Source organism: Lactuca virosa, chromosome 2, assembly GCF_052849685.1.
Source record: "Lactuca virosa cultivar CGN04683 chromosome 2, Lactuca_virosa_CGN04683_v6, whole genome shotgun sequence".
Lineage (NCBI taxonomy): Eukaryota > Viridiplantae > Streptophyta > Magnoliopsida > Asterales > Asteraceae > Lactuca > Lactuca virosa.
The window spans coordinates 13,691,602-13,763,690 of NC_136427.1; the positions used below are offsets into that span (position 1 = coordinate 13,691,602).

A 72,089-nucleotide genomic window follows, 5' to 3' on the forward strand; every position below is an offset into this window, starting at 1 on the left:
TAGCACCTGCCGCTGCTGCTCCAGTAAGGCAGTACTCTGGAAGTTTGCCTAAGTGCAACAAATGCAACTTCCATCACATGGGAGCCTGCCGAGAAATGCAGTGTGTAAACTGCAACAGGAAGGGGCACACAGCCCATTTCTGCAAGGCTCCAGCGAGGCCAATCACCCAAGTCCCCGGCGCTGGTGTGGGCCAAGCTTGCTACGGATGTGGCGAGGTGGGCCACTACAAGAGGAACTGCCCGAAGGCAGGGAATGCCGGTGGAGTGGCAAGAGTTCTGGCCATAGGCCACGAGGAAGAGGTTGCCGACCCCACAGTGGTCACTGGTACGTTTCTCCTCGATAACTCTTATGCATGCATTCTGTTTGATAGTGGAGCGGAGAGGAGTTTCGTGACCCAAAATTTTGCTCATTTACTTAAGCAAAAATCACGAGCACTTAAAGAACCATTCACTGTAGAAATGGCTAACGGAAAGACGGAGAGCACTAGCAGTATATTCATAGGGTGTACCCTAACACTAGATAGCCATTCCTTTTCGATCGACCTCATGCCGGTCTCAATTAAAAGTTTCGACGTCATTATCGGCATGGATTGGTTGAGTCTTCATCGTGCCAATATCATCTGTTATGAAAAGGCTGTTCGCCTTAATCTGCCGTCTGACAAAACTCTAGTAGTATATGGCGACAAACCCGACACGAACCTTCGTATCATCTCGAGCATTCAAGCTCAGAAATTCTTGTGAAAGGAATGTCGCGCATTCCTTGCTCATGTGGTCGGTGTGAGCTAAGAAACGAAAGACATTCAGAACATTCCAGTAGTACGCGACTTTCCCGACATCTTTCCGGAAGAACTCCCAGGATTACCTCCGCAACGTCAAGTCGAGTTTCGAATCGACTTAGTTCTAGGGGCTACCCTAGTAGCAAAATCGCCCTATCATCTAGCACCTGCAGAGATGCAAGAACTGTCCTGTCAACTTAACGAACTGCTCAGCAAGGGCTTTATAAGACCAAGCTTCTCACCCTGGGGAGCTCCAGTCTTGTTCGTCAAGAAGAAAGACGGATCGTTTCGTACGTGCATCGACTACAGGGAGCTCAACAAACTGACCGTCAAAAATCGTTATCCGTTGCCTCGTATTGACGATTTATTTGACCAACTTCAAGGGGCGAATTTCTTTTCAAAAATCGATCTAAGATCCGGATACCACCAACTATGAGTGCTAGGGGAGGATGTTTCGAAGACAGCCTTCCAAACTCGTTATGGGCACTACGAATTCGTAGTGATGCCGTTCGGATTAACAAACGCGCCCGCAGTATTCATGGATTTAATGAATAGGGGGTGTCGTCCTTACTTGGATCAGTTCGTCGTCGTCTTCATCGATGACATACTTATCTACTCTCGTAGTAAGGAGGAACATAGTCAACATCTACGTCAAGTCTTAGAAACACTACGTTCGGAGAAGCTCTATGCAAAGTTCTCGAAATGCGAATTTTGGATCCGACGAGTCGAATTCTTAGGGCACGTGGTTAGCAAAGAGGGAATACACGTGGACCCTTCCAAAATCAAGGCAATTGAGAACTGGCATGCACCGAAGACGCCTACAGAGATTCGTCAATTTCTAGGCCTCATTGGCTACTATCGCAGGTTCATTCAGAACTTCTCCCGCATTGTGAAGCCTCTTACAACACTGACCCAGAAGGGCGTGGCCTTTGACTGGGAAGAGAAGCAGGAGAGAGCGTTCCAAACGCTCAAGCGAGCCTTGTGCACTGCACCAATACTATCCCTCCCCGAAGGGATAGAAGACTTTGTTGTCTATTGCGACGCGTCAAATCAAGGACTCGGATGTGTTCTGATGCAGCGAGGTAAGGTCATCGCCTATGCCTCGAGACAGCTGAACACACATGAGGTCAACTACACTACCCACGATCTTGAACTAGGAGCAGTTGTGTTTGCTCTGAAGATCTGGAGACACTACCTGTACGGTACAAAAAGCACTATCTTTATAGATCACAAAAGCCTACAACACATATTCGACCAGAAGGAGCTCAACATGAGATAACGACGGTGGGTCGAGCTACTCAGTGATTACGAATACAAAATTCGTTATCATCCGGGTAAAGCCAATGTAGTAGCTGACGCCCTAAGTCGGAAAGAATATTTTGGTCGTAGAGTCAAATTATTGACTATGACTATCCATTAACACTTGTCCACGTAAATTAAGGAGGCTCAGCTCGACGTTTTGAAACCTGGAAATATGGCGGGTGAATCCCTGAGAGGGATGGATAAGAACTTGGAGGTCAAGGGTGGCAGAGCTTATTATTTCATGGATCGGATCTGGACCCCGAAACTCGGTGGTTTCAGAGACTTGGTCATGAACGAGGGGCACAATACTCGTTATTCCGTGCACCCAGGTTCAGATAAGATGTATCTGGATCTTAAAAAGTTATACTGGTGGCCTAACATGAAAGCGGAGATTGCTACCTTCGTAAGTAAATGCCTTACTTGCGTAAAGGACAAGGTCGAATACCAGAAGCCCTCAGGCCTACTACAACAGCCTGAGATACCGGAATGGAAGTGGGAGCGGATCACTATGGACTTCATAACCAAGTTGCCCAAGACAACGGGTGGACTTGATACCATATGGGTCATCGTCGATAGATTGACCAAGTCCGCACACTTCCTGCCTATCAAAGAAACAGACAAGATGGAGAAGCTTACAAGAACTTACATTAGGGAGATTGTACGACTGCATGGTGTTCCGATATCCATTATCTCGGACAGAGATAGTAGATTCACTTCGAGGTTCTGGCAGTCGCTACAAAGCTCCCTAGGAACTAGACTGGACATGAGTACAGCCTACCATCCACAGACGGACGGGCAAAGTGAGAGGACTATCCAAACCTTGGAAGATATGTTGCGAGCCTGTGTGATCGACTTTGGAAAAGCATGGGATACTCATTTACCCCTTGTAGAATTTTCCTACAACAACAGTTATCACACGAGCATAAAGGCTGCTCCATTCGAGGCCCTCTATGGCCGAAAGTGCAGATCCCCTCTGTGTTGGGCTGAGGTGGGTGATACCCAGTTAGCTAAAGGACGAGTTCCTAAAAGCACTCTCACAGGTCTGGAGATCATTCGGGAAATGACAGAGAAGATCGTTCAAATTCATGAACGATTGAAAGCCTCTAGAGACCGACAGAAAAGCTACGCTGATAAACGAAGGAAACTGTTGGAATTCCAGGTGGGCGACCGTGTTCTATTGAAGGTCTCACCCTGGAAGGGCTTGATACGCTTCGGAAAGCGTGGAAAGATAAATCCAAGGTACATAGGGCCTTTCGAGATTCTCGCAATAATCGGCCCTGTAGCTTACAAACTTAACTTACTGTGCGAACTCAGTAACGTACATTCTACTTTCCACGTCTCGAACTTGAAAAAGTGTCTGTCCGACGAGACTCTTGTAATCCCACTCGACGAGATCGAGATCAACGAGAGCCTCAACTTCATGGAAGAACCAGTAGAGATCATGGACCGAGAGGTCAAGCAAACGAAACAAAGCTGCATCCCGATAGTGAAGGTTCGCTGGAACGCCAAGCGAGGACCTGAATTCACTTGGGAGCGAGAGGATCTGATGAAACTGAAATATCCTCATCTTTTTACTTAGTTATTTGTAACTACTTATTTGCTTAAACTCTAATTTCGGGACGAAATTCCTTCTAACGGGGGGATGATGTGACAACTCAAAATTTCTATTCTGTACAACCATTCCATTCATTATAAGTCAAAAATGTTTCTGCAAATTTTCAAGCTTTTTGGAATAAGTTTAAGTATTTTAGGATTAGCACTTTAGGAGATATCAGGAGAGAGGATGCCCTAGGGTTTAATGTGCAACAATAAAGTCCCAAAACTCCAAGAGTTTAGAGTTTACGGCCTAAACAAAGGTGTTTACGGCCGTAAACCCCAAAAGAGGGTATAAATATGACACTTAGTCATATTTTACCACTTTTCACAAATTCAAGATCCAAAATCTCAATTCTCTCTCAAGTATCATCCAACAATTCTTCAAGATCTTCAACTTGTAAGTGTTTCTAGCCCTAATAAGTTGATATCTACCTTAATCTAGTGATCGAACACACTTCCATCCGTGAAATCATTCCAAAAGGTTAGATCTTCAAGTTTCACCAAGAACACAAAGAACACACACTAGTGTTCTTGGACTTTTAGCACCTTTTCAAGCTTCTACCTAGTAATTACTTCTATCCTAGAGTATAATAAGTCTTGTTACACTTCTATACATCAAGAAAACACCAAGGAAACCAAGTATCAAAGGTGTTTACGGTCCAAGAACACCTTGGACCGTAAACCCTAAAAAGGGTGCCAAAGTGTGCCCTAGTCCCTTCTAAACCTTGGAAACTTGCATATATCCCTTCCTTAATGATTTTAGTACATGAAAACATCAAAAGACCATAAACCATTTGGGTTTACGGTCGTAAACCCAAAGGCAAATGGTCCAAGGACCGTAAACTCCATTTAGGAGTGAAATGGTGCCCTAATCACTTCCATAGGCTTATACTTCAAGTAGAAATGCTTCTAAGGACTTATAAGGCTTCAAAACACAAAATGGTCAAAGGACCATGAGTTTACGGCCGTAACCTCATGGGTTTACGACCGTAAACTCATGGAGTTATGGTCACAAAACCGTAAACTCCAATGAAGGGTCCCCTTGAACCCTAAACTCAATAGCAATGTCCTACAACACTTAGATGCAATCCTTAGCACTTATAACACTTATATAAGGTGTTTTACATGTCCTAGGATGTCTTAACTTTGTTAATTAGTTGTTTAAAGACTAATTGGATACATATATGTGTTATTATATGTTAATTAGGATCATTGTGTGTGTTCAAGTCTTCACTTGACACCTAGCAATCCTATATCACCAGTTCATCCAAACCACTCACTACAGGTGAGTTTATACCCCTTAATTCACCTTTTAAATGTTTTTAAATGCTTTTATGGGGGGAATACAAGTTGAACTATTATAGTTATTATATCAATCACATGTGATTAATAACTACCAAACAAGTGGATTCTTACTTTTCAAACTGTGTTACCAAACTGTTTTACTTCAAACTGCTTTACAAACACTTTTTCATATCAAATACTTTTATTAAACTCTTTTAACTTATATTCTGTGTATCTATGTAGATATAGTTATATAAGTAGGATTGAAAGGACTTAGGACTGATAGCCTACCTTACTTCTTGTTCCTTGTTTGGTTGTGGACTTAGGGTATCATGGTTATTTGTCCGAAGGTCGTTTGAATCCTAGTTATATATTATGTATATGTATATAGATATAAAAGGTTACTTCTTTCATCCAGTTCAATACCTTTGGGTAGCAAAGGTATACACATATGTTCATATACACAAACAACATTACTAGTAAACTATAATAGGTATAGTTTAGGGAGATACTAATACTATTACTAGAACAATGAAACATACAATGAGTCAGTTCATACATGAGTCAATAACAAACAATAGATACTATGATGAGAAACAAACAATAGATACTATGATGATAAACAAACAATAAATACTATGATGAGAAACAAACAATAGTTACTATGATGAGAAACAAACAATAGTTACTATGATGAGAAACAAACAATACATGCTAGACAGAGAGAGAGAACACACAATACAGCTAGCACATACATATACTAGAACATTACTATATTTATGTGAGCCACTAAACGGGGCATGGCACTACCTGTCATGACCGTTTTTGTATCCATAATCTCCTTAAGTGGGGAGCGTATGAGTTTGTGTATAGATCTATACTGGATTGACTATCCTACACCTTGCTGCTCGCTACAGTGGGACTTGCAAGTCTACGGGTGCCAAACGTTATTTCTTCCGGCGTCTTACATCGTCATTTTACTAGAGTCGGTAGCAGGATACAGGCCGATCACATGTTACTTTAAATAACAATTGGTTTAAAGTAGTTAGTACAGCAGTAGTTACTTAATACAACACTACAATACTATTTCATTTTCCCATTACATTTACTTTGTGATATTCACACAATAAACAATAATGTAAAAACTATATTTTGGTTAATGATAGTCGGATTTGGGAAAATACACACTCTTACAAGAGACACACACACACAGATACTAGATGCCTTGGTAGAAGGATACTTTTAGTAGGAAACATAGGGTTTTCTAGGAGAGTTCAAACAATTACAAACTTTTACAAACAAATACAATTACAGACTTACAAACACTTTCATACAACTACAGACATTAATATACTTATGATCTCACCAGCTTTAAAGCTGATAAACTCTCTCAAAATAACTTGTATTCTCTGGTCGCCAGTAGACAGGTACCGGTGCCAGGTTTTTGAGAAGATGGAGCTCGTTCAAGACTCATCTTTTATTTTGATTTGTATATTTTTGGTGTCTATATAACTTGACAGAACACACTTGTATGAAATTATATTATTAATGAATTGGATGATGTTGTTGCTTGTTTACTACTTTGCATTGTTGTGATACTGTACATGACGTCCTCCACCCCCGAACGTTTCTGCCTCTCGGTTTTGGGGTGTGACACTAGCATAGATCGACCTCCCTTCGAGATGCTCTACGGGAGGAAGTGCAGGACCCCAATCTGTTGGGGCGAGGTCGGTCAGAGAGTCATGGGGAGTACTAAGGTGGTACTCAAGACCACGGAGAAGATCCAACAAGTCCGGAGCAGGCTCCAAACTGCTCAAAGTTGGTAGAAAATTGCCGACAAGCGCCGTTCAGACTTAGAGTTTCAGGTGGGCGACATGGTCCTCCTGAAGGTGTCATCCAGTTCAGGAAACGGGGCAAGCTAGGCCCCAGGTATATCGGTCCGTTTAGGATTTTGGCTCGGGTGGGCTGGGTCGCTTATCATTTGGATCTTCCAGCAGAGCTCAGCTAAATCCACAGCACTTTCCATGTCTCCCAGCTACGGAAGTTCTTAGTGGATGAGTCTGCAGTTGTGACGTTAGAGGAAATTTTAGGTGGATGACAGCCTGAACTACGTTGAGAGACCAGTAGCCATTCTCGACAAGAAGACGAAGGATCTGAGGAACAAGAGGGCGGAGATGGTAAAGGTGCAGTGGCTGCACCTCAAGGGGTCTGAGTGGACTTGGGTGCCTGAAGAGGACATGAGGGAGCACTATCCAGAGTTGTTCAGGGCAGCGGACTTCGAGGACGAAGTCTGATTCAAGTGGGGGAGAATTGTAACACCCGTGACTTGACGTAATGCTAATAATTTAATCTTTGTACTTAATTGTTGGACTATGAGATTAATGTTGGATTATTTAGTTGGGCCTTAATGAGTAAGCCATTTGATATTGGGTTGTCCGAAGACGTACGCTGACCGTAAGCTTGGCGTACGCGGGGCGTAGTGTACCATTGGATGCGTGGGATTGATACGCGTATGCACATCGTACCAAGGAGTACGCGCAGTGTACGCGAGCAGACTCGAATCCCTAATTTTTAGGGTTCAAGCCATATAAATACCTCATTATGTCCCAAACCCTAGCCTCCTTACCAGCCTCTTTAACTCGGAAACCCTAGAACCCTAACCTTCTTCATCCTTGTGAGATTTTGATCTTGTGAAGCTCATTTTGGTGGTTTGAAGTTTGGAAGAAGAATGAGGAAGTTAGTGAAGAAGAACTTGAGTAGCTTGAGGTCAAGGATCTTAGATATCATCACCATTTAGCACTTATTTGAGGTAAAAAGCTCACAACTTGCCTCATGCATGCTTAGATCTATGATAATGGTGTTTTGAACCTTTTTGGTGCCAAGAATGGATTTTTATGGTCCAAATCCGTTTCTTGGCTTAGGGTTGCCACCCTTAGTGCTATATGACTCCCAAGAACAGAAAAGTTTCCATCTTGAAGGTCTTATTGTGGCCATGCATGATTTTTAGTCATTTCCATGGAAGTTAGTTGCCATATTTCAAGTTTGAGTCCACTTGGTGGGTTGCAAGCCACCAAGTAATCGACTTTATGGGTTAAGACACTTTATTGGACTCAGATTTGTGTTTGGAGCTTAAGGTCTTAATGGATTAAGCCTTTTTAGAGATTTTGGCTTAACAGGGTTGTATGTTGGGGGTACAAGCTCGTACGCGCAGCGTACAAGCCATGCAAGTTGTACGCTTAGCGTATAGAGGAGCACGCCCCGCATACTCACTGGATTAGGGTTTTATTATTTGGGCCTCAGATTGGGCCATTCCATGGACTTTGTTATTATAGGTTATAATGGTCCATAAGAAATCAGTTATTGGGCTTAGAACATGTATGGGCTTAAGGGAAGGCCCATTTGAGCAGTTAGGCCCAATTTAGAAATTTGGGCCATTACTGGGCTTGGAAAGGCAATACGGAATTGGACCATGTATGTTATGGATTTGGGCCTTAGTCATGGACCAAATTATATTAGGGGTAAAATGGTCATTTTACCCTAAGAAGGAGTATTGGATTTTTGAGTAAGTGTTATTTTGGTAATGTTAGCTCGAGGAGTTGTTGGAACAGCCATTAGAGATTCCTTACGGTGAGATTCTAAGGCACCAAGGCCGGCCCGTATGTATGGTATATGTTTCCGGATTTTATCTGATGACGGGCGGTGCCCGATGAATGTTTATATGTTATCCAGACTACGGTCTGATGTCGGGCAATGCCCGAGGAATTTTTGTATGCTTGATGTCTTCGTGATTTTTTCATGTGTCTATGTTTGTATGTTTCCGGATTACGGTCCGATGTCGGGCAATGCCCGAGGAATGTTAGTATGTTTTCGAATTTCGGTCTGATGTCGGGCGGGGTCCGAGGAATGTTTATATGTTTATGTTTATGCTATGTGAATGTTTTATGTGTATTTGTGATATGTTATTATGTATACTGAGCTTTGCTCGATGACGGGCGGGGCCCGATGCCGGATTTTGGTTGAATGTCGGGCGGGGACCGATGTCGGATACTGTCCGATGTCGGGCGGGGCCCATGATATGTTTATATGTGCTTATGTGCTTATGTGTATGATATTTGGTAGTTTGGGGAGACTCACTAAGCTTCGTGCTTACAGTTTTCAGTTTTGGTTTCAGGTACTTCTGGTAGTAAAGGGAAGAACTCGGGATGACTACAATGCACACACCATGATATTTAGTCTGGGATGCTTTACTCTGATATATTGACATGTGTTTTGATATGATGTTTTTAGATACTATGACTTATATTTTGATGAAATGGTTTTGATAACTATGGTTTACTGATGATTTAAAATGAAATTTTTGGACCACATTTTTGGGATGTTTCAGAAAACATAGATCCTACAAACTAGGGTTGCATGCACACATCGGGATTGCCTATTTTGCTCAAAACCCATCAGCAAGGACACCGAAAATTTTATACATAGAATCCTTTAAGGTTGTGATAGAGTGTACTAGAAATTTCATTTTGAACTCTCTCCAATTCTGGCTCATTTCTTGCATAAATAATTAACTTAGCTCCTAGAGTTACAAGTTGCTTAGCAAGAACCTCACCTTCATGAAAAAAGAGAAATATAATCAAGACAACTCTTACTTCGTGGAGTTTGCAACATATGTGTTCAACTTATGTGTATATGAACCCTTATTAAGGAATAACAGTAAGAAGAAGAATGAAAAGCTATGATTTTACATACCAATTCCCCAACTTACTCCAGTAATCCAGACAACCTGTTATTCAGTCAAAGTAGTATGTGTAATGACCCAAATTTTCAAATAACTTTTTTATTTTTAAATAATCAAAAAAGTTCCCAATAAACCACCAAATCTCAAGTACAATCATTTTCAAATTCATAACATCAACATTTTATTTCAAATATCAGAGTGTCCCATAACAACGCCTGAGAGAGTGCATGCCGTGCTATCAAGCCTTTCCCTTGCCCTTAGGCTCAGTAGTAACTGAAACAATCAAACAAACTGTAAGTTAATACTTAGTGAGTTCCCCAAAGCATACCCCACACAATCCACATAATCACATAATCCATATTAGCTATAAAAGCTACATAAACCACATAAGCCACGCATACAACATATAAGGATGCCATGGAAACCCTCCAAGGTCTTACACCTAGTGCCATTGGAACCCCCACGTGGTCTTAACTACCTGGCATGGGAACCCATACATGGTCTTCCTGCCATGGAAACCCCCACATGGTCTTTACTACCAAGAAAATATCACACAAGCTAAACATGCAAATATACTAGGATGCCATGGAAACCCTCCAAGGTCTTACACCAATGTCATGGTCCTTTTGGGTTGCCTTCACCAAAGCAACATGATAGGATGATTTATAAATAAAGAGGTTATTATGGTTTATTAATATATTATATGATTAATATATTAAAGGAGAAATCATATAGTTTAATTAATATTAGACAAGAATTAATTAAGAATTTATTTTGTGGCTAAAAGAGATTAATTAAATAAAAGGGACTGGAACTGTCAATTGTATGATAGTTGATTTTGGGCTGTGGATCCTTATGGATCATAGGGTGGACGAAATTAAGGTGTATGGGCTCCTTGAATTCGTCCAAGCCTTATTCCAGAAGGATCATTGGACTGCTTAAGGCCTAAGTGTTCCAATTAGGGTTTCAGGCTATAACCCTAGCAGCTCAAGTATTTAAAGATCCCTAGGGCTACAGAAATCGGCTACCAGAAACCCTAAGGAGTTCCTAAGGCCGATTTTGTGCATACAACCTCTCTCCAAATCATCCTCTTGCTTCTTGGTGTTTGTAAGCCATTATAGGAGTGACATTTGTGACTCTAAGCTCCAAGGATAACAAGATTCAAGCTTTCAAGAAAAGGTAATCATTTAGATCTATTTTATTATGTCAATTTTGAATTGTTTACACTAGATCTAGGGTTTGCAAGTGTTGGATGAAAAACATGTTCAATAGAGAAACCTAGATCCAAGCATTAAGGTTTGCATGAGCACATAGGATGTTATTTTGTGTAAAACCCATCAGTGGTATCAGAGCCTTGATTGGCTTCTCTTGAATTTGATGCTTTGTGTTTGATTCTTGCTTGTAAAAATCGTTTTTGTGCTCTCTGCCTGATGAACTCGGCGAGTCCCATTGTGGAATCGACGAGTCCATAAGGGGACTCGGCGAGTCGGAGTGTCAGACAAAGGGAATTTCAGGATTTCTTGCAGTTTTGCTTAAGGATACTTGCCTAAATCGGTTTAGTTTAATAAAATCCGAATTTTATTACCTTTTTGTCAATATCCTTATCAAAACAAAAGATAATTACTTGAATAATAAATTCCTTATTTGATTATATTTGATTATTTAAATTAATTTTTGAATTATCTTGCAAATAAAAATTGATTAGGTCAAATTTAGATAATTATTAAATTAAATGTTTAATTGTAAATTATTTGCTATTTGAACCTTTGTGTTTTGAAAAGTTCAAAACTTGTCCTCAAGTTTTGAAATTTAAATTCTTTGCTTAAAAGTTTAATTGAATTATTTAAATTTCAAACCCTAGAATTTTAAAAGTTTAAAATTCACCCCATGCTATTATATTATATTACAAGATTAACATATATATATATATATATATATATATATATATATATATATGTAAAACTTAAAATGCTAGTCTTACCGTTAGTAGGCCTCATTCGCGAAGCCGATCTATAAGGGGGTATAAGGTTATGACCTATAAAATGGTCGTTTAATGGGTGCCCACTCTCACCCACCGCTTCCTTGATTGGTGGAGGGTTGTTATCCGAACGGCTAGGATAGGGCAATCTTAGTTACTTTAGGCAAAAGTGAATTGATGCAATTCCATGAAATTACACTTTATACCCTTGCTAAGACATTAGTGGATCGTGTGTGGTTAACCGACACACTAATTGGGTTCTAAGCAAAGGTGCCAAATGGTGACTCATTGTTGTCATAGTTCGATGGAGCGTGTGTGGTTAACCGGAACATCGAATAGGTGACTGTAACAATGAGGGCATCATGTATATTTGCATGGTTATTCACACCCACTTTATGATCCTCGACATCCCAGTCACAAACTAGAGGGGCATATCGAGATTTAAACATGCCATTGAAAAGTTCAATGAATCTCAAAAGTCTAGGAGTTTTTCAATACATTTAAAACTTAATCTCTTTTTCGTTTTTCATGGTGGAGAATTAGTGAATCGTCATTCACTTACCTTCAAATTATTTACATGTTGGATTACGGCATCCCTCTTCTAATTTGTAAATAATGTTGTTGGATCCTAGCCTTAATTTCTCATTTGGGTGTTTAATTAGGGATACTTATCTAATAAACTTTGTCTCTTTTTCCTTTCAGATGTCGAACTCAAACAACAACAACGCTTCAGGCTTAACCTCTTCAGGCTCGTTCTCACTCATGAACTTGTGTGGGAGGGTAATCTTTGATGGATCCAACTTCAATGATTGGATCAGAAACATCCGAATGGTTACCCGCTACGAGGACAAAGAATATATCCTCGACAAGGAGCTGAAGGAGGTGAACGTTCACACTGCCACTCCCCAGGAGATTTCTGCTTTCGAGACCCACGAGCGAGATGCTACGAAAGTCCATTGCATCATGCTCGCGACCATGACTCCATAACTCCAAAAGTCCTACGAGGACTACTACCCCTACGAGATACATCAAGATTTGATGGATAGGTACCATCAGAGTGCGAGGCAGGAGAGGTACGAGATCATCACTTCGATGATCAATACCAAGATGAGGGACGGAGAGTCTGTCACCGCTCATCTCCAGAAAATGCAAAGGTATGTCGATCGCCTGCAGAAGTTGAATGTCGACTTCAATGAGGAGCTAGCGATTGACATCATCCTTCACTCACTGCCACCTTACTACAACCAATTCTGCATGACGTATCACATGAACAAGGAGTAGGTCACGTTGAGAAAGCTACAAGGTCTGTTGAGGACTGCTGAGAGCAACCTCAAGGACAAATTTGTTGCGTCAACTCCTATCGCCACTGCCCCCGTCTTGGCTATTGGGCAAGGGAAGGTCGAGAAGAGGAAGGCCCCCTCAAAGGGCCACCACAAAGGAACGTCCCACGATGGCACGTCTTCTAGTGGAACCAAAGTTGGTTCTGCTAAACCCAACTCAAACCCTAAGGAGGCAGAGTGCCACCACTGCCACAAGATAGGGCATTGGAAGAGAAGATGCCCGGAATATCTGCAAGCTATTAAGGATGGGAAGATCAAGCCGTCTTTCGCAGGTATTTACGCAATTAAATCTAATGATTCATCGCATGCTATTTCTTGGGTTCTTGATACAGGATGTGGTTTTCACATATGTTCTGATTTGCAGGGACTAAGAAGAAACAGGGATGTGGAGCGTGGAAGGATAAATCTAATCATGGGAAACAGAAGATCGTCGCCTGTCACCAAGATTGGAGTGTATTCCTTAGAGCTTAGTAATGGATTAAGTTTAGATTTAAATAATTGTTGCTATTCGCCAGATATGGAAAGAAACATCATTTCCTTTCATGGTTTGTTTAGACAAGGATTTGGATATTTACTTGATAATGAAAAGGGTTCTATTTATGCTTATCTTAATGGTGTTTTACATTTTGAAGCATTGCCTTGTAATGGAATATATGAAACTATGTGGTTGTAGATAATTTAGGAAATGATGTCTTGTGTATTGATTCTTCCAATAGTATGGATAAAGCGTGTTTGTGGCATTGTCGTCTTGAACATGTCAACAAGAAAAGCATAGCCCAACTCCAAAAGGATGGAGTGTTGGAGTCATTCGACCTTAGGGACGATGACGTGTGCGAATCTTGTTTACTTAGAAAGATGACCAAGTCACCCTTCACTGGCACTTGTGAGAGGGGTGAGGGTCTATTGGATCTCATACACACCGATGTGTGTGGGCCCTTTAGATCCACCATAAGGGATGCAAACCGCTTCTATGTGACATTTGAGAGGAGTTCAATACGCTTTATAATATAATTAAGATATCTTCTCTAATAAATGAAGGTTTTTTTGCCACATGTCATCTTCTCCTTCATTTTGACACTTGTCATTTTGTGAGAGTTTTAGAATTTTTATTTTCCACTTGTCATTTTTTAGGGATTTCCATTTTCTTAAAATAAAATTCCATAAAATTGCAATGGGGTTTATAAGGAAATAAAATCATCCTATTGATCTTCTCTAATAAATGAATGTTTTTTTTGCCACATATCATCTTCTCCTTCATTTTGACACTTGTCATTTTGTGAGAGTTTTAGAATTTTTATTTTCCACTTGTCATTTTTTAGGGATTTCCATTTTCATAAAATAAAATTCCATAAAATTGCAATGGGTTTTATAAGGAAATAAAATCATCCTATTGATTTGATAATAAATTCTCATAAATCCTCCAAACGATTTAATTTCTTTTGCAAATGTTCCAAAACATTACATTCTGTTATATAAACATGAAATATTTTATAAAGTAATAATTTACATAACAGAATGTAATGTTTTGGAACATTTGCAAAAGAAATTAAATCGTTTGGAGGATTTATGAGAATTTATTATCAAATCAATAGGATGATTTTATTTCCTTATAAAACCCATTGCAATTTTATGGAATTTTATTTTAAGAAAATGGAAATCCCTAAAAAATGACAAGTGGAAAATAAAAATTCTAAAACTCTCACAAAATGACAAGTGTCAAAATGAAGGAGAAGATGACATGTGGCAAAATAAACATTCATTTATTAGAGAAGATCATTTTCGGTGATTAGTTTTTACCATAATTAGTTTTTTGTTCATAGAAAGATAGTGGTTTGTGCATAACAAATTTGTACATTAAGTTTTCAAACATGTACATTTGAGAGGAGTTCAATACGCTTTATAATATAATTAAGATATCTTCTCTAATAAATGAATGTTTTTTTGCCACATGTCATCTTCTCCTTCATTTTGACACTTGTCATTTTGTGAGAGTTTTAGAATTTTTATTTTCCACTTGTCATTTTTTAGGGATTTCCATTTTCTTAAAATAAAATTTCATAAAATTGCAATGGGTTTTATAAGGAAATAAAATCATCCTATTGATCTTCTCTAATAAATGAATGTTTTTTTTTGCCACATGTCATCTTCTCCTTCATTTTGACACTTGTCATTTTGTGAGAGTTTTAGAATTTTTATTTTCCACTTGTCATTTTTTAGGGATTTCCATTTTCATAAAATAAAATTCCATAAAATTGCAATGGGTTTTATAAGGAAATAAAATCATCCTATTAATTTGATAATAAATTCTCATAAATCCTCCAAACGATTTAATTTCTTTTGCAAATGTTCCAAAACATTACATTCTGTTATATAAACATGAAATATTTTATAAAGTAATAATTTACATAACAGAATGTAATGTTTTGGAACATTTGCAAAAGAAATTAAATCGTTTGGAGGATTTATGAGAATTTATTATCAAATCAATAGGATGATTTTATTTCCTTATAAAACCCATTGCAATTTTATAGAATTTTATTTTAAGAAAATGGAAATCCCTAAAAAATGACAAGTGGAAAATAAAAATTCTAAAACTCTCACAAAATGACAAGTGTCAAAATGAAGGAGAAGATGACATGTGGCAAAATAAACATTCATTTATTAGAGAAGATCATTTTCGGTGATTAGTTTTTACCATAATTAGTTTTTTGTTCATAGAAAGATAGTGGTTTGTGCATAACAAATTTGTACATTAAGTTTTCAAACATGTACATTTGAGAGGAGTTCAATACGCTTTATAATATAATTAAGATATCTTCTCTAATAAATGAATGTTTTTTTTGCCACATGTCATCTTCTCCTTCATTTTGACACTTGTCATTTTGTGAGAGTTTTAGAATTTTTATTTTCCACTTGTCATTTTTTAGGGATTTCCATTTTCTTAAAATAAAATTTCATAAAATTGCAATGGGTTTTATAAGGAAATAAAATCATCCTATTGATCTTCTCTAATAAATGAATGTTTTTTTTTGCCACATGTCATCTTCTCCTTCATTTTGACACTTGTCATTTTGTGAGAGTTTTAGAATTTTTATTTTCCACTTGTCATTTTTTAGGGATTTCCATTTTCATAAAATAAAATTCCATAAAATTGCAATGGGTTTTATAAGGAAATAAAATCATCCTATTAATTTGATAATAAATTCTCATAAATCCTCCAAACGATTTAATTTCTTTTGCAAATGTTCCAAAACATTACATTCTGTTATATAAACATGAAATATTTTATAAAGTAATAATTTACATAACAGAATGTAATGTTTTGGAACATTTGCAAAAGAAATTAAATCGTTTGGAGGATTTATGAGAATTTATTATCAAATCAATAGGATGATTTTATTTCCTTATAAAACCCATTGCAATTTTATGGAATTTTATTTTAAGAAAATGGAAATCCCTAAAAAATGACAAGTGGAAAATAAAAATTCTAAAACTCTCACAAAATGACAAGTGTCAAAATGAAGGAGAAGATGACATGTGGCAAAATAAACATTCATTTATTAGAGAAGATCATTTTCGGTGATTAGTTTTTACCAAAATTAGTTTTTTGTTCATAGAAAGATAGTGGTTTGTGCATAACAAATTTGTACATTAAGTTTTCAAACATGTACATTTGAGAGGAGTTCAATACGCTTTATAATATAATTAAGATATCTTCTCTAATAAATGAATGTTTTTTTTGCCACATGTCATCTTCTCCTTCATTTTGACACTTGTCATTTTGTGAGAGTTTTAGAATTTTTATTTTCCACTTGTCATTTTTTAGGGATTTCCATTTTCTTAAAATAAAATTTCATAAAATTGCAATGGGTTTTATAAGGAAATAAAATCATCCTATTGATCTTCTCTAATAAATGAATGTTTTTTTTTGCCACATGTCATCTTCTCCTTCATTTTGACACTTGTCATTTTGTGAGAGTTTTAGAATTTTTATTTTCCACTTGTCATTTTTTAGGGATTTCCATTTTCATAAAATAAAATTCCATAAAATTGGAATGGGTTTTATAAGGAAATAAAATCATCCTATTAATTTGATAATAAATTCTCATAAATCCTCCAAACGATTTAATTTCTTTTGCAAATGTTCCAAAACATTACATTCTGTTATATCAACCTGAAATATTTTATAAAGTAATAATTTACATAACAGAATGTAATGTTTTGGAACATTTGCAAAAGAAATTAAATCGTTTGGAGGATTTATGAGAATTTATTATCAAATCAATAGGATGATTTTATTTCCTTATAAAACCTATTGCAATTTTATGGAATTTTATTTTAAGAAAATGGAAATCCCTAAAAAATGACAAGTGGAAAATAAAAATTCTAAAACTCTCACAAAATGACAAGTGTCAAAATGAAGGAGAAGATGACATGTGGAAAAAAAAACATTCATTTATTAGAGAAGATCATTTTCGGTGATTAGTTTTTACCATAATTAGTTTTTTGTTCATAGAAAGATAGTGGTTTGTGCATAACAAATTTGTACATTAAGTTTTCAAACATGTACATTTGAGAGGAGTTCAATACGCTTTATAATATAATTAAGATATCTTCTCTAATAAATGAATGTTTTTTTTGCCACATGTCATCTTCTCCTTCATTTTGACACTTGTCATTTTGTGAGAGTTTTAGAATTTTTATTTTCCACTTGTCATTTTTTAGGGATTTCCATTTTCTTAAAATAAAATTCCATAAAATTGCAATGGGTTTTATAAGGAAATAAAATCATCCTCTTGATCTTCTCTAATAAATGAATGTTTTTTTTTGCCACATGTCATCTTCTCCTTCATTTTGACACTTGTCATTTTGTGAGAGTTTTAGAATTTTTATTTTCCACTTATCATTTTTTAGGGATTTCCATTTTCATAAAATAAAATTGCAATGGGTTTTATAAGGAAATAAAATCATCCTATTGATTTGATAATAAATTCTCATAAATCCTCCAAACGATTTAATTTCTTTTGCAAATGTTCCAAAACATTACATTCTGTTATATAAACATGAAATATTTTATAAAGTAATAATTTACATAACAGAATGTAATGTTTTGGAACATTTGCAAAAGAAATTAAATCGTTTGGAGGATTTATGAGAATTTATTATCAAATCAATAGGATGATTTTATTTCCTTATAAAACCCATTGCAATTTTATGGAATTTTATTTTAAGAAAATGGAAATCCCTAAAAAATGACAAGTGGAAAATAAAAATTATAAAACTCTCACAAAATGACAAGTGTCAAAATGAAGGAGAAGATGACATGTGGCAAAAAAAAACATTCATTTATTAGAGAAGATCAATAGGATGATTTTATTTCCTTATAAAACCCATTGCAATTTTATGGAATTTTATTTTAAGAAAATGGAAATCCCTAAAAAATGACAAGTGGAAAATAAAAATTCTAAAACTCTCACAAAATGACAAGTGTCAAAATGAAGGAGAAGATGACATGTGGCAAAAAAATACCTTCATTTATTAGAGAAGATTAAATTTTTATTTTTAATAAACTCGTGTAATACACGGGTCTCACACCTAGTATATATATATATATATATATATATATATATATATATATATATATATATATATATATATATATATATATATATATATATATATATATATATATATATATTCTAATAAATGAATATGTTTATTCTTCTATTGACAAGTGTCATAATATTAGAACTACTCATTAATATAATGTCACCTATCATGCCATTTGTCAACTTATTAATTATCCATTTTAAATTTTCAAATTTTAAATTTCTCACTCTAATTACATTAAATTAATAATTGATTCTCCATTTTAAATTTTTTCACTTTAATTATATTAAATAAGTACCATTAGATTAAAAAATAAAATGAAATTAATAAAGATTATAAAGTGATAAAACTTTACGTAGTTATTAAATCAACGATTATAATTTTATATAACTAAAAAATATCTCTTAAATAATAATTTATTTAAAATAACTCATTAAAAATTTATTTAATTTTATAATCGTGGTTGCCACGGGTTATAAACTAGTATATATATATATATATATATATATATATATATATATATATATATATATATATATATATATACTAGGTTACAACCCGTGGTAACCACGGATAAAAAAGAAAATAATATTGATAGTTAAAAATACGATGGAATATCAAAGATTTATATATTTTTAATAAATTAATAAGATATAAGTTTTGTTTAGACTTTTATATTGATTATTTAAACATAATATATATATATATATATATATATATATATATATTAATTTCAATTTCCCATATACGCTATGTATGTGTATACATTTAATAAAACTATGATTTTATAGAAGGAATATAAATTTAAATAAAATGTACAAAAAGATAACTAATCATAAACGATATTGATATAAAAAAATTAAATATAACAAAAATATAATAAAAACACATAAACACAACACAATAAATTTTAATAAAATATGACTGAAATGAAGAATAAGTAGGTACTTTGAAGTAATGAAGCAAGTTTATAACATGTGTGCCACTTTAACAAAGTAAAATAACATAGAGAATAAAAAAATCATATGCCTCTTGAACACAAAGAGGCATAATTTTGAAGGGTGAGAAGGGAAAGAAATAAAACAGATACCATGGAAAAGAAGATATAAAAATTTCATCGATAAATAAGGATCTTAAAAGAAGATATAAAAATTTCATCGATAAATAAGACACCATGAAAAAGATATGTAGAAATATTCGGCAACAAATAACTCATAAATCATATATTCAAACTTTGATAATCATAAATGAATAAGGCACAATATAGATGTAAAAAATCAAGTACAATTGTCATAAAAAAACGAATAAAGCTTGTAATTCAACTTCATGTTTCATTTTATAGCTAGAATTATAAACCAAACTATCATACTTTATAGAGATATAATGATTAGTGATTTGATCATCATATCTTGTATTTTCTTTAAAATTGTTTAACTTTAAAAACAAAAATGTAACTATAGCTTGACTATGTTCTTACCATACAATGACCGCTAATTACTTTTAGCAAACATCGAATTGTTGTCATACAATGAGCGTTAGTTAATCGAATTGCATCAAATTAAACATATACCATGGTCAATTAAAGCCACAAATAAAATTACTTCATAGGTTTAAATTTTAGAACATAGAACAGTTTAAAAGTAAACATTAACTTTAGAGATATTGTTTGACTTTAAGTATATAAATTAACTAAAAATGAATAGATAATAAAGCTAGTTCATTGTAGGAAAAGAAAATGGAGTAGTAGCTCTTCAAATAATTGAAATAAGTTAAAAGGAAAGGAAGAAGGCTTCTCTTTTTCATTACAGCTCTAGTTCACTGAATCTTCTTTATGTTCTCTTGGTTAAATAAAGTTGAACCCAAAATCACAAAGTGTTAACCAATTTGCACCTGATCTTTGTCTGTGTAGTGGACTTTCCGGTTAAAACCTTCAGGACTCGAAGAAGCATGAATACTCATTGCAAATGGAGTTAATTGTGCATTTAAAGCCTAACAGAAAGTAACCAAATTGACAAAATGAAAAGTCGTTTCTTTTATCAAATTTTGCAATAAGTTGTAGCTTTGAGTCAATACCACAGATCTGCATTACAATATATTATATCGGTTTAAAGCAAGAAAATTCAAAACCAATTCAAAAGCATAAAATATACTCCCACCAAACTTATTTAAATATGCATTTCAAGCAATGGAAACTCAATTAGCAAATTTATTTAAAAAATCTACACTGCAACCTTTTTTCTACCCTAGTGGATGTTAAATGTTTTGAGATATCAAGTGCAACAATGAACTTAGAAAATACCTATTTTACAGCCCTAGTTTCCGATAACCAAAAAGAAAGGACAAATATACCCTTCTCATCTTATGTGTTTCTCCCTGTTTAGCATCAACGCAAGAAGAAAATCGAAACCTTGAAATTCAAATCACAGATGTGATTGACGTCACCGGAAGTTCTAAAAAACAGGGGCGACTCTTTCTGTGTATATGTATCTTCTCTCACATCTCAATCCGATCCTCAGTTTTAAGTCGAAAAACTGATGACGATCAGCGACTTTGGATGGGGATGGTAGAGGTAGAGAAATCCAAGTAACTCTAAATCTGAATGATGGGATATGAATTTTTAGAAAATCGTGAAAACCAAACATCAGTTATGAGATTAAAATTTTCAAGACTCAAATCTAAGAACAAATTTATGAATCTAATATCAATTGTGAAGAAATCCAACAAAATAAACAACCACTTACCAGATTAAAAGAAACTTGTCGATTTCATAATGTCACGCCGTTTGAAACTAAACATAACCAGAGGAAGAAGCAGCAGGGAGGCGGTGGACGTAGAATCAAGCACCACATACTATTAATTGACCCTAATCATATTTGAAAAATGTGTGTTCATTAAAAGAGGGTTTGTTTTTAGGGCGAGAATGATCAAATCCTCCTTAATAAATCAAGGTTTTTTTTTTGCCAAATGTCAATCTCTTATGAGTTTTGACACTTGTCATTTTTGATTTGTTTCAATTTTTAAAATTAAAGTCATACTTATATATGTAAAGTATTAAATATCATATATATGATATTAAATTGCAATAAATACGTTTCTTCCTTTCTTATTTTAAAGTTGTACATTAAAAAATATTTTATGTTTACACTTTAATTTAATGTTTAATTTTTTTTAAATCAACCAGTGTAATACACGGGTCTCACACCTAGTTTGAAATAAACATCAATCTCGATTCACAAGATCATTAGTTTCATGGAATTATTAGAGCCGTGAATTTTGAAAGGAGTTAGACGTCATAATAGGGTTTAAGGTGCTAGAGAACACAAATATGAATTAATTGGTAAATCCGAATGTAATTAATTGGTAAATATGAATTTTGAAAGTAGTTTTTTTTTTGAAACGGCAAATAATATTATAAAAGACCAGAACTAACAAGAAGCTAGCCGGCAAGAAAACAAAAACAAGAGATACATGAAAAGCAGGAAGTGCAGAAAAAGCTAAATGGTTATAAGCATAAGAAGGGAGAAATTCTCCACATCACCCATTTGATCCCCTTATTTTCACCTCTGCGTTTTAACCACAAGTATACCAACGATTTGATGTTATCAACCACCAATGTTGGAGAGATGAAACGTTGCTTGAATATCCGATCATTCCTCGCATTCCATATCAACCAAAGCAATCCGTAGGAGATTAAAGTGAGTAATTTCCTCTTCTTTGGGCATCTCCCCCAAGTAGTAGCAAATTTGAGTAATTCCCCCACGCTATTAATTGCTACATTTCCAATTCCACACCATCTAAAGATCCATTCTCGAGTATCGTTGGCAAAACTACAATTAATTAAGATATGATCCGCACACTCTTCACCCCAATTGCAGTGACCACAGGTAATAGAACTTAAATTAACACCACGTTGACTTAAAGCCAAAGAAGAAGGAATTCTACCCATTTTGGCCTTCCATATAAAAGTTGATACTTTCAGAGGGGCCTCCTTGATCCAATCAATTCGGTTAAGAGGAAATCCAGGAGTATTGTTTGCCACTTTAACCCGCATAGCACATGTAGTGAAGATCCCCGAGGAGTTGAGTCCACATTTCCACCCATCACTAGCATCTCCTGGTGTAAATAGTCCAACAATTGCAGTGATCTGGTTTAGTTCCTGACTCAGACCTGCGTCATGAATGTCACAAGCCCAGTTCCATTCGAATCCATGTGAAAGGAGTTAGACGTCATGATAGGGTTTAATATGAATTAATGGATCAGAAGGACATATTCGGTATTTCACATTCTCTTTTTAAGGGGTTAATGAGATGTTACGTGGCAATAAATGGATTCTTTTATTATATATATATATATATATATATATATATATATATATATATATATATATATATATTACTTAAGCATAAACATGGGAAGACCTGAATTCTAGCATATTCTATGCAACTTACCAACGGATCCATCAAAAGAATCACCATAATTTGGAGTAAATTAATTTGGAAATGTATCCTAAAACTTTTGCTACGATTATTGACATCTAATTGGAATTTAAATATATGGAGTTAATGATTTTAGACAAAGTACTAAAGACTCATTTTCAATTACTAGTGCACTAATTCTTATGTTTATGTGAAATTAAATATCTTACATTTTTTTACTGTATATCCTCCTATCAATTTTAAATGATGATAAATATATTAAAATATTATTAATTTCATTAAATGTGACATATATTATCATTTAATATGGGTGGAAGGACGAGTAAAAAGAAATTGTAGGAGGATATGTAATTTCTCTTATATTATTAACTGACACCAATTTAGCTAAAAGAAATAATAGTAAATGTTACTAATTTTTATTCTTTGTCTTGGCACAACTTGCGTCAATATGTACGTGTTCCATGGAATCGATATTAAGCTAACATAGCAAATCAACAAGTTAAAGCAACATATCTCCTCCGTCATCAAACATATGATGGGTTTCGAGTTTCTAACTCAATGACCACCAACCAATGTATGGGTTGCTTGAAGTATCCACTCATTGATCTTAATTAGGTTCGATTAGAAGACAAAGGTTCGTTTTAGTTATCTAAGGTCCAATCAGTTACACAAATCAACATCAATTACCCTAACATTCATCTCAGTTAATGCTAGATTTTAACCTAACTTTACCTAAAAGTACGATAAGCAAAAACATATAGAAATGATGAAAACATATACTAGAATTTCTAAACCTTACATGTTATGATCTATGCAAAGAGAATTATGGAGTAATCAAAGAATTCCATAAATAGGAGCAGCGATGCCTTTAGCTCCGACAACTTCGAGGGCGGAGAGAATAGAGAGACAGGGGCAATGTGTTGAGTAGGTGAAGCCACTCAAATATTAGTGGCAGAAATCATGGTTGAAAAGCAAGTCAAAAGTGGAAAAGGAGAGATGATCCAGTTTTCCCGTATGCATGTTTCATGGGCTGCTTTTCTTATTCTATTATCATTTCAGACTATATATATGAGTCTCATTTGTATTGTAAATAGTATGTAGAAAAAACACAGAGTGAGTGCAGATTAGCACCAAGAAATATAAACTCCTAGTTACCAAGAGTGGACGTAGGTCGGAGATCAGACCGAACCACTATAAATCTTGTTGTTCTTGAGTTTAGCGTGTGTTGAGTGTTGTATGTTCGTGTGATTCTCGTGTGTCGATCCTAACAACTGGTATCAGAGCGAGGTGCTCGTGTTTTGGGGACACATAGAGGAGAAGCAGAGATTGCCGCCGTCGGCTAATAAGTTAGCCGGATCAATCGCCAAGTCGAGTTGTCCGGTGTTGCATATAGTAGCGACGATAGGAGCAGAAATCGTCGGAATCGTTTTCCGGCAGGAGGAGGATCATATCTTGTCGGTCTCCGGTAGTTGTCGCATCTCACATCTGGGAGAAGATTGCCGGCAAGAAGAGCAGCAGCAGAATTTCTTTTTGGGTGTGCTTGCATCGCCAGGAACAAAGAAAGAACAAGAAGTTTTTTTTTTGGAGTATCTTGGCAGGAGCCAAGTAAAGAAAGAAAGAAAAAATATTAAAGAAAGAAAGGTGGTGGAGGATTGCAAAGCAAAGTAACGCACGCTTTGTCTGTTGTTTTTTATTATTATTTTAAGAAAATTGCAGTTTAGCCCCTGAACTTTCAGAAAAATTGCAGTTCAGCCCCTGAACTTTCAGAAAAATTGCAGTTTAGCCCCTGATCTTTCAGAAAATTGCAGTTTAGCCCCTGATCTTTCAGAAAATTGCAGTTTAGCCCCTGAACTTTCAGAAAATTGCAGTTTAGCCCCTAAAACATCAGAAAAATTGTATTTTTTCACCCTTAATTTCTGAAAAAAGTGCAATTTGTCCGTTAAAATGGCAGAAGACGGCAAAATCAAGATTGACAAGTTTGATGGTAGTGATTTTGGATTTTGGAAGATGCAAATTGAAGATATGTTGTATCAGAAAAGTTTGCATTTACTTATGTTGGGCGTACAACCGGATGACATGTATGATGAAGAATGGAAGTTGTTGGATCGACAAGCCTTGGGTGTAGTTAGACTTTCATTGGCAAAAAGTGTTGCGTATAACATTGTCAATGAAACGACTACTTATGGAGTATTTAAGGCTTTGTCCAACATGTACGAGAAGCCGTCCGCTTCCAACAAAGTGTTCCTCATCAAACAATTGGTTAACACCAAGATGAAGGAAGGCATGTCAGTTGCCGCTCACATAAACGAGTTCAACTCAATTATCTCTCGTTTAGCCTCCGTTGAAATAAAGTTTGAAGATGAAGTTCAAGCTCTACTCCTTTTATCATCTTTACCCGACAGTTGGTCAGGCACAGTAACAGCCGTTAGTAGTACGTCCGGTACTACGAAGCTAACGTTTGATAGCATTCGCGACTTGATTTTGAATGAAGACATTAGAAGGAGAAGTAACGGAGAGTCTTCCAGTTCCAGTTCTCTGTTGCATACAGAAGGTAGAGGAAGAAGGAATGAGAGAGGACAACACCGAGGCAGGTCAAAGTCCAGAAAAAGGGGGCAGTCCAAGAACCGAAAAGATATTGAATGTTGGAATTGCAAAGAAAAGGGTCCCTTTAGAAACCAATGTCCAAAACCACCAGGTGCAAAGAAAGAAGTAAACAATGTATCCTCTGAAGAATCGCAAGATTTTCTCATATGTTGTGTTGAGAATTCAATGGAATCCTGGATTATGGATTCGGGTGCTTCTTTCCATGCTGTCTCATGCCCAGATATGGTCAAGAACCTACAAACAGGTGACTTTGGCAAAGTTAGTTTGGCCGATGATCAAGTGCTTGATATTACGGGTATAGGAGACGTAGATTTGAAGACCTCCATGGGAACCACCTGGACATTGAAAGATGTCAGGGTTATCCCAAACTTAAGGAGAAAGTTGATTTCAGTTGGTAAGTTGGATGATGAAGGACTTGATGTTCACTTTGGGGGTGGACAATGGAAAGTGATCAAAGGCAACTTGGTGATTGCCAAAGGAAAGAAGAAAGGCACTCTATACATGGTAGAGATACCTGGTGATGGTGTTCATGCAGTAACCACCAATCCGAGTCCATCTAATTTATGGCACCAACGACTCGGACACATGAGCGATAAGGGATTGAAGATGTTGGCTCAGAAAGGAAAGTTTCCAGACTTGAAGAAAGTCGAAACTGAATTTTGTGAATCTTGTGTTCTCGGGAAACAAAAGCGGGTTACTTTTGTAAAAACGGGGAAGACACCGAAAGCTCAGAAGTTGGAGCTTGTTCACTCGGATGTATTTGGACCAACACCAGTTTCATCTCTAGGAGGCAAAAACTACTATGTAACCTTTATCGATGATTCAACACGCAAGGTATGGGTCTATTTTCTTAAAAATAAATCTGATGTATTTGATACTTTTAAGATATGGAAATCTGTTGTTGAAAATGAAACTGATTTGAAGGTAAAATGCCTGAAGTTGGATAATGGTGGTGAATACATAAGCAAGGAGTTTGTTGACTATTGTGCCAAGCAAGGGATAAAGATGATCAAGACGGTCCCAGGAACCCCTCAGCAGAATGGTGTAGCTGAAAGAATGAATAGAACTCTGAATGAAAGGGCTAGAAGCATGAGGTTGAATTCTGGTTTACCTAAGACATTTTGGGCTGATGCAGTTAATACTGCAGCCTACTTGATCAACCGTTCACCGTGTGTTCCCTTGGATTTTAAATTACCAGAAGAAATGTGGCAAGGGAAGGAAGTAAGTCTCAAACACCTGAAAGTCTTTGGTTGTACTGCTTATAGTTTGTTAAAAGATGGTGACAGGGATAAACTTGATTCAAAGACCAAGAAGTGTACATTCATTGGTTATGGGTCGGATGAAATGGGTTACAGGCTTTAGGATAGTGAGAGCAGAAAGATAATCCGAAGCAAGAATGTCACCTTTAACGAAGCCGAGTTATACAAAGACAGAAACAACAAAAGTCCAGAAGATCAGAAGGAGTATGTTGAGTTTGAAGGTGTTGAAAAGAAGAAAGAAGCTCCAGTCGAAATCCCTGAATCTGGGGATGATTCAACTGACAGTGGGAGCTCAGGGGATAATTCCAGTAATGATTCTGAAGATGAAGAAACCAGTCCTCCAACTCCAGAGTCCCCAGTCACACCTCAAGTTCAACTAAGAAGATCTTCCAGAGTCACAAGACCACCAAACAAATACTCACCATCTGTCAACTACATTCTTTTGACAGAAAACGGTGAACCCCAGTGTTACTCTGAAGCTATAGGGTTGAAAGATTCATTGCAGTGGGAGCTAGCAATGAAAGATGAAATGAAGTCGCTTGAGAAGAACAACACATGGCACTTAACAAAGCTTCCAGTTGGGAAGAAGGCTCTTCAGAATAAATGGGTTTTCAGGGTCAAGGATGAACATGATGGTACCAAACGGTACAAAGCAAGATTAGTAGTCAAGGGCTTTCAACAGAAAGAAGGAATTGATTTCAATGAAATATTCTCTCCAGTAGTGAAGATGACCACTATCAGACTTGTTCTCAGTATTGTAGCAGCAGAAAGTTTGCATCTAGAGCAACTAGATGTCAAGACAGCTTTTCTACACGGTGACCTAGATGAAGACATTTACATGACACAACCAGAGGGTTTTCAGGATAAAGGCAAAGGAAACTTGGTGTGTAAATTGAAGAAGAGTTTGTATGGTCTGAAACAAGCACCCAGACAATGGTATTTGAAGTTCGATAACTTCATGAGAAAAGTTGGTTACAAGAGATGTGACAATGATCATTGTTGTTACATCAAGAAGTTTAAGGGTTCTTATATCATTCTACTACTCTATGTAGATGATATGTTGATTGCCGGTTCAGACATGTCAGAGATCAAGAAGTTGAAGAAACAGATGTTTGAAGAGTTCGAAATGAAAGACTTGGGAGCTGCAAAGAAAATACTCGGGATGAGTATATTCAGAAACAAAGATGGTTCTTTAACACTATCTCAAGAAAAGTACCTTGAGAAAGTATTAGAGAAATTCAGCCTTAAAGATGCCAAGATCAGAAGCACACCTTTGGGAAGTCACTTTAAGCTTTCTAAAGCTCAGTCACCCAGATCAGATGAAGACAAGAAAGAAATGGCTAAAGTTCCTTATGCATCCGCAGTTGGTAGCCTCATGTATGCAATGGTATGCACGAGACCAGATATAGCTCATGCAGTGGGAGTTGTTAGTAGATTCATGTCCAATCCGGGAAGAGAACATTGGGAAGCAGTTAAATGGTTGTTGAGATACTTGAAAGGGACTTCAAAGACGGCATTAAATTTTAAGGGAAAAGACGTAGTTCTGAATGGTTATGCAGATGCAGATCTTGGTGGTTGTAAAGATTCATACAAAAGCACCACAGGGTATGTCTTTACAGTGGGCGGCACTGCAGTAAGTTGGATGTCCAAACTACAGAAAAGTGTTGCCCTTTCAACCACAGAAGCAGAGTATATGGCAGTTGCTGAAGCAAGCAAAGAGCTTATATGGTTGAAGAATTTTCTCAACGAACTTGGCAAAGAACAAGATGATTGTGCATTATTTTGTGACAATCAAAGTGCAATTCATCTTGCAAAGAATCCCGTCTTCCATTCGAAGACAAAGCACATACAACTGAGATATCACTTCATCAGAGAAAGAATTAATGATGGCACTCTGAAGTTGAATAAGATCAATGGAACTGAAAACCCAGCTGATATGTTGACTAAGGTTGTCACCTTAGAGAAGTTGAAGCTTTGCATAGCTTCAACTGGCCTTCAGGATAATTGAAGAGAAGGTCGGGTAACTAGGATGGAATCAAGATCAAAAGTGTTTTACAGAAATACAAATGCACAGTTGAAGCACATGTGAAGATTGTTCCGTGGCTTCAAGTGGGAGATTGTTGAGTAGGTGAAGCCACTCAAATATTAGTGGCAGAAATCATGGTTGAAAAGCAAGTCAAAAGTGGAAAAGGAGAGATGATCCAGTTTTCCCGTATGCATGTTTCATGGGCTGCTTTTCTTATTCTATTATCATTTCAGACTATATATATGAGTCTCATTTGTATTGTAAATAGTATGTAGAAAAAACACAGAGTGAGTGCAGATTAGCACCAAGAAATATAAACTCCTAGTTACCAAGAGTGGACGTAGGTCGGAGATCAGACCGAACCACTATAAATCTTGTTGTTCTTGAGTTTAGCGTGTGTTGAGTGTTGTATGTTCGTGTGATTCTCGTGTGTCGATCCTAACACAATGTTGGCCGTCGTTCGCAGAGAGAAAGTGGAGCCCACTTTGTTGGTTTAGGTTATGTCAATGTACATTCGGATTAAGTGAAACACCAATAATTTGTTGATTACCAAATTAGCCTTATTATAAACGAAAAGAACTTAATTTTACCAACGCATTAGCAATAGAATTCAAATTTTTTTGATTTTCCTCGGTAGACCGTCAGTGTTTTGTAACGGAGAACCGATAAAATTTATTCTATTGCCAACAAAGTGTTGGAAATACTTAGTTAAACTATCACCAATACCCTAATAATCTGTCCGTCAGAAGTCAGCCGTTGTTGATCCGTTGCTGGTACCGATGGCTTTTTCGGTAGCTAAAATCTGTCGGTAATACCCTGTTTTCTAAGTATGAGGTGGTGTGTGGTCCTCCGTAAGGAATTTGATAATAATTAAATAAAACTAATAAAAAAATTATAAAAAAAAAATAAAGGTAAAACAGTTATTATATATATTAGCATATTAAAATTAATGGTTTTTTAAAAGTACGACCAAACATGAACTTTTAGCAATATTTGTTTATGGAATATTGTGTAGGACAATATTTGTAGTTGAATTTCTAAAACTAGATTATATATTTATTTGAGTAGAAAAAATATGTATTTTAAATAACTATTAAGAATCTACTTTACCGATGGCTTAGTTATGAATTTCCTCACAAAATTAGGTAAAAACTTAGTACATATCTGTCGGTAAAGAAAGTCTGTCGGATATCTATCACCTCCCATTCTCCGTTGGAAATCCGAAGGAAGGTAAACTGAAGAGTCGCTATGAAATTCTGTCCATACCAATTTTCGTTGGGTTTCCATGGGAAAAGTCAATAATAATAATAATAATAATAATAATAATAATAATAATAATAATAAAACTTATGTTGCAGTTTCAACGATATATACCTGCTTTTTATTTAGTCGGTAATATATTTCAATTTCCGTTGAAAATCGGTCAAAAATATTTTCCCATGTTTCTTTTATGATGAAATTCGTTTTCTTGGAAATGTGTCGGTTTTTAACGTTTGCCAACGGATTTGGCCGCGCGTCAGAACTGTTCTAGTTTTTAATAGTTGATAACAACAATTAATAAATTAATCATCATGTCAAAGGGATATGGAGACAATATGTCAAGCAAAAAGCAAACAAAATCCGAAAAAATGAAGTGTTGTTTAAATTTGAAGCACTTCTTATTTTATAAAGAATTAAAATTAAATTTCACAAAAAAATAAATTTAATAAATTAATAAGTTCAATACAATATAAACCCACAAAAAGATGTTTGTTTTTTATTCTACACACGTGGTGCACGATTTGCACCGACCCACATCTGTCATCAAACCTAATCACTATAAAATGGCTTAGGCTCTGGCATATCTTTTATCATATCCTTCTATTCACCTATTCTAGACTTCGAACCATTATTTTCTGCTATGGAAACAAAAATCATTTCCAAAGAAAACATCAAACCCTCTTCCCCAACACCACCCCATTTGAAAGCATTCGATCTTTCTGCATTAGATCAGATTGTTTTAAGTCCTTATGTACCAATCATCATATACTACCCTAATAACAATGGCGACAATTCCAATCAAGCCCTACAAAAGTCACAGGTTCTAAAGAAGTCTTTATCTGAGACCTTGACTAAGTTTTACCCACTTGCAGGAACACTCAAGAACGAGGGTTCTATTGATTGTAACGATATTGGTGCTAACTATATTGTAGCTTCGGTCCAGTGTCGTCTTGACGAATTTCTAAGGCAACCTGATCACCATTTGATCCATGGCTTTTTGCCATTTGTACCTAGCTTTGACAAGTCTAGTGTTGGCAATCAGGTAACAAACGTGCAACTGAACATTTTTGAATGTGGTGGGATTGCCATTGGGTTATGTATTTCCCACAGAATCGTTGATGGGGCTTCGGTGTACATGTTTCTGAAAGCATGGAGTAACATGGCTCGTGGAGCTGAAGAAGTCGAGCATCCAAACTTCACCACACCATCTCTCTTCCCTGCAAAAGGATCATGGCTCAGAGACATATTCATGGGTTTGGGTCGGTCGTTGTTAAAGGAAGGCAAGTGTTCCACAAAAAGGTTTGTATTTGGGTCGGATGCTATCGCTAGATTGAGAGCCAGAGCAAAGAGTAACGGAGTGCAACGCCCTAGTCGTGTTGAGGTTGTATCTAGTTTGATATGGAAGTATGCAATGGATGCAACTAAAGAAGCAAGTGGTATCCAGAAGCCTTCTAGTTTATCACACTTTGTGAATCTTCGGTCCAAACTTAAATCCACCTTGTCAAATAACTTCATGGGTAACGTGATTTGGATTTCAAATGCTGTGAGTCTCCCTAGTGATGAGACGCCTTTGCACAGTTTGGTGAATAAGGTGCGTGAAAGTATTTCAAAAATCAACGTTGAGTTTGTGGAGAAAGCACAAGGTGATGAAGGGTGTTTTGCAATGCAGAAATCTTTACAAGAAATGGGTGGGTCCACAGGGGGCATAGATAACTATGGTTTTACGAGTTGGTGTAGGATGGGTTTCTATGAACTTGATTTTGGTTGGGGAAAACCGAGTTGGGTGACAGGTATTGTAGGAGATGGCTCGCCAGTGTTCATGAATCTTGTGACACTAATGGACACGAAAAGTGGTGAAGGTATAGAAGCATGGGTGAATTTGGATGAATCAGAAATGGAGATTTTACAGAAGAATCAAGAGTTACTTTCATATGCTTCATTGGATCCAAGTCCTCTTCTAAATGGTGAAATTGGTGCATTAGGTGCAGGAGTTGACCAGATAACTGACCAATTTGTAAAGGAAAGTAGATTCGCTTCAAACGGCCTGATTTTTAATGCGTAAAAAATTAAGGAAGTCGGACATGCATGCTGACTGTGGGTTTTTAATAATGATTGTGGCCAGGCAGCTATAGAGCCGAAATTATATCATTTAGGGCTAATATTTAGTGTTCTAGTTTTTTTATTGTGATTGTGTGTTTTTAATTATTTTTTTGTTATTGATAAATCGTGTGAAATAAATGATTCTTAATAATCATGTAAATTTTTTGATGTCGAATTATCGATATTCAGTTGCCATAAGTGTCTTGCAGAAACAAAATTTGATGTCACATGGAGAGCTTTTTCAAATATGGGTTGATTTAGAAATCATTTTTACAAATGGGTTGATTTTACTTGCAAAAATTTTAATGGCCCCACAACAAACAACAATCACTTCTCATAGAATCTTTTGTTTTACATATCAACCCTTCAGGTATTTTATATTTCTTTTTACGATACAATCTTTTATTTTACATATCAACCCTTTAAGTATTTTACCATTTCTATTTACATTTTCTATATTAAAAATACTTATCTTTGATCTCTATTATATATCATATATAAATTTATTTATTAAAATTATGTAATTAAAATTTATGTATTGCTTTTAGCAAATTATACCATCACAACAATAATTTGGAGTATTAGGGACGTCGCTTTTTGCGACGACATGAGCAATAGCGGCGACACCAGAGTAGACGCGTTTGGTGTCGCCGTTAAAACACAGTTGTCGTCACTAATAGCGTCGTCGCTAAAGATCACCACCGGCTATCCGTCGGAGACACGCTACTTTCAATCCTCACCCTTGGTTCTGCAAATAATCCAACGGATAGGGTTTGTTCCTGTGATAAGGCATTAGAGACGACTCTTTTAGCGGCGACATGTCGCCGCTAAATGTGTCGATCCGTTGACCAACCTTAGACCAAATACTGGCCCTACGATGCTTTCCCAATCCAACGGTTGGGAATCGCCAGAAAGCGCGCATATGATTTCCCTCCAGCTTGTCGCTGCTAATGGCCCCTTGTCACCGCTAATGGCCCCTTCCCTTTTAGTTCCAATTCGTCTTCCCCAGACTCCATTTGCTCCGATTTGTTTGATTGCACTCAAACGGCGATCGTTAGTATCTCCGGCGACGACCACTGATTTCCACCGGTGATTGGGCTCCAAACTCGACTCCCACCCCCGATTTGCCTCCAAAGTCGAGTCCCACCACCTCCTCAGCCGACTGCCGCCAAATTTCCGACTGGAACTTCGATTTCCTGTTCATATCTCCGGCGAGGTTTGTTTTCAAGACCAATTTCTCTTTCAATTCTTCTGTTAAGACACATAAAACCCACCGATTAATTCCTATTTCAAGTGTTTTTTTTTCCTCGTTCCAGTCGGAGACACCGATGACTGCAGCTTCACCACCGCATTTACCTTCGTTTTTCCGGGAGAGAAGAGGTTAGTTTCATCTGTTTCAGTTCTTAATATTGATTGTATGTGGATATTCACAATTCATGAAACTGTGAAATTTGGAAACTGTGAAATTGATTTTGACTTTAAAATTTGGAAAGTGTGAAATTCATAATTCATGGAAACTGTATGAAATGAAACTGTTAAATTGAATGTATATGTAAAATTGATTGAATGTATGTGATTGAAACTTGTTAAGTTTGTTAATTCATGGAAACTGTATGTAAAATTAATGGAAATTGTATGACATGAAACTGTTAAATTGAATGTATATGATTTTGATTGTGACTTTGGTTATTTTGATTTGTTTCACTTGTTTGAATGTATGTTGTATGTTTAACTTGTTTGAATATATATGTAAAATTGATTGAAATTGTTAACTTTGTTTGAATGTATATGTAAAATTGATATGTTTGAATGTATAGAAACTATTGTATGCAGGAACATGGTAGTTTGATTAGTTTGATATGTTTCATTTGTTGATAATGTAAGAATTGATGAATTTATATGTAAATTGATATGTTTCACTTGTTGATCATGTATGTTCATGTATGAGTTGATGAATTTATATGTGAAGTTGATATATATATATATATATATATATATATATATATATATATATATATATATATATATATATATATATATATATATGTGAAACTATTGTATGTTTAGCGTGAATTTATATGAAAATTTTAAGAATGTTCATATGATTATTAGAAATATATTTTATTCTACCTTAAAAAAATAAAATAAATACATCATAATAGATAATTTTTTTTCTATAAGATAATAAAGAAATATTGGTCAAAAAGGTTTTTAAAAGAAAAAGAAAAATAATAAACCATAATAAACTAATTAAATAAATAACAAATATATAAAATTGTTTTAAAAAGAAATCAAAATTGGTCAAAAAGGTTTTAAAAAGAAAAATAAAAAAAATTAAAATTGTTTAAATACTCAAAATAGAAAAATAAATCAAAATTAATAAATCAAAGTTATAATTACTAAGTTATAATTATTCAAATTAGAAAAAATTAAAATTGTTTAAAGTACTAAAAAGGTTTTAAAGAAAACCTACTAAGTTATAATTACTCAAAATAGAAAAATAAAAACAAAAATATATTGATAAATCAAATTGGTCAAAAAGGTTTTAAAAAGAAAAAGAAGAAGAATAATAATAAACCATAATAAACTAATTAAATAAATAACAAATATATAATATCGTTTAAAGTAAAATGTTATAATAAAAAAATTAAAAATTAAAACGCTAAATCTACTAAGTTATAATTACTCAAAATAGAAAAATAAAAACAAAAATAAGTTGATAAATCAAATTGGGCAAAAAGGTTTTAAAAAGAAAAAGAAGAAGAATAATAATAAACCATAATAAACTAATTAAATAAATAACAAATATATAATATCGTTTAAAGTAAAATGTTATAATAAAAAAAAATTAAAAATTAAAACGCTAAATCTACTAAGTTATAATTACTCAAAATAGAAAAATAAAAACAAAAATAAGTTGATAAATCAAAATATGAAAAAAAAGATGATATAAATAACAAATATATATACTATCGTTTAAAGTATCATGCTATAATAAAAAAATAATTTTTTTAGTTTAAGCCTCTTCTTTTTAAATCATCAAAAGCCTAGAAATACCCGCCCGAAATTGATTTAGAAATTAATTTCGGGTTGTCCCCGTTTTGGGACTGCTTTTTGAATACCTTATCTCATTTAGGATGCATATGTGTATTACATGATTGATTGTTTAAGAAATATTCGGTTGTTATTTTCTCTTTGCTCCTCGGTATATAATTTTATATATACTTAGGAGCTAAAGGGAAATGCTGCCGAATTTTTCTTAAACGATTAATCATGTAATACACATTTGCATATGAGGTAAGGTATTCAAAAAGTGGGTTTAAAACCTACCCTTGTGAATAATCTCCTGTTGTCTGGTTTTCTATTCCATCTGATTGAGCGGTTACTCTATCCTTATAAATATTCAATCCAAACTCTCATTCTTGTAGAGTAAACACTAAAACCTAACTTATGTTTCAGTTGCAACATGCCATATTGATAAAACATGGACTACTATTGAAAACCGTAACTCTACCTTGTTCCAACAAGGACTCGAATCTTTTCTCGAGAGGTCCAAACCACATGTCGATAACAAAGGTCAAATTAGATGCCCGTGTAACAAATGTAATGTCAATAAATTTATACCACTAGCCATAATGAAATTCTATATACTTCAACATGGTTTTAGTCCACATTATATTATATAGAAGTATCACGGAGAAAATACAACTCACCCGGTTGTCGAAGACATACCGCGTAGTAACGAGATGGCCGATGTTATTGATGATGTTATGGGGGGTGTGATTGAAAATGATACCAACCGCAACGAAGGGAACCCAGATACAGATGGTAGAGGTGTTGATGATGGATTTCAAAAGCTGTTAGAGGAAGTCCAATTCAAATTAAATCCTGGATGTTCGTTTTACTCCCTTGACTTTTTAGCACAGCTGATGCATATCAAGGTGATCAACAAATGGACTGATAGTTCATTCGATCAGCTTCTTGAGTTGTTACAAACTGCATTTCCTGAAGGAAACAGGGTCCCCCCCGTCACATTACGAAGCAAAAAAAGACACTTAAAAAGATCGGCTTAGGTTATGAGTCAATACACGTATGTAAAAATGACTGCTTTCTTTTCTGGAAAGAACACGAGTTGTTGCAAAAATGTCCAGTTTGTAATGAGAGTCGGTGGGTTGATGAAAATACAAAGGGTAAGAAGGTGGCTCATAAGGTTTTACGATACTTTCCCGTGACCTCCAGACTACAACGTTTGTACTGTTCAAGACACACAGCTAAAGATATGATTTTGCATAGTACCGGACAATCCAAAGATGGTATGATGATTCATCCTGTTGATGGTACTTCATGTGTAACATCCGGATTTCCAGGTATATTATTTTATTCTTTTATTTTGAGGAGGAACTCGGCGAGTTGATGCTTAGACTTGCCGAGTAGGACCGCGGGTTTTTATCCGGATTGGTGACCGGACTCGGCGAGTCTACTCGTGGACTCGGCGAGTCCACGCTGTTAAGTGAAACCCTAATTTCTCGGGTTTGGGATCTATTTAAAGGCTCTTATAGCCTTCAGTTGCGGCTACCAGACCCTTGAGAGAAACCCTAAGAGAGCTAGAACGTTTGTGAGGGAGGAAAGGCCATTTTTTGATCCTTGTGTTGGTGTTATTGCAAGAAGAAGGTGACCAAGGCAAGAAGGAGCTGAAGAGGGTGCTATTCTGTAGATTTCAGAGCCCATGGACTTCATATTTGAGGTATAGATTCGATCCTTCTTCAGTTTTGGTGTTAACCTTTGGAGTTAGGGTTTTCTAGACCCTTTAGAGGCTTGATTTGATGAGCATTTGGTCCCTTATCGTGTTGAGGCTTTGGATCTGGATCCAAAGAGGTCCAGAGACCTTAACCCTTTGGGCCTTTGCATGAACATCAAGATCTGAACTTTACGTAATTATCATGCTTGGGAAGGTCAGATCTATGGATTAGAGGAACAGATCTGACCTCAGGAGGTCATTTGAGTTTGAGCATGGCATGAACTCGCCGAGTCCAATATCAGACTCGGCGAGTAGGATAGTTTTCCCCATGAATCACACAGTTGGTGACTCGCTGAGTTGGGGAAGTGACTCAGTGAGTCATTAGGGATTTAGAGGACTTGAGTTCATGACTGAACTCGCCGAGTCACAATTGTGCACTCGGCGAGTCTGGTCAAAGGGTTGACCGTTGACTTTTGTTGACTTTTAGGGTTTGGTCAACAATTGGACTTGTGGACTGTTTGAAGGGTAAAATGGTCTTTTAGCCTTCTTAGAGGACATGTGAGGATCTAGTCTAGCCTGGAGAGCCGTTATTGATTGAGATGATCGTTTATGTGTTTAGGCAGAGGCTAGATCAGTGTTTACGCGAGCGAGATATTGCCGAGACATCCGAGGTGAGTCTTCTCACTATACTTTACCTTGATTGGTAATTAGAGTTATGTGACAGAGTTATTGTATGCTATTTATGTGATGTGTTGCACTGCATTATTTCTATGTGATTTATGTCGTGTGTATATCAGAGTATATCAGAGTTAGAACCGGAAGGTTCACAGAGTTAGGACCAGAAGGTCCACAGAGTTAGGGCCAAAGGGCCCACAAAGTTATAGCCTCGATTGGCTAGTATGTGTTATGTGTGTTATTTTGGGGAACTCACTAAGCTTCGTGCTTACAGTGTTTTGTGTTATGTGTTTCAGGTACTAGTGAGGATCGCGGGAAGGCGTCGGCATGATCAGTACACACACACGCGCAGTTTTATTTATATGTTATGATCTTGGGATTTTTGACTTATGTTGAATATATGAAACAATGTGTTTTATAATATTGTGAATTAGATTGTTTCTAAAATGTGAAAAAAAAATTGTTTGAAATTTTACGGCGTTACAAGTTGGTATCAGAGCCTTGGTTTGAGGGATTCGGGTACACTTTCGGGCGTATCTGAACTCAAACTGAGGATTTGATAGATATTTTTCAAAAAGTGAAACAAAGTTTTCTAAAAGAATAAAAGAAATTGAAAAGAGCAGAGCAGAGCCGTGTGTATGTTCAGCCAGCGCCCGAACGGTGATTTCCCAAAATACCCTTATGTTATATGTTATGAGACGATATGATATGTTTTGCATGCTAGAGCAGGCTACGTATTTCTATTAGGACTAGAGTGGCCTGATTTGTGATGCCTTAGCCTAGGGGTTGCTGCTAGGAGATGCTTGAGAGGAGGTAGATATCAGCGCGAGGCTTATGAGAGATCTGCTGGAGAGTAGACTATGCTTAGTGAGAGAGTACTTGGAATATGGGATCCTAGGAGGAGGACTTGGGGTGTATACTGATGCGGTGTGGACAGTAGTATTGGGCCCGTACTACTAAAGACACCAGAGCGGTGCACGGTCCAAGTAAGAATCCTTGGAGCATCAGAGATCAAGTAGGGTAGAGTTATCGAGTGCGAGTATACTCGAGCGAGTCCCTGATATTTTCTTATGTTGTATTTCAGAGACATCATGGTCAGGACACGCCTTACACCAGAGAGCAGCGGTGCTAGTGATGAGGAGATTCGTAGGATCATTCACGAGGAGGTGGCTGCGGCCATCAAGGCAGAGATACCAGAGATGTTTGGGTCTATCAAGACCACGCTGATAGAGACTTTTGATGAGAGATATGCTGCTCTTTCTGATGTTGCTGTTGCTGCAGCCACTGCAGCTTGAGTTGTGGCTAGACCGCAGGGTGGTGATGCGTTGCTGTTCCGGGAGTTCAGCAACACAAAACCACCAGAGTTTGATGGGACGCATGATCCGATTGCGGCGATGAGGTGGATTTCGGACATTGAGGGGTGTTTCTTCACATGCTCATGTCCAGAGCATTTGAGGGTTCGGTTCGTGCTGAACCAGCTTCGCTTGGGAGCGAAGGACTGGTGGAAGTTTGTGACGGCGCACTATTCGCCTGCTGAGCTTGCTGCAGTGACCTGGGAGAGGTTCACCGCTATGTTCCGAGAGGAGTATGTTCCCCAGGTGGAGAGGGAGCGTGTGGCCCAGGAGTTTTTGACCCTCAAGCAGGGTACTGAGTCTGTTACAGTGATTACCAGGATGTTCCATGAGAGGGCGATGTTCTGCCCAGAGCACGTGTCTTCCGAGCAGGCACGTATGAGCCAATATATGAGCATTTTGAGGAGGGATATACGAGAGTTTGCAACGAACTTGTCATACCGGACATTTGCCGAGCTTCAGGCAAATGCTCGGAAGAGGGAGATAGAGCTGGAGACTCAGGCTAGGGAGGAGGCGGAGTCTCAGGGGAGGGACAGGCGACCGGCACAGTCTCAGTCGGCAGCCAAGCAGGCCAAGCCCGCCGATTCGAGGACAGGGAACCAGAAGGGTCGCACTTGTGGCAAGTGCGGCAAGAGTCATGACGGGATGTGCACAGCAGGGTCTTGCTACAAATGTGGCAAGGAGGGGCATATGGCCAAGGATTGCCCCAATGGGTTTGCAGTCTGTTTCCACTGCAACCAGACCGGACACCGGAAGGCAGAGTGTCCGCAGTTGCGAGGGTCAGCGCAGGGAGCATCTCAGGGATCTACCCCTGCTACTATCAGAGCTACAGAGAGCCGTCCGGTGAAGGCCGAGGCACCGAAGGCACGAGGGAGAGCCTTCCAGTTGACCGCGGAGGAGGTCCGTGTAGCACCCGACGTTGTGGCGGGTATGTATACTTTCATGTATCTTTTTTTTATGTTGAGATATTGTGCTTATATTATGATATGCGTAGGTACTTTTCTTGTGAATTCTGTACCTGCCTTGGTGTTATTTGACTCGGGTGCGAGTCGGTCTTTTGTATCTTTAGCCTTTAGTCAGCACATCAGTATTAGTCGAGAGGCGTTGAGTCGACCTCTGATAGTTTCCATAGTAGACGAGAGAGCAGTGTATGCCACTGAGGTGATTCGAGGATGTGTACTCGAGATCTTTGGAGTTGCGTTTCCTATTGATTTGGTCCCGATTGCGATGGGGGACGTCTGTGTTATCGTGGGCATGGATTGGTTGAGCAGATTCGGAGCGGTTATTGACTGCGAGCGACAGCTGGTGACCATACGAGACCCTAGTGGGGGAGTTCTTACGGTGTACGGCGAGGGTACCCATACTGGTTTAGCGTTTTGTTCGGCTGCTAGAGCGAGGCAGAGTCTACAGCAGGGCTGTAGTGGGTTTGTGTCTTACGTGATGGATACGAGAGTTGATTCAGAGAGACCGAGGTCAGTCGATGAGGTACCGATAGTGCGCGAGTTCCCGGATGTTTTCCCCGAGGAGTTACCGGGTGTGCCTCCCGAGAGGCAGGTAGAGTTCCGCATTGATTTGATTCCGGGGACAGCACCTATCACCAAGGCGCCCTATCGCCTTGCGCTTCCAGAGATGTAGGAGTTATCCTCGCAGCTTCAGGAGCTGCTGGGGAAGGGGTTTATTCGGCCGAGCAGCTCACTATGGGGAGCTCCGATCCTTTTTGTCAAGAAAAAGGATGGTTCACATCGGATGTGCATTGACTACCGGGAGTTGAACAAGTTGACGGTCAAGAACCGTTACCCCTTGCCGAGGATCGACGATTTGTTCGACCAGTTACAGGGAGCGTCTTGGTTCTCCAAGATCGATTTGAGGTATGGATATCATCAGGTGAGAGTGCGGGATGAGGATATTCAGAAAACGGCATTTAGGACTCGTTATGGGCATTACGAGTTCGTGGTGATGCCTTTCGGGCTCACCAATGCACCAGCCGCATTCATGGATCTCATGAACAAAGTGTGCAGGCCGATGTTGGATCGTTCGGTGATCGTGTTCATTGACGACATATTGGTGTACTCAAAATCCAGGGGGCAGCATGAGGAGCATTTGAGAGAGATCCTCGGAGTTCTGAGATCGGAGAGGCTTTATGCCAAATTCTCCAAGTGCGATTTCTGGTTATGAGAGGTTCAGTTCCTAGGACACCTCGTTAACCAAAATGGGATATTGGTCGATCCGGCCAAGATTGAGGCAGTGATGAGTTGGGGGGTGCCGAGATCCCCTACCGAGATCAGGAGTTTCCTAGGGTTGGCCGGCTACTATAGGAGATTCATCAGGGATTTCTCCAAGATTGTCGTGCCTCTCACCATGTTGACCCGGAAGGGTGTTGCTTTTACATGGGGTCCGGAGCAGCAGACCTCTTTTGAGACTCTTCGCCAGAGATTATGCGAAGCTCCGGTGTTACCTCTTCCGGAGGGGATGGAGGATTTTGTGGTGTATTGGGACGCGTCGATATCGGGATTGGGTGCGGTGCTGATGCAGAGAGGGCATGTGATCGCATACGCATCGAGGCAGCTGAAGCCTCATGAGATGAGGTATCCCACCCACGATCTAGAGTTGGGGGCTGTAGTGTTTGCCCTCAAGATCTGGCGTCACTATTTATATGGGGTCCGGTGTACTATATACATGGACCACAAGAGTTTGAAGTATTTGATGGATCAGCCCAACCTGAATATGCGCCAGAGAAGGTGGTTGGATGTGGTAAAGGATTACGACTGCGAGATCCTGTACCACCCGGGGAAGGCTAATGTTGTAGTCGATGCCCTGAGTCGTAGAGCGGAGAGTGCCCCGATACGAGACATTTGCATGAGACTGACAGTAATGACGCCAGTGTTGGACACCATTCGAGAGGCCCAGGTTGAGGCCGGGAGACCAGAGAACCGCAAGAGAGAGCGGGTAGTCGGGCAGGTGACCGAGTTTGTCGCCGACAGTCGAGGGCTTTTGACCTTTCAAGGTCGGATTTGGGTGCCGTTTGAGGGTGGGGCACGCACCATTCTGATGGAGGAAGCGCATAGGTCGCGGTTCTCGATCCATCCCGGGGCCACTAAGATGTACTTGGACCTGAAAAGAGAATATTGGTGGCCCTGTATGAAGAGGGATGTCGCATGGTTTGTAGAGAGGTGCTTAACCTGTCGCAGAGTGAAGGCTGAGCATCAGCGTCCGCATGGCAAGTTGCAGCCATTAGAGATTCCCGAGTGGAAGTGGGAACAGATTTCCATGGATTTTATCACCAAATTGCCGAGGACTGTGAGAGGCGTCGATGCAATTTGGGTAATCGTTGATCGGTTGACGAAGAGCGCTCACTTCCTTGCTATCAGTGAGAGCTCTTCTGCTGAGAGGCTGGCGGAGTTGTACGTAAGGGAGGTGGTATCGCGGCATGGAGTTCCGGTCTCGATTGTTTCAGATCGAGATGTGCGTTTCACTTCCAGATTTTGGAAGAAATTCCATGAGGAATTGGGTACGAGGCTTCATTTTAGTACCGTATACCACCCACAGACGGACGGTCAGAGTGAGCGGACGATTCAGACGCTCGAGGATATGCTTCGGGCATGTGTGTTGGACTTCGGGGGAAGTTGGGACACGTATCTGCCTTTGGCTGAGTTTTCATATAATAACAGCCATCATTCGAGCATTGGTATGCCTCCCTTCGAGTTATTATATGGGAGGAGGTGTCGGACCCCTATTTGTTGGGGAGAGGTCGGACAGCATGTGATGGGCATCACAGAGATAGTGCTTCAGACGACTGAGCAGATTCAGCAGGTCAGGCAGAGATTGCTGACAGCTCAGAGTCGTCAGAAGAGCTGCGCGGATAGGCGTCGCTCGGAGCTCGAGTTTCAAGTTGGTGACTTCGTTCTCCTGAAGGTATCTCCTTGGAAAGGAGTGATCCGATTCAGGAAGAGGGGCAAGTTAGGGCCCCGATATATTGGTGCATTCAGAGTGATCCGATTCAGGAAGAGGGGCAAGTTAGGGCCCTGATATATTGGTGCATTCAGGGTGATCGCAAGAGTAGGCAGGGTAGCATACCAGTTGGAGCTACCTGCGGAGTTAGGTCAGATTCATGACACCTTCCACGTATCGCAGTTGATGAAGTGTGTGGCCGATGAGTCGGCGGTGGTACCGTTAGAGGATATCCAGGTGGATGCGAGCCTGAACTACGTTGAGAGACCGGTTGTAATTATGGATCGGAAGATCAAGGTTCTGAGGAACAAGGAAGTACCCCTGGTGCAGGTCCAGTGGCAACATCGGAGAGGGTCCGAGCTGACTTGGGAGCCGGAGCGAGAGATGCGTGAGCAGCATCCAGAGTTGTTTGCGGAATGAGACTTTGAGGACGAAGTCTGATTCTAGTGGGGGAGAATTGTAACATTCGGATTTCCAGGTATATTATTTTATTCTTTTATTTTGAGGAGGAACTCGGCGAGTTGATGCTTAGACTCGCCGAGTAGGACAGCGGGTTTTTATCCGGATTGGTGACCGGACTCGGCGAGTCTACTCGTGGACTCGGCGAGTCCACGCTGTTAAGTGAAACCCTAATTTCTCGGGTTTGGGATCTATTTAAAGGCTCTTATAGCCTTCAGTTGCAGCTACCAGACCCTTGAGAGAAACCCTAAGAGAGCTAGAACGTTTGTGAGGGAGGAGAGGCCATTTTTGATCCTTGTGTTGGTGTTCTTGCAAGAAGAAGGTGACCAAGGCAAGAAGGAGCTGAAGAGGGTGCTATTCTGTAGATTTCAGAGCCCAGGGACTTCATATTTGAGGTATAGATTCGATCCTTCTTCAGTTTTGGTGTTAACCTTTGGAGTTAGGGTTTTCTAGACCCTTTAGAGGCTTGATTTGATGAGCATTTGGTCCCTTATCGTGTTGAGGCTTTGGATCTGGATCCAAAGAGGTCCAGAGACCTTAACCCTTTGGGCCTTTGCATGAACATCAAGATCTGAACTTTACGTAATTATCATGCTTGGGAAGGTCAGATCTATGGATTAGAGGAACAGATCTGACCTCAGGAGGTCATTTGAGTTTGAGCATGGCATGAACTCGCCGAGTCCAATATCAGACTCGGCGAGTAGGATAGTTTTCCCCATGAATCACACAGTTGGTGACTCGCTGAGTTGGGGAAGTGACTCAGTGAGTCATTAGGGATTTAGAGGACTTGAGTTCATGACTGAACTCGCCAAGTCACATTTGTGCACTCAGCGAGTCCGGTCAAAGGGTTGACTGTTGACTTTTGTTGACTTTTAGGGTTTGGTCAACAATTGGACTTGTGGACTGTTTGAAGGGTAAAATGGTCTTTTAGCCTTCTTAGAGGACATGTGAGGATCTAGTCTTGCCTGGAGAGCCGTTATTGATTGAGATGATCATTTATGTGTTTAGGCAGAGGCTAGATCAGTGTTTACGCGAGCGAGATATTGCCGAGACATCCGAGGTGAGTCTTCTCACTATACTTTACCTTGATTGGTAATTAGAGTTATGTGACAGAGTTATTGTATGCTATTTATGTGATGTGTTGCACTGCATTATTTCTATGTGATTTATGCCGTGTGTATATCAGAGTATATCAGAGTTAGAACCGGAAGGTTCACAGAGTTAGGACCAGAAGGTCCACAGAGTTAGGGCCAAAGGGCCCACAGAGTTATAGCCTCGATTGGCTAGTATGTGTTATGTGTGTTATTTTGGGGAACTCACTAAGCTTCGTGCTTACAGTGTTTTGTGTTATGTGTTTCAGGTACTAGTGAGGATCGCGGGAAGGCGCCGGCATGATCAGTACACACGCACGCGGAGTTTTATTTATATGTTATGATCTTGGGATTTTTGACTTATGTTGAATATATGAAACAATGTGTTTTATAATATTGTGAATTAAATTGTTTTTAAAATGTGAAAAAAAAAATTGTTTGAAATTTTACGGCGTTACATCATGGAAAAAATTTGATATGAAGTATCCTGACTTCTTGAGGGAACCCAGAAAGTACGTTTAGGGCTTGCTGCTGATGGTTTTAATCTGTTTGGTAACATGTGTAATCCTCACAGCACGTGGCCGGTCATACTCACCACTTACAATCTTCCACCATGGCTATGCATGAAAGAGTCATCTTTCATGTTGACCTTGTTGATTCCCGGCCCCAAAGCACCCGGGAAGGACTTGGATGTGTTCCTTAGGCCGTTGGTGGATGAGTTGAAGCAGTTATGGAGTTTTGGAGTACGTACTAAAGATGCAGAGACAAATACATTCTTCAATATGAAAGCGATGTTGTTATGGACAGTAAACGACTTTCCCGCTCGTAGTAGTTTATCCGGTTGGAGCGGACAAGGGTACAAAGCTTGTCCGACTTGCAACGAAGACACTCCGTCATACCGAGTATCAAATAAAGTCGTATATGTTGGTCATCGCCGGTTCTTAGATGCTGACCATCCATGGAGAAAAAGTTTGGAATATAATGGCGAACATGAGACAAGAGGTCCTCCAAGACAGTTTAATGAGGAAGAAATACAAGCGCAACACGCTCGTCTATTGTTTCGTCCAACGGGTAAAGTAGCTGCTCAACGAGCTGGTATTAAGAGAGATCGTGAGGATTTCGAGCTGATTATGATGAGGAAGATTCTGATTATGATAGTGATGTATCGGCAGACACTGAAGTGTCTGGGGGCGAGAATGATTAAAAAAATCTTTTTACATTTAATTAGTAAAATAAGGTTTGTATTTGTTGTAATTATATTATATTATATATATATATATATATATATATATATATATATATATATATATATATATATATATATATATATTCATATTGTGTTATAATTTTTCAGGATGTCATTTTTTTGGATTGCATTCCTCCATCTCATGGCTGCTGTGATGGGTCATGGAGGCGACGGTGGTGACGAGCCACCACATCCGTTCGGTGGAGGTTTTGGTGATCACCAAAACGATGGTAATTAAGATTTATTCTTATTCATTGTATTTCACATTGTATGTATATAAAAAATTATTCTGACTAATATTTTTTTATGTAGTGGTGCCTCCGAAACGAAGAGGAATGGCGGTAAATAAAAAAATGCACAAAATCTATAAAGCTAACGGTGAACGGCCTCTTAAGATAGTATTTGACGTAAATACTAACCTGCCGATTGGGGAGGTGTACGAATGTTTCATTCGGGAGGTTGAGAGCTATATGTGGGGGGACATCGGTTTTGATAAATACACATGGACAGAGGTTTCTGAAGCCGAAAGGATTGGAATGTTGCAGTATCTTTCGGTAAATTATTTATAAAGTTATATATTTGATATTTTTTAATTTTGATTTATTTTTAATTTCTCTATTTTTTTTGTAGAGATTGTTTGATTTTGACGCGATTACAAATCATCACATGGCTTCAACTTATTGGGCATCACTGAACAATCGGATATGTGCGTAGTATAGAGGCCGCAAAAATATTGCAAAAAACCGTTTTGATGATTTTGCAGGGAATGTGGAGGCAGCAAGGGCTCAAGCCCCTAGGGGTATGGATCGGCAGCGTTGGAATGCTGCTGTTGACCATTTCTTAACAGAAAAACATCAAAAACAATACACTGGAAACAAAGAATGTCGGAAGAAGCAAGTAGTGAAGAATCGTGGAGAGAGGTGCAACTACGGTAGTGCTTGTTTCAAGAAAGTAAGTTACAATAATGTTTATTCAGTTATAACATATTTTTTAATGTTTATTCAAATATAACATATTTTGTAATGTTAAACAGAATTTGAATAGACTTGAAGTATTTCATCGTGCGCATGTAAATAAAATAGGGGAATTTGTTGATCCTTTGGTTGAAGAGCAATATGTAAGTTATTATTACTTAAAAATAAAGTAGATTGTTGAATTTTTTTTGTTAGTTTTAACGTATATTAACAATCCTTGTGAAATACAGAATGCCTTAGTTGCTGAAGTTGCTCTACAGACTCATCACATAGCCGACTCTGGTGGTGATCCAGACACCATTGATTGGATCGCAATATTTGAGAAGGTATTGGGTACTCGAAGAGGGCATGTGAGAGGCATTGGGCCTAAAGCTTCTTCAGCTGCGGGTACAAGTGCTCCATCCCAATGACAGTCACAGTCACAAGCATCGCAACCAACACATGTACTTGTTAAATTCTTAAAGAATTTGGTTGCTTTGTTATATTGTTAAGAACTTAATGTATTTGTAGTAATTTTTGGTAGCTCGGTAGTTTGTTAAATTGTTAAAGACTTAATTGATTTGGTGCTTTGATGGTTTGATAGTTTGTTGAATTGTTCATGACTTAATTTGTTTGTGACTTAATTGTAGGATGTTGATGTGAATGCTTTTTCTTCAAAACCCGGCATTTGTGACGGCCATTGGAGACATTATTCGCTCGTTAAAAAATAAAGTCAACGAGGAAAACAACGATGGGGAGGACGGTGGGGAAGATGAAGACAACTAGTATTTCTTATTTTATGATATGGAGGATGTTATTTTAGATTTGGAAAATAGTTTATGTATGATATATATTAGATGTTTGTTTGAGATTTATTAGATATGGTATGTTTGATGTTTGTTTGGAAAATAGTTTATGGAATATGGTATGTTTGATGTTTTTATATAATGTGGTATGTATTTATTTATGTATTTTTATCAAAACTGCATTTTATAATATATATAAATTAATATTATAAAAAATAAGTTTTTTCTCAAAAAAAAAAAAAAAAAACATTAGCAGCGACGCCTTTAGAGACGACTACTATCAATTGCGACGACGAGGACCCCCGGCGAGTATTGTCGGAATAACTCCTACCGGTTGCCGGAATATTAATAGAGACGACACTATTAGAGACGACAGAGGTGTATTAGGGACGACTTGTATTAGAGACGACAGTATTAGAGACGACAAGGGGCTATTAGCTACGAGCCAATTGCGGCGGCGCTTTAGTGACGACATGTCGTCGCTAATAGTATTACCGACGACAGACATGACCAATTGCGACGACTTTTGTCGCCGCTAAAGGTTAGTTTTTTTGTAGTGCATTGGAAAAGTATATCAATATCGACAACCAAATCAAATATATTACAATGTAAAGAAACTATAAGGTTAATTAAATACGATATTTCAAGACAATTTAAACACAAAATTAAATTAAACAAAATAATTATAGGAAAATAAATATTACATCATTCAGTTCACATTAAATCTTGGTTGAGAATTTGAATAGTTTTTCATGTAATGACCAAATTAATGACATGGTCCACAAATACGAAGTTCATGAGCATGACTAACGTCCACCTCTTAACAAAATCGATTTGCACGTCTCAGACCTCGATCCACCGAATATTTTTACTAATCTGCTTCACTTTCCTAATCAGTCTCCAACCAATAATATATGAGGAAGTGGTGAAAATCCATGATTATATTGGTGTTTATACGTCATAATTGTGTAAACTGTATTCACAATGGAAATTAGGTTATCCTTACTAAGGTAACATATTTCTAGAGCATGTGATTATGGACATCTTTCAATTTGCCACTTACTACATTTGCATATTTGTTGAAAATAACAAATAACGTGGCTATTTCCTCTGACTCCATTTATTCGTAATTTAGTGACAATTTTGTAGACACTTTCATTGTAGTTGAAATCATATTAAGTATGGTTTGTGTCACACCCCAAAACCGAGAACGGCGGAAACGTTCTGGGGCAGAGGACGTCATGTACAGTATCACAACACAGTATAATAGTAAACAAGTAAACAACATCATCCATTGCATTAAATAAATAATTTTAATACAAGTGTGTTCTGTAGAATATAAGACACCAAAATATGAATCAAAATATAAGAGGAGTCTTGTATGCGCTCCATCTTCTCAAAAGCTAGCATCGATGCCTGTCTACTGATGACCTGAGAATACAAGTTATTTTGAAAGCGAGTATCAGCATTAAAGCTGGTGAGTTCATAAGTATTTAGTGTCTATGTTTGTATCAAAATGTTTGAAGCAGTGTTTGAAGTACGAGTTTGTAACCGTTTGTAGTAAAAGTATGTGAATGTTTGTATGTATTTGTAAAAGTTTGAAACTCCTAGAAAATCCTATATTTTCTACTAAAAGTAGCCTTCTACCAAGGCATAACCGTTTTGTATGTTTGTTTCTTGTAAAAGTGTGTAATTTTCCCAAGTGTAACTATCATTATCAAAATATAGTTTGTACATTAATGTTTAAGTGAAATGATCACCAAATAAATGTAAAGGGTAAATTAATGTAGTACTGTAGTGTTGTATTATAGGAATTACTGTTGTACTAACTACCTTAAACCATATTTATATCAAGGTATTATGTGATTAATTGTACCATACTATCGACGGAAAACACGACATTGTAAGTCGTAAAAAGGTATGACGTTTGGCACCCGCAGACCTGCAGGTCCGGCTGTAGCTAGCAGCAAGGTGTAGGATAGTCAATCCAGTATAGATCTATACGCAAACTCACGCTCTCCCTCCAGGAGATTCTGGCTACAACTCGGGCCATGACAATGAAGGCATGCTCCGATACAGTGGATCACATTTATGTTAACGTATTCTTGTATATGTAATGTATTGTTACTCACTATAGTATCGTTGTATATGTTCTCATTCTAGTATAGTTGTATATGTTCTCATTCTAGTATAGTTGTATATGTTCTCATAGTAATAAGTAATGACTCATGAATGAACTGACTCTTGTATGCTTCATTGAACTAGAAGTAGTAAGTAGTATAACTCTAAACTATACCTATTATAGTTTATTAGTAAACTTGTTGAATGATTGAATGTACTGAACTGATATAAAAGTCTTTATATCTATACATATATACATAATATCTAAGTAAGGGTTCAACGACACTCGGACAAACAACCGGGTACTTTAAGACCACAACCAAACAAGGACATGAAGTAAAGTGGGTTATCTCTCCTAAGTCCTTCAAACCTTATTTATATAACTATATATGTAGTAGACATGGTTTTAACAATATATAAGTTTAAAAACTGTAAAGGAAAGGTTTAGTATACAAAAGTGAATTTGATAAAGAGTTTGACATGTAAAATAGTTTGATAAACAGTTTGAAGTCATTGCATGAAAAATCCATTTGTATGTTAGTTATTAATCACATGAGATTGATCTAATAACTAACATGGTTCAACTTGTATTCCCCCCCCCCCCATAAAGCATTTAAAACATTTAAAAGCATTTCAAAGGTTAATTAAGGGGTATGAACTCACCTGTAGTGAGTGGTTTGGATGAACGGACTGTATAGGATGCTAAGTGTCAAGTGAAGACTTGTACACACTCAATGATCCTAGTTAACATATAATAACACATATATGTATCCAGTTAGTCTTTTAAACAACTAATTAACAAAGTTAAGACATCCTAGACATGTAAAACACATTTTATAAGTGCTATAAGTCATAAGGATTGCATCTAAGTGTTGTAGGACATTGCTATTGAGTTTAGGGTTCGAGGAAAACCCCTTATTGGAGTTTACGGTTTTATTACCATTACTCATTGAGTTTACGATCGTAAACTCATGGGTTTACGGCCGTAATCTCATGCCTCTTTGACCATGTGTTGTTTTGAAGGTCTACAAGTCCTTAGAAACATTTCTACTTGAAGCATAAGCCTATCGAAGGGATTAGGGCACCATTTCACTTCTAAATGGAGTTTACAGTCCTTAGACCATTTTCCTTTGGGTTTACGACCATAAACCCATATGGTTTATGGTCTTTTGATGTTTTCAATCCCTTAACTCATCAAGGAAGGGATCTAAGCAAGTTTCCAAGGCTTAGGAGGGACTAGGGCACACTTTGGCACCCTAATTAGGGTTTACGGTCCAAGAACATCTTGGACCGTAAAACCTTGATCTTGGTGTTTCTTGGGTGATTTCTTGATATATGGAAGTGTAACAAGCCTTAAGATACTCTAGGATAGAAGTACTTACTGATGGGTTTTGAGCATTCTAACACTTCCTAAGTGTACATGCAACCCTAATAACCTTGGATCTATGTTTGTCTAATAATCATGCAAAGTTGAATTCCAAGGTTATATTCCTATCTAGCATACATGGGGAACATTTTTAACTTGAATGGAAGATAGAATAACTTACCTTGTTGTTGATTATGATCCTTGAAACCTTGTGAGCCTAGCACCCCAAGTGTGATGCCTCAAATGCTTCACACAACACCAAATGCAAAGGAGTAAACTTTGAGAGAATCTTACACTTGCAAAATCGGCTCTAGTCCTCTTGTTTCTTAGTGTCGCCGATTTTGATGGAGAACATGTTGCTTATATAGTGTGTCACATCTAGAGATACACCGTGTAAACCCTAATGTGGCATGACTCTTCATTTCCATGACCCATGGGTTTGTAACTCCCATGGAGCCTCCATGGAGCATCCTATGGGTGGAACCCAACTTGATAATCCATGGAGCCTCTTAGCCCACTATATAAGATATGGAAGATTTACATAATCTACCCATATATTTAATTAGTTATCTTTTGATCACTTAATTAATTCTAAATTAATTCTTGATCAAACTAATTAAATAATATTATTAATATATTAGAACTTATAATATATTAATAAACCATAAGTGTTATTTCTCTCATTTTAGTTTATCCATTTGCATGGTGTCATGCAACCCAAATGGACCATGCCGGGTCGGGTCAAGTACCTACCAGAAATAGTTATGGACTTATACACCTTATCCAACAGTCTCCCACTTGAATAAGTCTAATAACTATAACTGCAATACTTCAGGAACCGATCGGCAATCGTAGCTCTTTCAAGGTCTCTCGGAACTGAGAAGATGATGATACGCCATTTAAGATAAGTGATCATATAATCCTCTGTTCTAGATATCAGCCGGACAAATACATGGAACAATGTCTTACTTATTGTCCAGCAGCTTGTTTCCCGATTTCCGATTTGTTTGACAAAGAACTTAATTGAACACATCAACTTAGTTCTGACCGGGCCCGATACATAGGTCTAAACAAAATCATCGAGGGGCCCAGATATCAGCTTCTAATCCAAGAAGGAACAGATAAACTTCGACTCATATGTTTGTTCTACCACTCATTGAATTATACACAAAAGCACGTTTTATAACATCGAGTTACCAATGCGTTAACGTACAATCAATGCATAACCAACTCATAAGTAACAAATCATATCTCTAGGTTTGAAGACTTATATGATATTACCGTCTCACGATCACTCGAGATAAATTCCATGAAGTGATTCCAGTGAGCGTGGGTTGAGTCCAATGCTCAGAACTTATGAGCACTCATGAGTGTTGTAGCCATGTCCAACAACTTAGACCTCTGCAACCAATCATGACAGTCTTGATTCATACCTACTTCCGACATATGACCGACTGTGGAGGTTCGAATAATATGATATACCAAACATAATTATTCTGGAAGTCAAAACATGCAAAAGAAATATAGTAAACGATCGGCAAGGGATAGCAACACTTTACTCATAAATAAAACACCTTTTATTCATCATCTAATGTCAATTACACTTTACAAATTTCAAGGTTATCTAACTACTAAATCTAATATCATCCTTCAGCCCTATGCTCCGAGCATGCTGGAGATGCTTAACCCGAGTCAGTCCCTTCGTGAGGGGATCTGTTGGATTCTCATCCGATGATACCCTCTTTGCCACGAGGAGTCCTTCTTCTATTCGATTTCTGATGAAATGGTATTTTCTGTCGATGTGTCTGGATCTCCCGTGATCCCTTAGTTCCTTGGCTAAGGCAACTGCACTTTCACTATCACAGAAAATTTCCATTGGCTCTTTAATAGCTGGTACAACTCCAAGGTCTCCAATGAAGTTCTTCAGCCATATCTCCTCCTTTGCTGCCTCGCTAGCTGCTATATACTCTGATTCGCAAGTTGAATCAGCCACTGTCTCTTGCTTGGAACTCTTCCAAGAAATTGCTCCTCCATTTAAGGTAAAGACCCAGCCTGACTGAGAGCGGAAATTATCCCTATCAGTCTGAAAGCTAGCATCACTATACCCTACAACTCTCAAGTCTTCACTCCCACCGAGGGTAAGGACCCAGTCCTTAGTCCTCCGTAGGTACTTGAGGATATTCTTTACCGCAGCCCAGTGTGCCTTGCCAGGGTTCCCCTGATACCTGCTAACCATGCTCAAAGAAAAGGCTACATCAGGTCGAGTACACGTCATAGCATACATGATCGATCCTACAGCCGAAGCATAAGGTATTCGACTCATTTCTGCTATCTCAGCCTCAGTACTAGGTCTTTGTGTCTTACTCAATCTGGCGTTACTCTGGATGGGTAAATCTCCTTTCTTGGAGTCCTGCATGCCGAATCTCTTCAGCACCTTATCCAAGTAGGTACTCTGACTAAGTCCAATTAGTCTTTTACTCCGGTCTCTCAAGATCCTTATCCCTAGAATATAGGCAGCTTCTCCTAGGTCCTTCATAGAGAAACACTTCCCAAGCCAGGACTTAACTTCCTGCAGAGTTGGGATGTCATTTCCTATGAGTAGTATGTCATCCACATACAATACCAAAAAGCTAACTATACTCCCACTAGCCTTGACATATACACAAGATTCATCTTCACTCCTAGAAAAGCCAAATTCCTTGACTTTCTCATCAAAGCAAAGATTCCATCTGCGAGGTGCTTGCTTTAACCCATAAATGGATTTCTCAAGCTTACACACTCTATTAGGGTACTCTGTGTTGCCAAAACCCTCTGGCTGACTCATGTAAACATCCTCAGCCAACTTTCCATTAAGGAAAGCGGTTTTGACATCCATTTGCCATATTTCATAGTCATGAAATGCGGCTATGGCTAACAGAACCCTAATAGACTTAATCTTGGACACTGGAGAAAAGGTCTCATCATAATCAACTCCCGGAGTTTGTGAGAAACCCTTTGCAACCAGTCGTGCCTTATAAGTGTGTACATTACCATCCATGTTGGTCTTCTTCTTGAAGATCCATTTGCACCCTACAGTCTTACGACCTGGTACATTCTCAACCAAGTTCCAAACTTGATTGTCATACATGGACTGTATCTCGCTGTCCATTGCCTCTTTCCACTTGGCTGACTCAAGGCCTGCCATGGCTTCTGCGTAACTGTTAGGTTCATCCAGACCTATCAGTGTCTCATCACTGATAAGTGTATCACCTTCCGCAGTAATATGGAATCCATAGTAATGCTCAGGTGCATTCCTAACCCTTGTGGAACGCCTCAGAGGTACAGACTTGTCAATTGGCTCAACAGGAGTTTCCTCCTCAAATTGAGTGCTAGGGTTTGAAGTTCCTTCACCACTTGACTCTTGAATTTCTTCAAGGTCAACTTGCCTCCCACTGTCTTCTTGGCTTATGAACTCTCTCTCTCGAAAGAAAGCCCTCCTAGCTACAAAGACCACATTCTCACTAGGTCTGTAGAAGAGGTAACCAAAGGATTTGTGTGGGTAGCCGATGAAAATACACCTCTCACTTCGAGGTTCGAGCTTATCATGAGTCTCGCGTCTCACGAAAGCCTCGCAACCCCAAATCTTAATGTGGTGTAGTTTGGGTACTTTACCAGTCCACATCTCATGAGGAGTTTTGGCAACTTTCTTTGTGGGAACTAGATTAAGGATATGGGCAGCAGTCTCTAAGGCATACCCCCAAAATGAGATTGGTAGCGAAGCTCGACTCATCATGGAACGAACCATATCCAACAAGGTTCGATTACGCCTCTCAGCTACACCATTCAACTGCGGTGTCCTGGGAGGTGTCAATTGTGAGACAATCCCACATTCCCTAAGATAGTCGAGGAACTCTGAACTAAGATACTCACCACCTCGATCGGATCGAAGCATCTTAATGTTCCTGCCCAATTGATTCTCGACTTCCTGTTTAAACTCTTTAAACCTCTCAAAAGTCTCTGACTTATGCTTGATTAAGTAGACATATCCATATCTATTGTAATCATCAGTAAAAGTCAAATAATAATGATTAGCATCCCTTGTGGCATGTTTGAAGGGCCCACACACATCCGTGTGTATAAGATCCAACAAACCTTCACCCCTCTCACAAGAGACTGTGAAGGGTGACTTTGTCATTTTTCCAAGTAAGCATGATTCGCAACTATCATCTGACTTTAGGTCAAATGACTCCAATACTCCATCCTTTTGGAGTTGGCCTATGCGTTTCTTGCTTATATGTCCAAGACGACAATGCCATAATGATGCTTTATCCAAGTTATTATCATTAACAGAATCAATACACAATACATTATTTCCTAGGTTATCAACCACAGATACAGTTTCATACACACCATCACAAGGTAATGCTTTAAAATAAAGAACATTATTAAAGAAAGCATTAATCGAACCAACTTCATTATCAAATGAAAAGGTGAAACCTTGTTTATACAATGCATGAAAGGAAATAATATTTCTTGCCATTTCTGGCAAATAACAACATTTATTCAAATCTAAACTAAACCCACTACTTAGCGATAAAGTATAAACTCCAATCTTGGTGACAGGTAAAGCTTTCCTATTCCCCATGATTAAGTTTATTCTTCCATGCTCCACATTCTCACTTCTTCTTAGTCCCTACAAATCAGAACAGATATGAATACCACAACCGGTATCAAGGACCCAAGAGTTAGAATGGGGTAAGTTATTAGATAAGATAGTGTAAATACCTGCATGGTTGGGTTTAACTTTCCCATCCTTCACATCTTGCTGGTACTTTGGGCAGTTCCGCTTCCAATGTGACTTTTCATGGCAATAGAAGCATTCAGCCTCTCTAGGGTCAGAAGAAGGAGTGACAAAACCTTTCTTGGTTCCACTTGAAGAAGAGCCATCAAGGGTCCTAGCCTTGGTACCCTTCGAATAGCTCTTCCTCTTCTTCCCTCTACCTTTCCCGATTGCCAAAACCGGGGCGGAGTTTGGAGTAGGAGTGTTAACAACCGACTTACCCTTAAGACCTGTTTCTGCGGTCTTGAGGAGTCCCTGAAGTTTGCTGAGTGTGAACTCTTCCTTATTCATGTGATATGTCATGCGGAATTGATCATAGCACGATGGTAAGGAGTGCAAAATGATATCTATTGCAAGCTCCTCAGGGAAGTTCACATTAAGCTTCAGCAACCGATCCACATACATTTGCATTTTCTGCATGTGGCTCGTGACGGATTCCCCGTCCTTTATCATGGTTGTTATGATAGAGCATATGATTTCATACCTCTCTTGTCGTGCACTTTGATGGTATCTTTCCATCAGATCTTGGTGCATTTCAAAAGGGTAGAAGTCCTCATAGGACTTTTGGAGTTCCGCTGTCATGGTGGCCAACATGATGCATGCCACTTTTGTAGCATCCCTTTCATGTGCCCGGAAGTCAGCGATCTCCTGGGGAGTTGCAGTGGTCTCATCAATCTCCTTAAGCTCCTTGTCAAGGACATATTCTTTGTCCTCGTAGCGGGTAATCATCCTAATGTTTCTGATCCATTCATTGAAGTTGGATCCATCAAAAGTGACTTTCCCACACAAGTTCATAAGGGTAAAGGATCCATTAGGATTAGAGCCAGAAGCAGCATTGTTTGAAGACATCTGAAAGAAGAGGACAAGATTAGTTTAGATATTAAGAGAGTCCTTAATAAAACACCCAAATGTAATATTAAGGCTAGGATCCAATCACAATATATTATAACTTAGAAGAGGTATGCCGTAATCCAAGCTATAACATATTTGAAAGGTAGGTGAATGACGATTCACCAATTTCCACCATGAAAAACGAAATATAAATATTAGGTTTTTAATTGGTTCTTAGAAATTCCTAGATTCTTTTGAGATTCAATGAACTTTTCAAAGGCATGTTTCAATCTCGAGTGTGCCCTCCAAGTTTTGTGACTGGGATAACGAGGATCACAAAACGAGGTGTGAAGTAACCATGCAAATCACTTGGTACCCTCAAGGTTTATCACTCAATCGATGTGCCGGTAAACCACACACGCTCCACCGATGCTATGGTAAACCTTAAGTCACCCTTTACCTACCTTGTTAAGTCCAAGTTAGTGTGCCGGTTAACCACACACGCTCCACCAACGACTTAAACAAAGTGTAAGGTGTAATTTCATGGATTAGCACCTTATTCACATTTTCCTAAAGTAACTAAGATTGGGAATTTAATAAAAGCATTTAGTTACTTTATAATATTCATCATACTTTTAATGAGAATTTATAAGTCCTTGTCTTACCCGTTCGGCTAACGACCCTCCACCGATCAAGGAAGCGGTGGGTGAGAGTGGACACCCATTAAGTTGCCATTTTATAGGCAACAGCTTATACCCCCCTTATAGACCGGCTTCGTGAATGAGGCGTACTAGCGGTAAGACGACTTGACGTTATACATATATATATTAGTAACTTATAATATTATAAAGTATAAGGGTTGAATTTTAACTTTTAAAATTCTAAGGGTTGGAACTAAAGTTTTAATCAAGAATTTACATGTTCCAAAACTTGAGGGAAAGTTTTGTAAACTTCCAAAACTTTTCATTTCTTATAACTTATGAATTAATTGAGTAATAAAAATGAAGACTCTTCATTTTTATAACTCTTGTGTTCATTTTTATAACTCTTGTGTTTTAATGAAGACTCCATTAAAACACATTATGATCATGAATTAAACTACCATGAAGGTTACAAACAATTCATATGATCATCTAATCTTCATAAGTTCAAGAACATGAATATGAACACTTTCAAGAATCAAAAATTACACTAAAAAAAACTTGTAATTTTAATAATTGCCATTGTAAATGGATTAGCATAAACATTACACCATCTAAAACAAGCTTTAAAACATCAAAACAGTTTAGGGTAATGTTTCTAGTCCATTTCCAGCAACAAATGTGCAAACTTTCATACGAGCAGAAAACAGAAAAACGATTTTTTTTCAAGCTGTTTGCACACAAAAAAAAAAAAAAAAAAAACAACAACAAACGAACCAGGCTCTGATACCACTGATGGGTTTTGAGCATTCTAACACTTCCTAAGTGTACATGCAACCCTAATAACCTTGGATCTATGTTTGTCTAATAATCATGCAAAGTTGAATTCCAAGGTTATATTCCTATCTAGCATACATGGGGAACATTTTTAACTTGAATGAAAGATAGAATAACTTACCTTGTTGTTGATTATGATCCTTGAAACCTTGTGAGCCTAGCACCCCAAGTGTGATGCCTCAAATGCTTCACACAACACCAAATGCAAAGGAGTAAACTTTGAGAGAATCTTACACTTGCAAAATCGGCTCTAGTCCTCTTGTTTCTTAGTGTCGCCGATTTTGGTGGAGAACATGTTGCTTATATAGTGTGTCACATCTAGAGTTACACCATGTAAACCCTAATGTGGCATGACTCTTCATTTCCATGACCCATGGGTTTGTAACTCCCATGGAGCCTCCATGGAGCATCCTATGGGTGGAACCCAACTTGATAATCCATGGAGCCTCTTAGCCCACTATATAAGATATGGAAGATTTACATAATCTACCCATATATTTAATTAGTTATCTTTTGATCACTTAATTAATTCTAAATTAATTATTGATCAAACTAATTAAATAATATTATTAATATATTAGAACTTATAATATATTAATAAACCATAAGTGTTATTTCTCTCATTTTAGTTTATCCAATTGCATGGTGCCATGCAACCAAAATGGACCATGCCGGGTCGGGTCAAGTACATACCAGAAATAGTTATGGACTTATACACCTTATCCAACACTTACAAGATAGAGGCTTGAAAAGGTGCTAAAAGTCCAAGAACACTAGTGTGTGTTCTTGGTGTTCTTGGTGAAACTTGAAGATCTAACCTTTTGGAATGATTTCACGAGTGGAAGTGTGTTAGATCACTAGATTAAGTAATATATCAACTTATTAGGACTAGAAACACTTACAAGTTGAAGATCTTGAAGAATTGTTGGATGATACTTGAGAGAGTTTTGAGATTTGGATCTTGGTTTTGTGAAAAATGGCAAATAATGACTAAGTGTCATATATATACCCCCACATTAGGGTTTACGGCCGTAAACACCTTTGTTTAGGCCGTAAACTCCAAACTCTTGGAGTTTTGGAATAATATTGTTGCATAATAAACCCTAGGGCATCCTCTCTCATGATATTTCTTGAAGTACTAAACTTAAAACCCTCAAACTTAATCCAAAAAGCTTGAAAGTTAGCAGAAACTGTTCTGACTTCTATTGAATTGAATGGTTGTACAGAATAGAAATTTTGGGTTGTCACATCATCCCCCCCCCCCCCCCTTAGAAGGAATTTCGCCCCGAAATTAGAGTTTAAGCAAATAAGTAGTTACAAATAACTAAGTAAAAAGACGAGGATATTTCAGTTTCATCTGATCCTCTCGCTCCCAAGTGATAACTGTTATTGTAGGAAAATTCGACAAGAGGTAAGTGAGTATCCCATGCCTTCCCAAAGTCGATCACACAGGCTCTCAACATATCTTCCAGTGTTTGGATGGTTCTCTCACTTTGTCCGTCGGTCTGAGGATGGTAGGTTGTACTCATGTCCAGCCTCGTTCCTAGGGAACTTCGTAGTGACTGTCAGAACCTCGAAGTGAACCTACTATCTCTATCGGAGATAATGGATATAGGAACACCATGTAGTCGTACGATTTCCCTAATGTATGTTCTCGTAAGCTTCTCCATCTTGTCAGTTTCTTTGATAGGCAGGAAGTGTGCAGACTTGGTCAATCTATCGACGATGACCCATACGGTATACAGTCCACCCGTTGTCTTGGGCAACTTGGTTATGAAATCCATAGTGATCCGCTCCCACTTCCATTCTGGTATTTCTGGTTGTTGCAGCAAACCAGAGGGTTTCTAGTACTCGACCTTAACCTTTGCGCAAGTAAGGCATTTACTTACGAAGGTAGCAATCTCTGCTTTCATGTTAGGCCACCAGTTTAACTTTTTAAGATCCAGATACATCTTATCTGAACCTGGGTGAACGGAATACCGCGTGTTGTGCGCCTCGGTCATGACCAAGTCCCGGAAACCACCGTGTTTCGGTGTGTAGATCCGGTCCATGAAATATAAGGCTCCGCCACCCTTGGCTTCTAAGTTCTTGTCCATTCCTCTAAGGGATTCATCCGCCATGTTTTCAGGTTTCAAGGCTTCAAGTTGAGCCTCCTGAATTTGTGTAGACAAGTGTGAATGGATAGTCATTGTCAATGATTTGACCCTTCGACCAGAATATTCTTTCCGACTTAGGGCGTCTGCTACTACGTTGGCTTTACCCGGATGATAACGAATTTCGCATTCGTAGTCATTGAGTAGCTCGACCCACCGTCGTTGTCTCATGTTGAGCTCCTTCTGATTGAATATGTGTTGTAAACTCTTGTGGTCTGTAAAGATCGTGCTCTTCATACCATACAGGTAGTGTCTCCAGATCTTCAGGGCAAACACCACTTCCCCCAGCTCAAGATCGTGTGTGGTGTAGTTGACTTCGTGTGTCTTCAGTTGTCTCGAGGCATAGGAAATGACCTTACCTCGTTGCATCAAGACACAACCGAGCCCTTGGTTGGATGCATCGCAATATACAACAAAGTCTTCTATTCGTTCGGGGAGGGATAGTATCGGTGCGGTGCATAAGCCTCGCTTCAGTGTTTGAAACGCTTTTTCTTGTTTCTCTTCCCAGTCAAAGGTCACTCCCTTCTGGGTCAGTGTAGTAAGAGGTTTCGCAATCCGGGAGAAGTTCTATATGAACCTGCGGTAGTAGCCAGCGAGTCCTAGAAATTGACGAATTTTCGTAGGCGTCTTCGGCGCTGACCAGTTCTCAATGGCCTTAATTTTGGATGGATCCACGTGGATTCCCTCTTCGCTAACCACGTGTCCTAAGAATTCGACTCTTCGGATCCAAAATTCACATTTAGAGAACTTCGCATAGAGCTTCTCCATTCGTAAAGTTCCTAGAACTTGACGCAGGTGATCGCCATGCTCTTCCTTGCTTCGAGAGTAGATCATGATGTCATCAATGAAGACGATGACGAACTGATCCAAGTAAGGTCGACATACTCTGTTCATTAAATCCATGAACACTGCAGGCGCATTGGTCAATCCGAATGGCATTACCACGAACTCGTAGTGTCCGTAACAAGTTCAGAAGGCTGTTTTTGGAACATCCTCCTCTAGCACTCGTAACTGGTGATATCCGGATCTTAGATCGATTTTGGAAAAGTAACTCGCCCCTTGCAGTTGGTCAAATAAATCGTCTATGCGAGGCAGAGGGTAACGATTTTTGACCGTCGGTTTGTTGAGTTCTCTATAGTCGATACACATACGGAATGATCCGTCTTTCTTCTTAACGAACAAGACTGGTGCTCCCCAGGGTGAGAAGCTTGGCCTAATAAAGCCCTTGCTGAGTAGTTCGTTAAGTTGACCAGATAGTTCCTACATCTCAGCTGGTGCTAATCGTAGGGTGATTTGGCTACTGGGGTAGCTCCTGGGACTAAGTCGATTCTGAACTCGACCTGTCATTGCGGAGGTAATCCTGGTAGTTCTTCTGGAAAGATGTCGGGAAAGTCGCTCACTACCAGAATGTTCTTTAGTTCTTTTGTTTCTAGGCTCGTATCGACAACGTGAGCAAGGAATGCACGATATTCCTTACGTAGATACTTATGTGCTTGAATACTTGAGATGATACGAAGACTCATGTCGGGTTTGTCGCCGTAGATGATGAGAGTTTCGTTAGTCGGAAGATTTAAACGGACTGCTTTCTCGTAGCACATGATGTCGGCGCGATGAAGACTCAACCAATCCATGCCGACGATGACGTTGAAGCTTTTAATCGAGACCGGCATGAGGTCGATTGGAAATGAATGGTTACCTAGAGTTAGGGTACATCCTATGTATATGCTATTTATGCTCTCAGTTTTCCCATTTGCCATTTCTACAGTGAATGGTTCCTTAAGTGTGCGTGGTTTTTGTTTAAGTAGGCGAGCAAACTTATTATTCACAAAGCTTCTCTCTGCTCCGCTATCAAACAATATGCATGCATAAGAGTTTTTGAGGAGAAACGTACCAGTTATCACCGTAGGGTCAGCAACTGCTTCACCTTGGCCTATAGCCAGAACCCTTCCCGCTCCACCGACATTTCTTGCTTCGGGGCAGTCCCTTTTGTAGTGGTCCACATCGCCACATCCGTAACAAGCCTGGCCCACACCAGTGCCGGGAACTTGGGTGATCGGCCTTGCCGGAGATTTGCAGAAACGAAGAGTGTGTCCTTTCTTGTTGCAGTTGGAGCACTGCATTTCTCGGTAGGGGCCGTTGTGGTGGAAGTTACATTTGTTGCACTTTGGCAAACTTCCAGCGTACTGCTTCACCGGACCAGTAGCAGTAGGTTCGATCGCAGCATGAAAAGCCACGACTCTCTGCTTTTTAGTAGCTCTTTGTTTCTTCTTTTCATCCCAGAACTTCCGCTTATTGTCAGCGGGTTTGGAGGGTTCTGAGGTGGCCAGGGTTGTTGTTGATGATGGGGATTGGACTCCATGATCGACGAGTCCACAGGATAACCCTAGAAACCTTATCATGGACGACTTCTAGGGCCTTATCCCCTTGAATTCGTCCGCCCTATCCCATAGGGCATCCATCGCCCTACTTTGTAACTATCACATAATTACAATTCAGCCCCCCTTGTTTAGTTAACTTCTTTTAATCACAAAATTAATTCTTAATTAATTCTTGACCAATGTCAACTAAATAAATATGATTTCTCTTTTAATATATTATTCTTATAATATATTAATAAAGCATAATAACCTCTTTCTCTATCATTTCTCTAGTCAAGTTGCTTTGGTAAAGGCAACCCAAAAGGACCATGCACAACCGGGTCAAGTACTTACCAAATATGATTACGGGCTTAGACACTAATCTAACATAGTTACTCTCCTTGGACTCGACGAGTAGACCTTTTGACTTGGGGTTTTTCTTTCCTTAATTCGCCTTCTGGATTTTGAGTGTTACATTCTTGAAGCTTCAAGAAGAAGATAGAGCTAGAAGGTTCAAGAAGAAGATAGTAGATCCAGAGATTTCCTTTCATCCTCATCATTTTCTGGTAATCAAGTCTCTAACTTGTCTATTAGTTTATTAGATCTCATTATTTACACTTTATGAGGGTTTTTGGTCCAAGGATCTCAATCCTTGGGAAATGGACATCCCAAGTGACTTACCTTTCAGATCTAGGATCTAGAAGGGATTTCATGGCATAAAGGTGCAAACTTTATGACTATGGAATCCCCATGCAAGTTTTAAGACGCTATTATGGCCTTTTAAGCCTCAAAAGGCCATGTATGGTAGTAAATTCTGAGAGTTTACATGTTTATTTGGTGTCTAGGAGCTAGATCTCGGTTTTCATGCTTTGGGTTGGAGTAATAAGGCTTTTGGTCAACAATCTATGTCCTAAAGAACTAGGGTTTTAGCTAAACCCATTAAGAAGGATTTTTAGCAGGTAAATTTGGAAACTTTACCCTTAAGAGGGCATTTTAGTAAGTAGAAGAGGTGTGGACCTTGGATCTGTAGAGTAGAGGCTTAATCTGTTAAGATGACCCTAACAGACAGAGGAACTCGTCGAGTCCATAGAGGAGCTCGACAAGCTGAGTCGTGATTATCCCGATTCGGTTTAAGGTAGAACTCGACGAGTTTGTGAAGGGACTCGACAAGTTGATTCGCCAAATCGCAACTATGAGTAGCCAGGGAACTCGGAGATTCAGGGAAGTGACTTGACGAGTTAGATCGCGATTTCAGCATTCTAGGACTCGTCGAGTTGATGGAGCAACTCGCCGAGTTGGGTCAACCTAGAATGTTGACTTTGACTAGGGGTAAAATGGTCATTTTACCCTTAGAATGATTCACAGTTTTTGATTAAGTGTTTCTTGTGATAATAATAGTTGGGGAGTCGTTGGAGTAGCCATTAGAGATTTCCTCACTCGAGATTTCACCTGCCAGCTTGAGAGGTGAGTTTTCCTCCAGTAGGAGCGAGTCGAAGGTACCAATGTTGGCCCAGTTATGTATGTTAGCATATGTCGGACTTAGGTCGGATGTCAGTGTTAGCCTGATGTAGATTATATGTTGCTCCGGTCCGATGTCGGGGCAAGCCCGAGGAATATTTATATGCTTGATGTCTTCTTGATTCTTGCATGTGTTTGTTTATATGTTCCGGGCTTCGGTCCGATGTCGAGGCAAGCCCGAGGAATATTTAGTTTGTATGTTACGTGTTATAGGTTCTGGGCTTCGGTCTGATGCAAAGGCAAGCCCGATGAAGGTTTAGCTTATATGTTTATGTTATATGTTTATGTTATATGCTTGTTGATATGTTATATGTATACTAGACTTCGGTCCGATGTCGAGCGGGGCCCGATGCCAGACTTCAGTTCGATGCTAGGCGGGTCCTGATGCCGGGCCGAGCCCGATGCCAGATTCGTCCGATGTCGGGCGGGGCCCGATATAGTGGGCAATGCCCAATGTATGCTATTATGTGTTTATGTGTATGGTATGTGGTAGTTTAGGGAGACTCACTAAGCTTTGTGCTTACAATTTCAGTTTTGGTTTCAGGTACTTCCACTAGCAAGGAGAAGAGCTCGGGATGACTGTATGACACACACCATAACTTTTAGCCTGAGATATTTTACTCTGATTTTATTTGACATATGATTGATATGGATATACTGTTTTGACATTTGAGATATTATGGTTTGTGTTTTCGATGCATGATTTTTAGTAATTCTGGTTTAATTAATGATTTAAAAATAAAAATTTTGGACTGTATTTTTTGGATGTTACATCGGTAATGCTCTTTTTTTGTAGTAGTGACGGATCACTATCGATCCGATTTGTTTATGACCTGCCCCGTCCAAAATTTTATAATATTAATAATTATTTATAAGTTATACATTTATCAATCACCAATACAGTGTGTACTGTTTAGTATAGGACTCGAGGAGTTCAGTCTTTCCACAGTGACAAGTCTTCTATCCCCTTGAATGTTAAATTGTTCCATGTTTGTTGTTGTGAACATATTCTTAACTTGGTTGTTCAATATGCTTTGAAAGTTATTACTGAATTTATTCACAATCTAACAGAAAACCGTAAAATATTTGAAGCAATCTCCATAGGCAACACAAAATTTTGATTATGTGAAAGTTTATTTTGGAATGAATGTTGTCTAATTTTGGTGATTCATGTTATATGTATTGTAATGCATAATTATAGCCTAATTTTAATATTGTAAATGACTAAGGTAAAAGGGTTAAAAATCCGTTTATCCGATGGATAAGAGTATGAGTTTATTATGTAAAACTCTGCGGGTTCCAGATCGGGTTTGGATCCACATTTAAAAAATTGCTTAATGGGTTTGGATCGAGGTCGATCCGCTCCGAACCCTCTCCATTGCTAGCGGAACCACAATCATCATTCTTGAGGTTTACTACTTACGTAATAAGCCGATTTGAATGATATATTTTCTGTCTATTATTTCAAATTAAAAGGTTATGAAGATAATATTTCAAGCTAAAAGTAAGCATGCCAAAGGAGACCAAAATTGTACAAAGTGAATTATTGTAATAAAGTTGAAACACTTACTATTATTGTTAAAGAATTTAAAAAGAAAATCATAAAAAATTAATACAAGTTCCATACAATATAAACCCCTAAATAATTGTTTATTATTTACTCTATACACAAGAGCTGCACGATTCATCACCTATAAAATGGCATAGGGTCTGGCATATCCTTTGTCATCCATCTACTTACCTATTCTAGCCTTGAACGATAATTCTCTGCAATGGAAACAAAAATAATTTCCAAAGAAAACATCAAACCCTCTTCCCCAACACCATCCCATCTGAATACATTCGACTTTTGTGCGTTAGATCAGATTATTGTAAGTCCTTATGTACCAATCATCTTATATTACCCCAATAACAATGGCGACAATTCCAATCATGCCCTACAAAGGTCAGAGGTTCTAAAGAAGTCTTTGTCTGAGACCTTGACTCGGTTTTACCCACTTGCAGGAACAATCAAGAACGATCTTTCTATCGATTGTAACGCTATTGGTGCTAACTATATTGTAGCTTTGGTCTGCGGTCGTCTTGACGAATTTCTACGGCATCCTGATCACGGGTTGATCAATACCTTTTTGCCATGTGAACCTAGCTTTAACAAGTCTAGTATTGGTAATCGTGTAACAAACGTGCAAGTGAACATTTTCGAATGTGGTGGGATTGCCATCGGCTTATGCAGTTCACACAAAATCCTTGATGGGGCTGCAGTGTACACGTTTATGAAAGCATGGAGTAACATGGCTCGTGGAGCTGAAGAAGTTGTGTATCCAAACTTCACCGCTCCATCTCTTTTCCCTGCGAAAGGCTCATGGCTCAGAGACACATTCATGGTGTTGGGGGAATCATTGTTAAAGGAAGGCAAGTGTCGCACAAAAAGGTTTGTATTCGGGCCGGATGCTATTGCCAGACTGAGAGCCAGGGCAGAGAGTAACGGCGTGCAACGACCTACTCGAGTTGAGGTTGTATCTAGTTTGATATGGAAGTGTGCAATGGCTGCAACTAATGAAGCATGTGGTATCCAGAAGCCTTCTAGTTTAACACACTGGGTGAATCTTCGTCCCAAAATTAAATCCAACTTTTCGAATCACTTGATTGGTAACATCGTTTGGGTCTCAAATGCTGTGTGTTTGGCTAGCGATGAGACACCGTTGCACAGTTTGGTGAATAAGGTGCGTGAAAGTATTTCAAAAATCAACGTTGAGTTTGTGGAGAAAGCACAAGGAGATGAAGGGTCTTTCGCCATGCAGAAATCTTTACAAGAAATGGGGGAAATAACTGGCTCGATAGGAACCATAGAAAACTATGGTTTTTCGAGTTGGTGCAAGATGGGTTTCTATGAAATTGACTTTGGTTGGGGAAAGCCGATTTGGGTGACAGGTGTTGTAGCTGAGGGCGCGCCCGTGTTTGTGAAGTTTGTGACACTAATGGACACGAAAAGTGGTGAAGGTATAGAAGCATGGGTGAATTTGGATGAATCAGAAATGGAGATTTTACAGAAGAATCAAGAGTTACTTTCATATGCTTCATTAGATCCAAGTCCTCTTCTAAATGGTGAAATTGGTGCATTAGGTGCAGGACTTGGCCAGGCAACTGACCAATTTGTACAGGAAATAAATCCGCTTCAAACGGCCTGATTTTTGATGCGTGAAAATTTAAAAAAGGAAGTCGGATATGCATGATGATTGTGGGTTTTTAATAATGATTCTGGATTTGTGGCCAGGCAGCTGTCGAGCCCACATCACATCATTTAGGGATCCTATTTAACGCTCTACGTTTTTATTGTGATTGTGTGTTGTTAACTATTTTCTTGATATCGATATTCAATTGCGACAAGTGTCTTGCAGAAACAAAAGTAGATGTTACATGGAGAGTTTTTATAAATACGGGTTGATTTTAGAAATCATTTGTAAAAAAGTGGGTGGATTTTAAAATATTCAAATCGTGGACTCATTTTAAACTTATTTGTAAAAATGGATTATCTTGGATGACCCCACAAAAAGCAAACAATCACTTCTTATTTATATATGTAAAAAAGATAGTGATTTTAAAAAAGGGTAATATATTTTTCGATTTGTATATACTGAGTTTTTTTTCATCTATATTTATCCCCTTCAACTTGATAAACCGTACACATTCAGTCCTTATAATCAGCTATTCCAGGTTAGCTGGTAAAAATAACTTAATATGATAATATATTTATCACTTTTTACACATTTTGTCCTTAATTTTTTTGTACATATTTAGTCCTTAATATTTTCTTTTTGTTGCAAAATAAGTCGTTTTTTTGTTTTTGTACTCCTTCAATACCTACGAATGATTTCTTTAAGTAACTATGAATAATGATTTATTTAAGTTTTTCTCATGATATCTTACGTGAGACAATCATTAATGAGGTGTTTGAGCCTTTTGATGCTTATGTTCATCACGATCTCGACTACTTGGTTACTTAGATCATGTGTTCTGAACGTCATAACTTCTTCATACGATCTCAAATTTTAACGGTCTTTATATCCATTGATGTTTTCTTATTATTTTATACTATGTTTTTTTATTATTTAGAACTAAAAGATACTTAATATTCTTTGAAATATTTAATTACAGTTAAAATGGAAACTGGAATGCAAAAGGAGGAGAATGGAGCTGAAATGACGCTAAAAGGATATCGCTGGCAGATTGATCCCTCTTCAGTGTTTCAGGTATATCCGATGACTCATAAGTCCGATTGACGTGATTCAAAATTTTCTGGAAAGCAGACGAAATTTCCTACGACTTATGTGAAAGGGCCGTTTTTCTAGTTTGGCTTTTATCTTATCCAAAATCGGCCTTGAAGATGAAGCATAAAAGCTGGACAGAAATTCCCTCCAAGTAAGTTATTCCCCAAACACCACTTACCTTATTTTTATTTGCTTAAACCCTAAGGCACCATTCGTTTCCTTATTCAAATCCAACCCTAATATTTCATATTAATTCCATCTACAATCAACTAAAATACCCCATATCATTCCACCATTTTTCATCATCTACGATATTCCACTTCGACTTGTGCAAAAAGAAAATTTCATAGCTGCCGTTTTGAAGGTCTAGAAGGCGGCCGGATGGCCGTTAAGCTGACAGGAGCGAAGATATAAGGGGTTAGAGAGCAGATTCGTGTCGGTAATCATGTGGTTTGTTATCGTGAACATGATTAGCATTCCATTATGATTCTATTTGCAATTACTTTCTGATTTGGGTGTTAAAACCATTTGCTTTGTGTTTATGATTAAATGAAACCTTGATTTATGGATTAATTGCTATTTATATTGTTTTATTCGTGATTAATTTATCTTCTTGATCTTGTGAAAGGCCCTTATGTGTTGATGATAATTATTTTTTGTTAGTAATCAAGTTTATTGAGTTGTATGAACATCTTCTAAATTGTTTGAATCATATAGTTTTGTGAAAACAAGATTGTATGCCTAGTATTAGTGAACATGAACCTAGGGTTAATTAGAAAATAAGTAAGTTATTGTGTGATCATATGTGAAGAACAACCACATATAAGTTTATTGAATTGTTAAATTTAATTAACTAATATTACAAGTCTTGCTTGATATGAACTGAACACTAAGAAACTTGTTAGTTTAATCAATTGATCACTGCTTGAATTGACTTGTTTGCTAAAGGATTAGTAATAGTGAACATGAACCTAATCATTTTAGAAATCGGTGAATATGAATAAATAAATCTATGTGTGCAATTATCTATGATTTTAAGATGTAATTTGTCTAAACCAAGGTACCTAAAGAGATTTGTATTCTGTCAGTTTATTGAGATTTGTTATTTAGTTGTTTGTTTGAGATTTAATTTAATAAAACCTTTCTTTACTGCTTTCGTGTGTTTTGTGTAACCTATAATCAAACATTTTAAATTAATTCACTATCGTTCCCCTTATGTTCAACATCATTGCTTATCAAAGCTATACTTTACTCGATCGGGTTCACTATCTGTAAGGTGTGGTTTAGATGCGATACATCATGAATTATAAATAAAAAACTAGTGCATTAAATATACACATCAAGTTTTTGGCGCCGTTGCCGGGGAACGATTTTCAATTAATTTACTTTGTTTGATTATGCATTATTTGTTTTTAATTTTTAGTTTTATTTTATTTTTATTATTTTTCGTTGATATCATGTCACTTGTCGAGAAGGTTTTTGTAGTTATGTGCAGGAATTTATGATCGTACGCATTGCTTGGTTTTACTTTTTGATTGGGTTTCGAGATTGCAAGCGATTAGGGAATTCTTGACTTGTTTAGTTTACTACTTTGGTGATTTGTCCAACTCAATCCATGATGCCTAGTATAGCAAGGCGTATCGTGGTGGTTAAGTGGAAGACCAAACTCTTGCTACTCTTGATTAGTTGGGTCAACTCTTTTTCTACTTTTTAGTTAATGGTGCAAAGAAAACAAAGGAAATAGTCTGACAGGTCCCGAAAGTTTTTGTTTTCAGAATCTAATTCTTGCATGCAAGAGTTTTAATCAACAATCGTAGCTTGATTTCAACGAAGACAAGTGATCGTGATATCCTTTTTAATTATTTTGGCTTGCTATTTTTTTAATATATTTTAGTGACTTTTTATTTTTATTTTTAGTTTGCTTAAATTTTTGTTTTCCATGTTGATGCTCTTTGTAACACCTGATTCTTGGTACATATTTCTTTTTATTTTTATCTAAGTATTTTGCATTTTTGGTCATGGACTCGGCGAGTTGGAGGACCAACTCGCCGAGTAGAAGCGGCATGGGACGGGGGATTTAAGCAATGGACTCAACGAGTCGGGTCCCGGACTCGACGAGTAGACCTTGTCTGGACAAAAACCCTAATCCGAGGGTTTGCACCCTATTTAAACAATGTTATGTCGGCCACAACGTCCCTTATGCTCCCAGAAGACCTCTCATTCAAACCCTAGCCGTTATTGAAGCAATCTAAGCCTTGTTGGTGGATTTTGGTGCTTGTGGTCTTAAGAAGGAAGGAGAAAAGCTTGAGCAAGCGAGTAGAGACCAAGGGAACCCGAGTTTGTGCACCTTCTACAGTTCATTGAAGGTAAAAAGCTTTAACCTTGCTCTTTCATTTGTTAGATCCCTCTTTGGGGAGATTTAGGTCTTTTATAAGCCATTTTTTTGATGACCAACCATGATTGCAAACATGGTTGGGGGTTGGGGCTTCTAAATCAAGTCATTAAGGGAGTCACAAGGCAGTTGGGGGCTGCTTTTGCACCCTTGAAGGGTCCCATGCATCTTAAGAGCTTGTTTTATGTCTTTTTGAGCTCAAAGTCCCATGCAAGCACGTAAAGTTTGTAACTTTACATGCTAGATCAATTGTAGAAGCTTGGATCTATCTTTTGATCAAAGGTTGTACATCAGAAATCGAGGATTTAGAGTGGGGACGTGCCCAACTTGGCGAGTCCGTTCCTGGGACTCGACGAGTCCAAGGCTTTGAGTCCCAAATCTGATTGAGGGTCAAAGAACTCAGTTGAGTGTTAGAAGGGTTGTAGCCAGACAGAAAGAGTGACCCAACGCATTGGATGTAATTTTAGACCTGGAGTTCATGGGACTCGACGAGTGCTAGAACAGACTCGGCGAGTCCAAGGCAATCTCCTTAACATTGGAGATGAACTCGACGAGTTGTTCATACAACTCGGCGAGTCGAGGACAGGACTTGTTCATCAGATGAAGGTGGACTCGACGAGTGTTCATACAACTCGGCGAGTCGGATGAGGTTCATACGATGTTCATATGAGAGAGGAACTCGTCGATTCGATGCCAAACTCGACGAGTCGAGTCATGGATAAGGACGAGTAAAGGGTTAGGGACTCGACGAGTTGACGGCCCAACTCGGCGAGTCGGGTCAACTTGAAGTTGACTTTGACTGGACTTGGACTAACCCTATTTATGGTTTCATGTGCTGTGTGTTGACTTGAAGGTTTTCGTGTAGGTATCGAGGAGTCAAAGGGAGTCGACTTGTGCGCCGAGGATAATTCAAACGCTGCACGACATTGAGGTGAGTTACCTTCCAGTAGGGGTGGGTCTAAGGCCACAATGCCGACCCACCAAAAAGGGGTATTTAGAAGATGATTGTCTTTGTGATAATTATCTTGGTCTGGTTATGTGCTTTGGTCATGAGATTTATCTGTATGATATGTTATGTGTATAGTAGGGATTAGTTTCCCTGACAGTGGTCCTTAGGACCAAAGGTTAAGTCAGTACCCGGATATGCTTGACTGTATGCTTATATCTATTGTTGTATGCTAGTAGTAGGGGTGAAATAGTCCCTAGTTAC

The 72,089-nt window shown here is 38.2% G+C and overlaps 1 protein-coding gene and 2 pseudogenes across 1 annotated transcript; 2 read left to right on the top strand and 1 right to left on the bottom strand.

Annotated features, from left to right (window-relative positions):
• Positions 1-17,118: 17,118 nt before the first annotated feature.
• Positions 17,119-22,674, bottom strand: LOC145157249 (uncharacterized). Its single transcript, XM_079076314.1, has 3 exons — positions 22,210-22,674; positions 20,514-20,612; positions 17,119-17,187 (listed from the first exon to the last, which is right to left on the bottom strand). The coding sequence occupies exons 1-3, from the start codon at positions 22,672-22,674 to the stop codon at positions 17,119-17,121; spliced, it is 633 nt and encodes a 210-aa protein (XP_078932440.1).
• An 8,142-nt stretch (positions 22,675-30,816) lies between these two features.
• Positions 30,817-32,476, top strand: LOC145158899 (epi-neemfruitin B 7-O-acetyltransferse L7AT pseudogene; annotated as a pseudogene).
• Positions 32,477-65,930: 33,454 nt separating this feature from the next.
• On the top strand, positions 65,931-67,606 carry LOC145158900 (epi-neemfruitin B 7-O-acetyltransferse L7AT pseudogene; annotated as a pseudogene).
• The last annotated feature ends 4,483 nt before the right edge of the window (positions 67,607-72,089 follow it).

Coding starts and splice junctions, on each gene's coding strand:
- LOC145157249 (XM_079076314.1), bottom strand. CDS start 22,674: ATGCGGGTTAAAGTGGCAAACAATACTCCTGGATTTCCTCTTAACCGA. Junction 20,613..22,209: donor TTGATAACATCAAATCGTTG/GTATACTTGTGG, acceptor ACTTTCTGTTAG/GCTTTAAATGCACAATTAAC. Junction 17,188..20,513: donor ACTACACAGACAAAGATCAG/GTGCAAATTGGT, acceptor AAAATATTTCAG/GTTGATATAACAGAATGTAA.